The 72,089-nt window shown below is 42.6% G+C and overlaps 1 protein-coding gene across 6 annotated transcripts; it reads right to left on the bottom strand.

Moving 5' to 3' along the window:
- Positions 1-19,961: 19,961 nt before the first annotated feature.
- Positions 19,962-55,978, bottom strand: LOC311138672 (oxidative stress-responsive serine-rich protein 1-like). Of its 6 annotated transcripts, none has more exons than XM_084173454.1 (5): positions 55,059-55,394; positions 52,712-52,845; positions 44,474-44,583; positions 44,182-44,292; positions 19,962-21,094 (listed from the first exon to the last, which is right to left on the bottom strand). In XM_084173454.1, exons 2-5 carry the CDS (start codon positions 52,754-52,756, stop codon positions 20,338-20,340), a joined length of 1,023 nt encoding a protein of 340 aa, XP_084029580.1. In that variant the 5' UTR covers positions 52,757-52,845; positions 55,059-55,394; the 3' UTR covers positions 19,962-20,337. The 6 variants fall into 6 exon arrangements, with proteins under 6 accessions (XP_084029580.1, XP_084029579.1, XP_084029582.1 ...); XM_084173453.1 differs by having other exon boundaries at positions 19,962-21,097; positions 55,059-55,392; XM_084173456.1 differs by lacking the exon at positions 52,712-52,845 and adding an exon at positions 44,932-45,027 and having other exon boundaries at positions 19,962-21,097; positions 55,059-55,389.
- Positions 55,979-72,089: the final 16,111 nt, after the last annotated feature.

Here is a 72,089-nt window from a genome sequence, read left to right as displayed (position 1 = left end):
CAAACCGCCGACCCAGCTTCCGGCAGGGCAGGCGGAGGGGCAGGTTTCGAGTCGAGAGCCAGACTCGATCTCCAGGTACGTACACCGGACCCTCACTGCGGTGGAGATCGGCGCTCGCCTTTTGTCGACGGATGGCCCGCTGCAGATGGACGTGTGCAGCGTTCCACGTCTCCTCCGAGCGCCGCACCCACTCATCCACCGCAGGAGCCTCGATCTGGCTCTGATGCCATGGTGCCAGAACCGGCTGATACCCTAACACACACTGGAAAGGGGTTAGGTTGGTGGAGGAGTGGCGGAGAGAGTTCTGTGCCATCTCTGCCCAGGGGATATACCTCGCCCACTCCTCCGGCCGGCCCTGGCAATAAGATCTCAGAAACCTACCCACATCCTGGTTCACTCTTTCTACCTGCCCATTGCTCTCTGGGTGGTACCCCGAGGTAAGGCTCACCGAGACCCCCAAGCGCTCCATGAACGCCCTCCAGACTCTGGAGGTGAACTGGGGACCTCGATCAGACACTATATCCTCGGGCACCCCGTAGTGCCGAAAGACGTGGGTGAACAGTGCCTCAGCGGTCTGTAGGGCAGTAGGGAGACCCGGCATTGGGAGGAGACGACAGGCCTTAGAGAACCGGTCCACAACGACCAGTATAGTGGTATTCCCCTGAGAGGGGGGAAGGTCTGTAACGAAATCCACTGAGAGGTGAGACCATGGCCGTTGTGGAACGGGCAGGGGTTGTAACTTCCCCCTGGGCAGGTGTCTAGGCGCCTTACACTGGGCGCACACCGAGCAGGAGGAGACATAAACCCTCACATCCCTTGCTAACGTTGGCCACCAGTACTTAGTGCTAAGGCAGTGCACTGTCCGGCCAATACCTGGATGTCCAGAGGAGGGGGACGTATGAGCCCAATAAATCAGACGATCCCGAACCTCGAGCGGAACGTACGTCCGACCCACAGGACACTCTGGGGGACTAGGGTCGGTACGCAACGCCCGCTCGATTTCTGCATCGACCTCCCACACCACCGGTGCCACCAGACAAGACTCCGGCAGTATGGGAGTGGGCTCAATGGACCTCTCCTCTGTGTCATACCGCCGGGACAGGGCGTCTGCCTTCCGTTCTGGGACCCAGGGATGTAAGTTATTTTAAATACGAACCGGGTTAGACACATGTTCCACCGAGCCTGACGAGGGTTCAATCTCCTAGCTGCCCGGATGTACTCCAGGTTACGGTGGTCAGTCAAAATGAGAAAAGGGTGTTGAGCCCCCTCAAGCCAATGCCTCCACACCTTTAGGGCCTGTACCACGGCTAACAGCTCCCTGTCCCCTACGTCATAATTTCGCTCCGCAGGGCTGAGCTTTTTGGAATAAAAAGCACAGGGGTGGAGTTTAGGTGGCGTGCCGGACCGTTGCGACAGTACGGCCCCAATACCGGCCTCTGACGCGTCCACCTCTACCTGGAATGGTAAAGCGGGGTCCGGATGCGCCAGCACCGGAGCCGAAGTGAACAGGTCCTTCAGTCTCCCAAATGCCCTGTCCGCCTCAGCTGACCACTGCAAATGCACCAGGCCCCCCTTCAGCAGGGACGTTATGGGAGCTGCCACCTGTCCAAAACCCTGGATAAACCTCCGATAGTAATTGGCAAAACCCAAAAACTGCTGCACCTCTTTAACCGTGGTTGGGGTTTGCCAATTACGCACGGCTGACACACGGTCAACCTCCATCTTCACCCCTGACGCGGACAACCGATAACCCAAAAAGGAGACAGACTCCTGGAAAAACAGACATTTCTCTGCCTTGACATACAAGTCGTGCTCCAACAGCCTTCCCAACACTCGGCGCACCAGGGCTACATGCTCGGCTCGGGTAGAAGAGTACACTAGAATGTCGTCAATGTATACCACCACACCTTGCCCATGCATGTCCCGGAAGATCTCGTCCACAAAGGATTGGAAGACTGAAGGAGCATTCATTAACCCGTATGGCATGACGAGATACTCATAATGACCCGAGGTGGTACTAAATGCAGTTTTCCATTCATCTCCCTCCCTAATGCGCACCAAGTTGTAGGCGCTCCTGAGATCCAGTTTTGTGAAGAAACGCGCTCCGTGTAATGATTCCGTCATACTCGCAATCAGAGGGAGTGGATAACTGTATTTCACAGTGATCTGATTGAGACTACGGTAATCAATACACGGGCGCAACCCTCCATCCTTCTTCTTCACAAAAAAGAAACTTGAGGATGCAGGGGAAGTGGAGGGCCGTATGTATCCCTGTCTCAGAGACTCGGCTATGTATGTCTCCATAGCCACCTTCTCCTCTTGAGACAGAGGATACACATGGCTCCGCGGAAGCGCTGCTCCTGTCTGGAGGTCTATCGCACAATCCCCCTATCTATGAGGAGGCAACCGCGTCGCCCTCGTCTTGCTAAACACGAGCGCTAAATCCTCATACTCAGGGGGAATGTGCATTGCGGGCACTTGGTTCGGACTCTCCACCGAGGTCGCCCCCACGGAAACACCTAGACATCGCCCTACACACTGGGCAGACCACTCCTTGAGAGCCCTCTGTTGCCACGAAATGGAGGGATTATGGGTAATTAACCAGGGAAGCCCCAGCACCACAGGATACGCAGGAGAGTCGATCAGATATAACTGAATAGTTTCCTCATGACCCCCCTGCGTCCTCATCCTAAGTGGTGCTGTGACCTCTCTAATCAACCCCGATCCCAACGGGCGGCTATCTAGTGCATGGACAGGGAAGGGAGCATCAACAGGAAGGAGGGGAATCCCTAACCTTACACAAAAATTCTGATCAACAAAATTCCCAGCTGCGCCTGAATCGACTAGTGCCTTATGCTGGGAATGAGGTGCAACCTGAGGAAATCTTACAGGTATACATAAGTGAACAACAGAGAGCTCTGGGTAAGTGGGGCGCCTACTCACCTGAAAGGACTCCCCAGTGTGTGGCCTGTTGTCCCGTCCCCCTGGAGACCCTCCCCAGCACCTAGCCGCAGTGTGCCCTCCACGGCCACAGTTGGTGCAGGGGACGGCCCCCCTCGGGCTCCCTCTCCTCCTCTCTCTAGCGCCAGCACCCCCGAGCTCCATAGGGCTCGGCTCGGAGGTGCTGGAGGGTGGAATGGACGGCCCCCACTCGGGACGTCCGCGGGTGGCCAGCAGGGTGTCGAGACGGATGGACATGTCCACCAACTGGTCGAACGATAGGTTGGTGTCCCTGCAGGCCAGCTCTCGACGAACGTCCTCCCGTAGACTGCATCGATAGTGGTCGATGAGGGCCCGCTCATTCCACCCCGCATCCGCCGCTAGAGTCCGGAATTCCAGGGCGAACTCCTGTGCGCTCCTCTTCCCCTGTCGGAGGTGGAATAGACGCTCCCCCGCCGCTTTCCCCTCAGGTGGATGGTCGAACACTGCCCTGAAGCGGCGGGAGAACTCCGCGTAGGTGATGGTGGCGGCGTCTATTCCCCTCCATTCGGCGTTGGCCCACTCCAACGCCTTGCCAGAGAGACAGGAGATGAGTGCGGAAACGCTCTCGTATCCCGAGGGCGCCGGGTGTATGGTGGCCAGGTAGAGTTCCACCTGCAGGAGGAACCCCTGACACCCGGCTGTGGCGCCATCATACGCCCTCGGGAGCGAGAGCCGAATCCCACTGGATTCCGGAGCTGGGATGGGAGGACTGACCGATGGTGGTGGTAAGGTTGGAGGAGGTGTGGGCACTCCTCCGGTCTCCTATCGGCGCAGAGTGTTGATAACGTCCTGCAGGGCGGATCCGAGTTGATGGATGCTGACGTCTTGATCGCAGACTCGATCCTCCAGCGACTCGGGTGCTGCTGCTGCTCCTGCTGACTCCATAATGGTGTGTAATTCTGTCAGTGGCTGATGTGGATGTGGTGTTGGAGTCAGGCGCAGGACACAGACGCTTAGTCCAACAGACTTTACTAGTAGTAACACGACAATACAAAGTAACGGGCCTCAAAAACAACGGAGGCGAGCGATTACGCATACAGTGCGCAAATACACAAAATACAAAAGAATACGCAAATAGTGCGTCCGTGCTCTAAAATACATGAGAGCAAAATCACAGCTCCTACGGACAGGCGGAACAATTACACACAACTAACTACAAACAAAACGAGAAACTTATAGGGGACATAATGAACACTAAATGAAAACAGGTGTACAAGGAAGACAAAACCAAACATATAACATACAACGGTGGCAGCTAGTACTCCGGGGACGACGAACGCCGAAGCCTGCCCGAGCAAGGAGGAGGAGCAGCCTCGGCCAAAATCGTGACAATGATAGATCTATAACTTCAAAGAACATCCCGGTCAACCCTACTGCCTCTGATCTGGCGGACTCACTAAACACATGCTTCATTTGTAAATTATGTCTGAGTGTTGGAGTGTGCCCCTGGCTATCCGTAAATTAAACAAAACAAGAAAATGGTGCCGTCTGGTTTGCTTAATATAAGGAATTTGTCCACCACTGGTAATGTGACTAACATGACCACTTTAGAGCGTATTCCAATCCTTCGACCCAACATGTCACCCTTTATAAAGCACATGTTTATATCATATATCATTGTGGATTATGTCACATTTGACGTTGGTGATTATGTCACATATGCCACATTTATGAACCCTTTATAAAGCATGACATACGGTTATAGATACTCTGTAACACATTTATGTAATGCTTATGAAGGCATTATGAAGGCTTTATAAACTGAACGTCATTTAAACGGTCCAATCTCAAATCCCAAATGCTGGAGAATAGAGCCAAAGAAAGACTAAAAAAAAAAAGTTTTAGCTTCACTGTCCAAAAAAAACAAAAAACAAGGGTGGGTCAACATTATTCCCAAGATGTTTAAATAAAAACAACTTGGTCATGAAGAAGTTTCAGTAGATTAGGAACTGATTCCTATAAAGCTATGCGGTGTATAAAAAAGCTGCACATTGTAAAGTCATACCACACAATGATATTACTTCTTATTGACATTCAACCTGTGAATGAACATTTTAAATATATAAATGATTTAACGTTCAAAACAAATACAATGCAGTATTAGTGTAGTAGAACAGTCCTGACATACTGTATCTTGACAACTAAAATGTATATTGTAACATCCTTTAAAAGCTACCTGTTCATTGTCAGAACGAGCCTTCTGGATAGTATATAAAACACCAGTGTCTCCCTGTTATTTTTCTCAACAATCTAACCTATAAACAATGTTTCACTCCTGTGTAAAATACAGTGGCTTGCAAAAGTATTCACCCCATTTTTTTGCCCATTCTTCAAGGCAAAACTGCTCCAGCTCCTTCAAGTTGGATGGGTTCCGCTGGTGTACAGCAATCTTTAAGTCATACCACAGATTCTCAATAGGATTGAGGTCTTGGCTTTGACTAGGCCATTCCAAGACATTTAAATGTTTCCCCTTAAACCACTCGAGTGTTGCTTTAGCAGTATGCTTAGGGTCATTGTCCCGCTGGTCTCAAATCTCTGGAAGACTGAAACAGGTTTCCCTCAAGAATTTCCCTGTATTTAGCGCCATCCATCATTCCTTCAATTCTGACCAGTTTCCCAGTCCCTGCCGATGAAAAACATCCCCACAGCATGATGCTGCCACCACCATGCTTCACTGTGGGGATGGTGTTCTCTGGGTGATGAGAGGTGATGAAAGGTGTTGGGTTTGCGCCAGACATAGCGTTTTCCTTGATGGCCAAAAAGCTGACCAGAGTACCTTCTTCCATATGTTTGGGGAGTCTCCTACATGCCTTTTGGCGAACACCAAACGTGTTTGCTTATTTTTCTCTTTAAGCAATCGCTTTTTTCTGGCCACTCTTCCATAAAGCCCAGCTATGTGGAGTGTACGGCTTAAAGTGGTCCTATGGACAGATACTCCAATCTCCGATGTGGAGCTTTGCAGCTCCTTCAGGGTTATCTTTGGTCTCTTTGTTGCCTCTATGATTAATGCCCTTCTTGCCTGGTCTGTGAGTTTTGGTGGGCGGCCCTCTCTTGGCAGGTTTGTTGTGGTGCCAAATTCTTTAATTTTTTAAATAATGGATTAAATGGTACTCCGTGGGATGTTCAAAGTTTCTGATATTTTTTAAAAACGCAACCCTGATCTGTACTTTGTCCCTGACCTGTTTGGAGAGCTCATTGGTCTTCATGGTGCCGCTTGCTTGGTCGTGCCCCTTGCTTAGTGGTGTTGCAGACTCTGGGGCCTTTCAGAACAGGTGTATATATACTGAGATCATGTGACACTTAGATTGCACACAGGTGGACTTTATTTAACTAATTATGTGACTTCTGAAGGTAATTTGTTGCACCAGATCTTATTTAGGGTCTTCATAGCAAAGGGGGTGAATACATACGCACGCACCACTTTTCCGTAATTTATTTTTTAGAATTTTTTGAAACAAGTTATTTTTTAAATTTCACTTCACCAATTTGGACTATTTTGTGTATGTCCATTACACGAAATCCAAATAAAAATCCATTTAAATTACAGGTTGTAATGCAACAAAATAGGAAAAATGACAAAGGGGAATGAATACTTTTGCAAGGCACTGTAAAAATGGGAGTATAAACATGTGAAATGGAACTGCTAAAATAGTCAATGTATTGTCGTGTCATATTCTGTTGGGTCAAATTATTCCCAAAATGTGGTATGGAAAACCTTTCATACTAAGACACTTGACATTTAACCCAAAGTTATTTTTTAAAATATGTTTTTGATGAAAGCGTGCTCAGAACAAATATTTTAAAAAGGAAATTCAGCTGTAACACATGCTACACACAAAATCCATATCTGCACAACACCCTGAGACTAACCTATTATGAAAAACATATATACTGAACAAAAATATAAATGCAACATGTAAAGTATTGATACCATGTTTGATGAGCTGAAATAAATAATATTTTTCTCAAATTTTGTGCAGAAATCTGTTTACATCCCTGTTAGTGAGCATTTCTCCTTTGCCAACATAATCCATCCACATAACAGGTGTGGCATATCAAGAAGCTGATTAAACAGCAGGATTTTTACACAATTGCACCTTGTGCTGGGGACAATAAAAGGCCACTCTAAATTGTGCAGTTTTGTCACGCAACACAATGCCACAGATGTCTCAAGTTTTGAGGGAGTGTGCAATTGGCATACTGACTGCAGGAATGTCCACCAGAGCTGTTGCCAGATAAGTGAACGTTAATTTCTCTACCATAAGCCGCCTCCAACGTAGTTTTAGAGAATTTGGCAGTACGTCCAACCGGCCTCACAACCGCAGACCACGTGTAACCACACCAGCCCAGGACCTCCACATCCGGCTTCTTCACCTGTGGGATCATCTGAGACCAGCCACCCGGACAGCTGATGAAACAGGAGTATTTCTGTCTGTAATAAAGCCCTTTTGTGGATAAAACTTATTCTGATTGGCTGGGCCTGGCCCACCCATGGCTGAGCCCCTGCCCAATGAATTCATTTCAATTAACACATTTCCTTATACAGTATGAACTGTAACTCAGTAAAATCATTGAAATTGTTGCATGTTGCGTTTATATTTTTGTTCAGTATAAATATATATAATCAAATTCAGAACGTTCAGAAAAGTGCATATGCCTGTTCTCTGTATTTGTTGTATTTTGTATTTATTAGGGATCCCCATTAGCTTCTGCCAAGGCAGCAGCTACTCGTCCTGAGGTCCAAAGACATTAAGGCACTTACATCACACAAAAAACAAAAGGTAAAACAGTACATCATATGACATTATTACACCACTACATATCTACGATACAAAATGTATAAAACCACCATACAACAATATTACAATGTATGTGTGTGTAGAGTGCGTGCGCAAGTGTGTGTGTGTATGCGTGTCTGTTCCTGTGTGTGTGTATCTCTTCACAGTCCCCGCTGTTCCATAAGGTGTATTTTTATCTGTTTTTAAATCTGATTCTACTGCTTGCATTAGTTACCTAATGTGGAATGTAGTACTGTGTGCCTCCCATAGTCTGTGTTTGACTTGGGGATTGTGAAGAAACCTCTGGTGGCATGCCTTGTGGGCTATGCATGGGTGTCTGAGCTGTGTGCTAATAGTTTAAACAGAAACCTCGCTGCATTCAGCTTGTCAATCAATCAATCAATCAATCAAATTGATTTATAAAGCACGTTTTACATTAGCAGATGTCAAAGTGCTCTGCAGAAACCCAGCCTAAAACCCCAAACAGCAAGCAATGCAGATGTAGAAGCACGGTGGCTAGGAAAGACTCCCTAGAATGGCAAGAACCTAGGAAGAAACCTAGAGAGCATATCAACACTTCTTACAAAAACAAGTAGTGATGCCAGGGTAGTGGGTTCGATCCCCGGGACCACCCATACACAAAAATGTATGCAAGCATGACTGTAAGTCGCTTTGGATAAAAGCGTCTGCTAAGTGGCATATTATTATTATTATTATTATTATCATGAAGTCAATCTCTCCTCCACTTTGAACAATTAAAGTTTAAATGTATATTATTAATGTTAGCTCTCCGTGTATATTTAAGGGCCAGCCGTGCTGCCCTGTTCTGAGCCAATTGTAATTTTCCGAGGTCCCTCTTTGTGGCAATGGATCATGTGACTGAACAGTAGTCCAGGTGTGACAAAACTAGGGCCTGTAGAACTTGCCTTGTTGATAATGTTGTTAAGAAGGCAGAGCAGCGCTTTATTAAGGACAGACTTCTCCCCATCTTAGCTACTGTTATATCAACATTCTTTGACCATGACAATTTACAATCCAGGGTTACTCCAAGCAGTTTAGTCACTACAACTTGCTCAATTTCCACATTATTCATTACAAGATTTAGTTGTGGTTTAGGGTTTAGTGAATGATTTGTCCTAAATACAATGCTTTTAGTTTTTGAAATATTTAGGACTAACTTATTCCTTACCACAACACAGTTGTTCGGGGGGCTGGTGGGGGCGTCCACGGCCATGGGGGGAGCATCTAAGTCCCCGGCGGAGGCGGGAAATGTTTGTTCCCTTGGACTGTCGGCGTGCGGCAGTGAAAACTCATTTCAATCTGCTGGGGACTCGTGTGCTATTAAATGTAAAATCTGCGACATGTTCATTGTTGTCACGGGGAAAGGTCCGATGGATACCTTCATTTGTGAAAAATTTATTGAACTTGATGGAGCTAAAGAAAGGATTATTACATTTGACCAAGCGCCTTGAACTGAATAAGGATTCTATGAGACTATCGGCATCTTTAAATGCTTCCTATCAAAATATCCAAGAGGATCATAATGGGACCTTCCTGGACTACAATCAATTTCTGCCACTGCACCCCTCTACTAGCTTGAACCAGAAAATGGCTACTCATTGTTCGACTCCAGGTGAGCGTTAATGGATGCGTGTCGGAACCAGAAAGAAGGAGAATAATCGTTCAAGGAGCGCCTGCCATCTTCCCCCGCGTCACTTTGAGCCCCTGTACCAGCTGTCTTCTGCCGGGGGCTTGGGTGTTCCATCCATGGCTGTGGATGCCCCTCCAGCTACCACTCCCTGTCCTAGTCTATCAACTGCCTGGGCACAGCCTGGACCACTGCGCCCCCTCCGCTGGGCCGTGCTCTCTGGATCAGAGCTCTGTCCCTTTGGCTGTTGTGGCCTGGACGCAGCCAGCGTCTCAGCAGCCCTCTTCTCAGGTGAGTTCTGTGGCTCTGGCCTCGCAATCAGCTTCGAGACATGGCAGAGGCTGGATCATTCTGGCGATTGTGATTGGGAGTTCGATATATCTGTACCTGGGGCAACTACTTTGTGTTTTCCTGGGGCAAAAGTTCAGGATACCACCAGGTTGCTTCCCGAGGCTGAGTCAGTCACCGGGGGCTGATACTGTCATGGTTCATGTGGGGTCAAATGACATTATGAAGGGCAGATCAGAACAGCTGAAGATGGATTTTAAAGAACTGATTGAGTCTCTACTTGACACCAACAAACACACCATAATATCTGGCCCTCTGCCCTCCCTAAATCGTGGCATTGAACGGTTCAGCAGACTTTTAGCCCTCCATAACTGGCTATGAGACTATTGCAGCTCTGTGGGTGTAACATTTATTGATAATTTTGATACCTTCTGGAAAGAAATCTCGTATTATAAGGAGGATGTAATCCACCCTAATCATTTGGGATCTTGGATCCTTTCACAGCATTATAAGGCTGCGTTGAGACAATTACTTATCTGTGACCCAAGTCCAGTTCATTTAATCCCTACCATTGTGTCGCTGAGTTGTCATGATGCTTCAGCAAATGTACATTATCCTAGGGGCATTGGAAGACACAATGTAAGTAACCTAATGTATGTCCCTCTTACTGCCCTGAATGCCTCTGCTGATCCTACAGCTATTGTATGCAGTAATCATATGCCTATGAACCAGAGCATAAAATAATGTATGCACTCACTAACTGTAAGTCGCTCTGGATAAGAGCGTCTGCTAAATGACTAAAATGTAAAATGTAATACTGTTAGCACTGAGGTGGTGTGCCCTAGTAGGAAGTCCACTGTGTGCACCTCACCCTGCACTAATAAAAAATCACCTGAGCATGTCTGCCTCTGCTAAGCTTCCCAGTAAAGCAAGAAAAAGAATCAAGCATCCCAGAAAAGTGCGCAAAATAGCCCACGTTAACATATGTAGCTTAGAAACAAGGTTAATGAAATCAATAATTTTCTAGTAACACATGACATTCATATTCTGACAATCTCTGAAACTCACTTAGATAATACCTTTGTTGATACATTGGTAACAATACATGGTTATAAGATCTACAGAAAAGACAGAAATGCCAAAGGTGGAGGTGTGGCTGTTTATATTCAGAACCACTTTCCTGTAAAGCTTAGAGGGGATCTCATGTTAAATACTGATTAAATAATATGGCTACAAGTGCATTTGCCTCACCTAAAGCTCATTCTGGTGGGAAGCTGCTATAGACCACCAAGTGCTAACAGTCGGTATCTGGATAACATGTGTGAAATGCTTAATAATGTATGTGATATCAATAGAGAGGTATAGTTTCTGGGTGATTTAAATATTGACTGGCTTTCATCAGGCTGCCCACTCAAGAAAAAGGTTCAAACTGTAACCAGTGCCTGCAACCTGGTTCAGGTTATCAATCAACCTACCAGGGTAGTTACAAACAGTACAGGAATGAAATCATCAACATGTACTGGGTCCTCAGATCCTCAAAAAATTATACAGCTGCACCATCGAGAGCATCCTGACTGGTTGCATCACCGCCTGGTATGGCAACTGCTTGGTCTCCGACCGCAAGGCACTACAGAGGGTAGTGCGTACGGCCCAGTACATCACTGGGGCCAAGCTTCCTGCCATCCAGGACCTCTATACCAGGCGGTGTCAGAGGAAAGTCCTCAAAATTGTCAAAGACTCCAGCCACCCTAGTCATAGACTGTTCTCTCTGCTACCGCACGGCAAGCGGTACCGGAGTGCCAAGTCTAGGTCCAAAAGACTTCTCAACAGCTTCTACCCCCAAGCCATAAGACTCCTGAACAGCTAATCATGGCTACCCAGACAATTTGCACTGCCACCCCCCACCCCCACCCCATCTTTTTACGCTGCTGCTACTTAATTATTTATGCATAGTCACTTTAACTCTACCCACATGTACATATTACCTCAACTACCTCAACTAGCCGGTGCCCCCGCAAATTTGATTTGAAGAGTATAGAATACAGTATATACATATGAGATGAGTAATGCAAGATATGTAAACTTTATTAAAGTGGCTAGTGTTCCATTTCTTAAAGTGGCCAGTGATTTCTAGTCTATGTCTATAGGCAGCAGCCTCTAATGTGCTAGTGATGGCTGTTTATCAGTCTGATGGCCTTGAGATAGAAGCAGTTTTTCAGTCTCTCGGTCTCAGCTTTGATGCACCTGTACTGACCTCCGCTTCTGGATGATAGCGGGGTGAACAGGCAGTGGCTCGGGTGGTTGATGTCCTTGATGATCTTTTTGGGCCTTCTTGTGACATCGGGTGCTGTAGGTGTCCTGGAGGGCGGGTAGTTTGCCCCCGGTAACGCGTTGGTCAGACCGCACCACCCTCTGGAGAGCCTTACGGTTGCGGGCCACAAATGCTGACGCTACACATCCAAGTACATCTGACCAAATTATGAAAGACAAGCATTGTAATTTTGAATTCCGTAAAGTAAGTTGTGGAAGAGGTGAAAAGATTATTGTTGTCATTCAACAATGACAAGGCACCGGGGTCTGACAATTTGGATGGAAAATTACTGAGGATAATAGCGGACGATATTGCCACTCCTGTTTGACATATCTTCAATTTAAGCCTACTAGAAAGTGTGTGCCCTCAGGCCTGGAGGGAAGCAAAAGGTATTCCCCTACTTAACAATAGTAAAGCCCCCTTAACTGGCTCAAATAGTTGACCAATCAGCCTGCTACCAACCCTTAGTAAATTGTGTTTGACCAGATACAATGCTATTTTACAGTAAACAAATTGACAGCAGACTTTCAGCATGCTTATAGTGAAGGGCATTCAACAAGCACAGCACTTACACAAATGACTGATGATTGGCTGAGAGAAATTGATGATAAAAAGATTGTGGGGGCTGTTTTGTTAAACTTCAGTGCAGCTTTTGACATTATCGAACATAGTCGTATTTGGGACAAATCATTCACTAAACCCTAAACCTCAATTAAATCTTGTAATGAATAATGTGGAAATTGAGCAAGTTATAGGAGACTAAACTGCTTGGAGTAACCCTGGATTGTAAACTGTCATGGTCAAAACATATTGATACAACATTAGCTAGGATGGGGAGAAGTCTGTCTATAATAAAGCGCTGCTCCACATTCTTAACAATCAATTAGGCAGGTCCTACAAGCCCAAGTTTTGTCGAACCTGGACTACTGTTCAGTCGTGTGGTCAGGTGCCACAAAGACGGACTTAGGAAAATTGCAATTGCCTCAGAACAGGGCAGCACGGCTGGCCCTTGGATGTACACAGAGAGCTAACATTAATAATATGCATGTCAATGTCTCCTGGCTCAAAGTGGAGGAGAGATTGACTTCATCACTCATTGTATATTTGAGCGGTATTGACATGTTGAATGCCAAGGGTGTGCAAAGCTGTCATCAAGAAAAGAGTGGCTATATTTTGATTTGTTTAATACTTATTTGGTTACTACATGATTCCATATGTGTTATTTCATAGTTTTGATGTCTTCACTATTATTCTACAATGTAAAAAAATTTAAAAATAAAGAAAAACCCTTGAATGAGTAGGTGTGTCCAAACGTTTGATTGGTAGTGTACGTTTTTCCGTCAGCAAGCTATGATCGATAATGTCAAAAGCCTCACTGAAGTCTAACAAAACAGCTCCCACAATCTTTTTATCATCAATTTCTCTCAGCCAATCATCAGTCATTTGTGTAAGTGCCGTGCTTATTGAATGTCCTTCCCTATAATCGTGCTGAAAGTCTGTTGTCAATTTGTTTCCAAAAGTTTATTAAGGGTTGGTAACAGGCTAATTGGTCACCTATTTGATCCCATAAAGCGGGCTTTACTATTCTTGGGAAGCTGAATAACTTTTGCTTCCCTCCAGGCTTGAGGGCACACACTTTCTAGTAGGCAATAAATCCGCTATTATCCTCAGTAATTTTCCATCCAAGTTGTCAGACCTCGGTGGACTGTCATTGTTGATAGACAACAATACTTGTTTCACCTCTTCCACACTCACTTTACAGAATTCAATATTATAATGCTTGTCTTTCATAATTTGATCAGTTATACTTGGTTGTGAAGGTTCAGTGTTTGTTGCTGGCATGACATGCCTAAGTTTGCTAATCTTTCCAATGAAAAAATAATAAAAGTAATTGGCAATATCAGTGGGTTTTGTTATGAATGAGCGCATCTGATTCAATGAATGATGGAGCTGATTTGGCCTTTTTGCTCCAAAGCTTTTTATTATCATTTATCTTTGTTTCATAGTATAGTTTCTTCTTTTTATTCAGTTTAGTCACATTATTTCTCAATTTGCAGTACGTTTGCCAATCGGTTGTGCAGCCAGACTTATTTGCCATTCCTTTTGCCTCATCCCTCTCAACCATACACATTTTTAATTCCTCATCAATCCACAGGGATTTAACAGTTTTTACAGTCATTTTCTTAATGGGTGCATGCTTATTAGTAACTGGAATAAGCAATTTCATAAATGTGTCAAGTGCAATGTCTGGTTGCTTCTCATTACATACCACAGACCAGCAAATATTATTTACACCATCAACATAGGAATCACTACAAAACTTATTATTTGGCCTCTTATACACTATATTAGGCCCAGCCTTTGGAACTTTGGTTTTCCTAGACATGGCTACTATATTGTGATCACTACATCCAATGGATTTGGATACTGCTTTAATTCAAGCAAATTTCTGCAGCATTAGTAAAGATGTGATCAATACATGTTGATGATTTCATTGCTGTGCTGTTTGTAACTATCCTTGTAGGTTGACTGATAACCTGAACCAGGTTGCAGGCACTGGTTACAGTTTGAAGCTTTTTCTTGAGTGGGCAGCTTGATGAAAGCCAGTTTCATCATAGCGTTTGAGGGTTTTTGCCACGGCACTTCAAGAAACTTTTAAAGTTCTTGACATTTTCCAAATTGACTGACCTTCATGTCTTAAAGTAATGATGGACTGTCCTTTCCATTTGCTTATATGAGCTGTTCTTGCCATAATATGGACTTGGTCTTTAACCAAATAGGGCTATCTTCTGTATACCCCCCTACCTTGTCACAACGCAACTGAGGAAAGAAATTCCACAAATTAACTTTTAAGAAGGCACACTTTTCTGGTTACTACATGATTCCATATGTGTTATTTCATAGTTTATTCTCCAATGTATTCTCCAATGTAGAAAATAGTAAAAATAAAGAAAAACCCTTGAATGAGTAGGTTTTCTGAAACTTTTGACTGGTAGTGTACTTTTCCAGACAAAAAGGGCTCCATTACAAAACTGAATAGCCTACAATGTTTCCGCTCAGCTTTACTCACGAGGCAATGTGAATGTGTCCATGTTCTCAGGAATAGTAGTTGAACACAAACTTGCTGTCCAAATCGGTTCGTCTCCTCTCTTTTTAGAACAAAAACGTTTAGGAGAATAAAAAAAAGTTAATGCAGTCCAGAGACCAACTCAGGCAATTTTGTACTCGTTGAACTTGGGTGCGCATTAGATGACACATTCTCAGTATATATGAGCCTATGTTGATATTTGTTGCTTTTGGAGTAATTTAATACAGATTGTTTTACAACTTTTGTGTTTTGTCTGAATGATCATTCAGTAGTAAATAGGAAATTCAGCAGTGTGGTAAAGGGCCTGAAAAAACATCATGAATTCACTAGTGATGTGGATATGGAAAATCCATCTAATACATCTAGATAATGATAGGCTCACCATTTAGTATTTTTACCTACTTTTTAATCCAATAGCAAAAATACAAGATACACATTTAAAAACTGTTCTTTTTGAAGTGCTGAATAGAAAGAATAGATGATAAATATCATTTTCCATACAGTATTTGACTATAACCTGACATGCACAATGTTTTATAATTTTTATCCAATGGCAGGTTGTGAGCATGTTGAGAAATATGTCAGTCTTAAAGTTTCACTATCCTTACACAGTACATACACTATATACAGTGAGGGAAAAAAGTATTTGATCCCCTATTGATTTTGTACGTTTGCCCACTGACAAAGAAATGATCAGTCTATCATTTTAATGGTAGGTTTATTTGAACAGTGAGAGACAGAATAACAACAAAAAAATCCAGAAAAACGCATGTCAAAAATGTTATAAATTGATTTGCATTTTAATGAGGGAAATAAGTATTTGACCCCCTCTCAATCAGAAAGATTTCTGGCTCCCAGGTGTCTTTTATACAGGTAACGAGCTGAGATTAGGAGCACACTCTTAAAGGGAGTGATCCTAATCTCAGCTTGTTACCTGTATAAAAAGACACCTGTCCACAGAAGCAATCAATCAATCAGATTCCAAACTCTGCACCATGGCCAAGACCAAAGAGCTCTCCAAGGATGTCGGGGACAAGATTGTAGACCTACACAAGGCTGGAATGGGCTACAAGACCATCGCCAAGCAGCTTGGTGAGAAGGTGACAACAGTTGGTACGATTATTCGCAAATGGAAGAAACACAAAATAACTGTCAATCTCCCTCGGCCTGGGGCTCCATGCAAGATCTCACCTGGTGGAGTTGCATTGATCATGAGAACGGTGAGGAATCAACCTAGAACTACACGGGAGGATCTTGTCAATGATCTTAAGGCAGCTGGGACCATAGTCACCAAGAAAACAATTGGTAACACACTACGCCGTGAAGGACTGAAATCCTGCAGTGCCCGCAAGGTCCCCCTGCTCAAGAAAGCACATATACAGGCCCGTCTGAAGTTTGCCAATGAACATCTGAATGATTCAGAGGAGAACTGGGTGAAAGTGTTGTGGTCAGATGAGACCAAAATCGAGCTCTTTGGCATCAATTCAACTCGCTGTGTTTGGAGGTAGGAGGAATGCTGCCTATGACCCCAAGAACACCATCCCCACCGTCAAACATGGAGGTGGAAACATTATGCTTTGGGGACAACTACACCGCATCAAAAGGGACGATTTACGGGGTCATGTACCGTCAAATCTTGGGTGAGAACCTCCTTCCCTCAGCCAGGGCATTGAAAATGAGTCGTGGATGGTTATTCCAGCATGACAATGACCCAAAACACACGGCCAAGGCAACAAAGGAGTGGCTCAAGAAGAAGCACATTAAGGTCCTGGAGTGGCCTAGCCAGTCTCCAGACCTTAATCCCATAGAAAATCTGTGGAGGGAGCTGAAGGTTCGAGTTGCCAAACGTCAGCCTCAAATGACTTGGAGAAGATCTGCAAAGAGGAGTGGGACAAAATCCCTGGAGTCATGTTTTGCAGAGGGGTCAAATACTTATTTCCCTCATTAAAATGCAAATCAATTTATAACATTTTTGACATGCGTTTTTCTGGATTTATTTGTTGTTATTCTGTCTCTCACTGTTCAAATAAACCTACCATTAAAATTATAGACTGATCATTTCTTTGTCAGTGGGCAAACGTACAAAATCAGCAGGGGATTAAATACTTTTTTCCCTCACTGTATACACAAAAGTATGTGGACACCCCTTCATATTACTGGATTCGGCTATTTCAGTCATACCCGTTGCTGACAGGTGTATAAAATTGAGCAAACAGCCACGCAATTTTAATTTTAATATCTCCTTAGACAAACATTGGCAGTAGAATGGCCTTACTGAATAGCTCAGTGACTTTCAACGTGGCACCGTCATAGGATGCCACCTTTCCAACAAGTCAGTTTGTCAAATGTCTGCCCTCCTAGAGCTGCCCCGGTCAACTGTAAGTGCTGTTACTGTGAAGTGGAAACGTATAGGAGCAACAACGGCTCAGCCACGAAGTGGTAAGCCACACAAGCTCACAGAACGCACAATTTACTTGGGTGCTGCCAGCTGTTGGCAGGATTGAAATAAACCAAAGGAAAACGGTTACAGTACCCTTCATTCCATGACATACCATTTTTTCATATCATCTCGCAAATCTCAGTTTTTGACGAGATTGACTTTTGGACCAAAATTATCCTATTACCATTTTCTTATTTTTTTCCTATTTTGACACTAGAATAAATGACTCATATCAAGGCTGTTTTCAAAAGGAGGCGTATATTTTTAGGGGCAGTCACTCTTTAAATGCATTGATTTAAATATTTTTAGTTTCCTCAGTCATTTACAGTAGACATAATTTAACCAATGTCTTATTTAGGGTACTAATGTGCTCTAGCATTTCAATGTGCTAGGTTTTTTCAAGCCTCTTTATTTATTTGCATTGAAGCTCAGGGTCTAGTCTCCTCAAATCCTAATCTGGACCTCAAAGCCAGTTTGACTGCTTTTTTTCCCATTCTTCCCCTCTAATCAGGGACGGATTTAGACCTAGGACACCAGGTGGGTGCAATGAATTATCAGGTAGAACAGAAACACGCAGTACTCCGTACCTCGTAGGGTAAGATTTCAATACCCCTGCTCTAGTCAATGTCCAATTTTACTTATGAAAAGTTTTAAGTGTGTGAGTGTTTGTAAGATGAAAATTCAGACACTTCCTCTTTTGGAACAGGTCCTGTCTTTCGTTAAATAGCAGAAAACAAATAATTCAGTCAACATTCACTCCGGTTATCGACTATGGCAATATCATCTATATGAATGCAGCTGCCACTATATTGAAGCCACTGGACGCAGTTTATCATAGCGTATTATTACAGATGATAGGTTCAGTATACAGCATTGCATTTTGTATCAGAAAGTAGACTGGCCCCCGAAGTCTCGTAGATCGACGCATTGCGCTCTTTTTGTTTAAAGCCCTCTTGCATAAACTTCCGCCATACTTTACCTCATTAACCTTCAGACGTATAAGTTACCAGACCCGGACTCAGGGATGGCTAACCCTGGATATCCCTTCAATCTCCACCGAGTTAGGTAAATCTGCTTTTAGTTTTTTTGCACCTCATGTGGAATGATCTCCAAAAGTCCTTAAAGTTGGTGGATTTGCTGCCTCTAGGGCAATTCAGGCAGATGTTTACTGAAGAATGTGTTTGTTTCATGATTGTGTTTTGCATTTCATGTTTTGTGTAATTGATGTGTATATAGATGTGTATAGTGTAATTGTTGTTTATTGATGTGTTGTTTATTGATGTGTTGGACAGGTCGTCATCGTAAATAAGAATTTGTTCTTAATTGACTTACCTGTATAAATAAAGGTGAAATTAAAAGTTTTAAAATCATTTTGGAGTGCACGAGGTCCAATGAACAATGTAATAATTCCATGCGGCAGTGTTCGAAAATAAACATATTCATTGGACCAGCGCCGTTGAGAACTACTAGCGCCGTTGCTGTCCCATTTTTGCAAAGAGTTATGGGATATTAGAATCCCGTTGTCTTAACCGAATCTTTGTCATCTTTAACCTAGTGGAGTGTGTACATTTCAAATTCAAATTTCAATTCAGAAATTCCGAATTGACCCCAACCTTGGTAAAGACAGCTGTTGATTTTAGTTGTGTCTCTCTCACCCTGTTGAAATTAAACATCTGGTCAAATTCCTGGCAATTCCCTTCTTCAATTGAGTTCTTAGAAATAAATACTTATACTTAAACATGTAGAAGCTCTCCAATTTGATGCCATTAATGCAACAGCTGGTTGGGTGAAATGTGGTGCTTCTATCACAAAGGGCACAATTCTATACTCTAGCCACCCCATTATGTAACATAAACAATATGCTTGGAACTACAGCATATGAATCCTACAATACAAAGGGATAATAGCAGAGATGGGACCCAGTCACAATTTAGCAAGTCTCAAGTCTTAACCTTAGAGTCCCAAGTAATAATGGGCAAGTCTCAAGTTCCACAGCCCAGGTCGAGTAAAGTCACAAGTCCCTAATTTGGGGTTTTGAGTCCTCAAGTCAATGGTTATGTGTTTTATGCCAATTTCAATGCTATTTTTAATTTCCAGTTTTTCTTATGCTACTAGTCCACTGGCTGCACGTTGAGAGGTCTGTGGAGGTTGGTTGGCTAATAACATAAGGTGCTGCGAGAGGAGAGGAGGTGAGAGAATGAGAGGAAGGTGAGAAGGAGAGGAAGGTGATGCCTTTTTGGGATAGGGAAATCTAAACAAGTCTCTCGGGTCAAACAGCTTAAGTCCAAGTTAAGTCACGAGTCATAGATGCTCAAGTTGAAGTCGAGTGTTTTTTCTTTTTGACAAGTCAAGTCTCAACACAAGTAGTCCACATCTCTGGATAATAGTGAGAAAAAAAAAAAGTGTGACAAAGGCAAACATTTGTTTTCAACAAAAAGGTTTTATTAAAGTGAAATGGAAACTACAGACAATGAACTTCCTTGGCCATGGAAAACAATTACACATGGCATTACATTTTCGCATATACCCACAAATCCCACCTGCAGTTTTTGCAATAGAGCTTTGGCAACTTCATTTGTAAACCAGAAATAAGAACAATCATCAATAACGAAAGGAAAACAAATAACTCAAAAGTAATAAGAATTCAATGTGTGTTTCAGCTCTGGTACTGGAGTTGAACAGAAGAGAATGTAGAAACTCCGCAGAGTAAACAGTTCAACATTATATATAAATTACTTCATGCCTTACCATTCATTAAGTCACTCCACAAAAATCTATATTTTTATTGAATTATTTATTAATTTAAGTATACATCATTTCGGCCATATGTGACATTTTCTTGGGAATATAAAGATAATACTCCATGTAACCAGAAAGGTCCTCTATTGTGATGTCATCAACATAGCCCCGGGCCTGTTCGGAACAGGAACGCGGGGAGCTTGATGCTGATGTGGTGGACCCGGCGGTCTGAGTTCTCTGGTGCGGGGAGGTCTGGGACGCGTCCTCAGGGCTCGCCAAGTTCCTCTCGCACTCTGAGATGACGTTACGGAGGCCCGTAAAGGAGTAGACCTCCACGCCCTGCCAGCCCGGGCACTGACACTGGCCCTTGCTCCGAGCGCAGGGGCACAGGCCCCCGCCCTCGTGAAGCTTTGACAGGGACTGGAAGTCAGAGGGCACAGCTCCAGCTCTGGCTTCAGCTCCACTCACACTCGCCCCAGAAACAGGGTCAGCCCCCACGCAGGAAGCTGCCTCTGTGACACCCTCGCCCTCCAGCCTGGCTGTGGGGCCTTCCCCAGAGGCAGCAGGGATGTGGGGCTCGTAGCCAGCACCACCAAACACAGAGGAGGATTGGACCGAGGAGAGCAGTTCGTTATTGACGGGGACCCCCAGGAAGGAGCTGCAGCCCTCGGCCTCCGGCAGGTTCTTGTGCTTCAGGTGGCCAGGCGGGGGCGACATCTTGGAGCCACAGTAGGTGAACTTTGGAGGGTGGAGGATGGGAGACTTGGATCTCCGGCGTCTTTGACTTCTCACGGCTCCTCTCGACGTCTTCCTCATACAACTACTACGTAGAAAAACAGTGTCAATACCAAATATAGGCCTAACTATCACAGTGAAATAAATAAAATGTTAAAGACTCAGTGGTACAAAGTACACATTAACATTACAAAGAGCGCGTAGCAAGATACGAAGCTATCATGTTGCAGAAGAGAGGAAAAAAACTCCCCTGCACATGCGCAGATGCTCTGTGTGGGTGCTCGCAAGTGCTGCCTCTTGCGTTGCTCTCACTCTGCAATATCTTTGGATCACACTGCCACTGGTAGTCATATCGCTGGGTCTCAGTTTAAAGCTGCCATGCAGTATTTATTTTATTTTCACATCATCACTTTATATCTAATAAATCACTGTGTGTGTATTTGTTTGAATATAACTCCAAAATATATTTGTAATTTATTTCCCTGAGCTCAGTCCGACTGTGTGGGCGTGGGAACAAATGTGAATATATAGTAAAAAAAGATATAAAACACAACATGCAACATTTTCTAAGATTGAGAGTTCATTTAAGGAAATCAGTCAATTGAAATGAATTAATTAGGCCCTAATCTATGGATTTCACATGACTCGGAATACAGATATGCATCCGTTGGTCACAGATACCGTAAAAAAAAAAAATCATGCTGAAACATGAGGTGATGGCGGAGGATGAATGGCACAATAATGGGCCTCAGGATCTCGTCACGGTATCTCTGTGCATTCAAATTGCCATCTATAAAATACCATTGTGTTCGTTGTCCGTAGCTTATGCCTGCCCATACCATAACCCCATGGGGCACTCTGTTCACTACGTTGACATCAGCAAATCGCTCACCCACACAACGCCATACACATGGTCTGTGGTTGAGGCCAGTTGGACGTACTGCCAAGTTCTCTAAAACGACATTGGAGGCGGCTTATGGTAGAGAAATTAACATTAAATTATCTTGCAACAGCTCTGGTGGACATTCCTGCAGTCACATGCCTATTGTACCCTCCCTCAAAACGTGAGACATCTGTGGCATTGTGTTGTGTGACAAAACTGCACATTTTAGAGTGGCCTTTTATTGTCCCGTGCACAAGGTGCATGTAATGATCATGCTGTTTAATCAGCTTCTTGATACGCCACACCTGACAGGTAGATGGATTATCTTGACAAAGTAGAAATGCTCACTAACAGGGAAATAAGCTTTTTGTGCATATGGAAAACGTTGGGGATATTTTATTTCAGCTAATGAAGCATGGGACCAACAATTGTTATGTTTATATTTTTTGTTCAGTGTATTTACAAACAGCCCTGATTGGCTGATAGAATCGGCTAGAGCCCACCCCCATAAAAAAAAACAACAACAAAGGCACATGGTATTCAACCCGCTGAAAGCGACAAACTTCTACCGGTGTATAGGCTACTTTGTTTTGTCGAAACAAAAAAGGCATACATCACACATCTTAATTTGCTATATCATGGTTGTACGGTTTTTTAATAGGTCACCAGAAGACGCAGGACCAGAACAGCCTGTTTGCATGGTGGACCATCCCGGACTATACCCTGTCTGCAGTGTATTCATTGCAGAATGCCATGATTATCTACAGGGAAGACTACGGACGTCAGTCTCAGAGGCCAAACACAAGTCAGTAATACTTAGTAGCCCATTGTACACTCTTCAGTATTATCACAGTCGATTTCATCCTTTAGCAAAATAGACTGTGATACTGGAGATTATAACTTAAAAATATATATAAGTAAACACTGGAATTACATGTTTTGGAATGTTTTCTGTTGTTCAAAGTAAATAAAGAAACCAGATCGCAATTAAAGGTTGTCATTCTTCATGAATTATATTTTCAGTTATTTACATAACATAAACAGATCATAAACAAGGTTATAATGAAAGTCATGGCATGTAAGTATATTTTCAAGTTATTCTTTTACAACTCAAGCTCTGGAAGGTATAACGCCCAGTAAAATGTGTTTCTATTCTGATCCCTACAAAATAAGGAACACCTGTTTTAATGACTGATGGTGCTTTTCAAAAAATGATATGGAATTTTACATGATCAGACACTGTCTTATCCAGGTAGTAAATTAAATACATATCTAAACCAAAACAAATTACAGAAAGCATTGAGTCTCACACATGTAATATAATATTAATAAAAACAACTTTATTTAAAGAATAAGGTTAGGGGAATACATTGTCTCATTCAAACCTGAAAATAAAGTGCAAGTTACATCACTATCATAACCATAAAAATCATACACAACCACTTGCCCTCGCATTCAGGTGCCATACAAGCAAACCACATCATATCCTCCCTTCTATCGTTCCTGTAACAAAGCCAACAATTTCTAGAGTAGTCCTCAAGTACATTGAAGTGTCACTCTTTCTGTTCTGACAATCAGCCAAATGTTAGCTTGGTCTTCGATCTGTTTGTGCTATATAGCCAACTCCTATGTATAGCCAACTGATATGGTAGCATCGCATGACAACTATCATACATAAGGAGTTAGCAAGACAGCATAAACAGATCTGGGACCAGGTTAGAGCATTTCTACGAGCTGCACCACCAGCTTGATATGTAGAGCAGCCACCTCCACCAGCATCAACATAGGAGGGTTTGGGGGGGGGGGGGGAAGCAGTTCAGCTGCTTCTCTGCCAGTTGATGTTCACCCGTCTGTCCTGTGTGTGTCTCTCATTCAAGTAGGTCCTCATCAAAAGCATCTTCCTCCAAGAAGTCCATGACTTCATGTTTCTTTCTCATCCTGCAGGCCTTCCTCAGCGATGACCCTTTAGCACATAAGAAAGGGGACCATGAATGGAAGGGAATTGTGTTGCTAAGTTTGCAACCTGTCTGCAAGGTAATCCTAAAAAAAGGTTTTCACGCTAACATTTGAGAAAACATGTAACATAATTTAATATCTAATAGTCATTAGGGTTATATATACATTATTGCATTCAACAGCCAGAAGGATTACATTTGTTTTAGGAATCATATATAAAAGAAAAACATACACCTAATGAGATATCTATCTGGCAAATAATAATAATAATAATAGTAAACCCTCTTCCTTCTGGCTTGCAGGCTAGTAGTTACTAATCCAAATACAAGCCATGTTGTTTTAGCTCTAATACCTAATGACAAATACTCTTCAAATTGTCAATTTGAGCATTCTATTTTCTATAGACATCAAAGAAAACATTAACATCCAAAAGACAAGAGTCGTTACATCAAGTAGGCTACCTTGGTCCATTTTGGGTGACTGCTTGAACAACAGTAAACAGGCTAGCTAATATTAGTTAGCTAGATTGCTAGCTACCAAAGTCTGTGCGCTAACTTTCTCTCAGGCCTGGAAATAGCAATGTCATTGTAAAGTATGCAACTAATTAGTAGGAAACAACTTTGCTATCATTATCATGTCGTCAAATTTACTTTAGAGAGATGGCAATTGCCATAGCTAGAACAGTTAGTCAATAATAGCTAGCAATGCTAACATTAGCTAGCAAAAATCCGGTCCTGTCCCTCAATCTTAGCTAAAGTTAAACTCCATCTAAAGTCAAACTGGCGACATCACAGTGATGACAAAGGTTTTCCTACTAATGATTTGCCTCCTTTAGAAATATTCTTCATTTTCCCAAGTCACCATAAAGCATTTTAGACAAAATCTTCATCAGCACATGGCTCAGAGAATGCATTGAGTAGTAGAATGTTAATTCGGGCATCAGTCCTCAAGAGAACATTCAAAACAATATTGTGACGAAGCATGCAATCCATGAAAAGCATGTCCTTTACTTATAATAGAAAAATAACTAATCTAGACACTTACATCATGATTGGTTGCTGCTGCTGCCAGTTTCAAGATCCATGCGACAATCTTGATGGGGCTGCTGGGAAATCCATGCGTGTACCTAGCCAATGCAGTCCGATGTGAAATGTGCTGTGCATTTGTGAAGGTTCGGACTGAACTTTTCTCACACTTGATCATGAAAAAGAAATCGAAGCCAAATCAGACGAAGTGATTGTTCGGATGGAAGTGCAAAGACAGCCATACTGCACAATCTCTCTTGCTTTTGGGCGCGACAAGCACGAGAAATAGGAGGATATATGCAAATAAACAATGAAAGTTCATTCGCCTATTATAATCAGATCGCTGTGTGACGTTCTGCAGGGTGCCAAGAACTCCATCCCACCTGAACAGGTGGAAATTCCATGAATTGTTTTCAAACAGTTCTTACACAAAAAGGGCATCATCCTCATTTTCACAATTTCAGAGTTTTAATTTAGATGGAGTTTAACTTTAGCTAAAATTGAGGGACAGGACCGGATTTTAGCTAATTTGACCTTGGAATGGAAATACTTTTTTTTTTAAAACCAGGAAATCATGTTAAGTGCACTGCCACTAACTGTTATTATGAGTTCATAAACTGAATCTATCGTTTGTTTTGCGAGAGGACATTAGCACTGTCCCTGAATCACAACCAGATTAGTAATTTCTTACAAATATTAATCAATCCACAAAGTTTTAGAGCCTAATCATTTATTTACTAAACCTAATAAGTCAAGTCTGGTATTTCAAGTAGGGTTGGGCAGTATCCAGACTATCATACCGTTTCTGTACCATACCGGGGTAAAAGGTATTACCGAATGTATGGGCCCCCTGTAGCTCAGTTGGTAGAGCATGGCGCTTGCAAGGCCAGGGTTAGGGCTTCGATTCCCACGGGGGCCAGTATGAAAAAAGTTTATGTCGCATGTACCACATACCGCTAGCAGCATTTTAGCCACAGACTTGTGTGCTCGCTGTCTAGTCTGTTTTATACATTTGCAATGAGCATGAAATAAAAGATCCCAGAAATTTTCCATACGCACAAAAAAGCATATTTCTCTCAAATTGTGTGCACAAATTTGTTTACATTCCTGTTAGTGAGAATTTCTCCTTTGCCAAGATAATCCATCCACCTGACAGGTGTGGCATATCAAGAAGCTGATTAAACAGCATGATAATTACACAGATGCTCTTTGTACTGTTTTGTCACACAACACAATGCCACAGATGTCTCAAGTTGAGGGAGCATGCAATTGGCATGCTGACTGCAGGAATGTCCAACAGAGTTGTTGCCAGAAAATTGAATGTTAATGTCTCTACCATAAGCCACCTCCAACGTCGTTTTAGGGAATTGGGCAGTACGTCCAACCGGCCTCACAACCGCAGACCACGTGTAACCACGCCAGTTGAGGACCTCCACATCTGGCTTCTTCACCTGCGGGATCGTCTGAGAGGAGAGGGGGTCATGTGAAATCCATAAATTAGGGCCTAATGAATTTATTTCAATTGACTGATTTCCTTCTATCAACTGTAACTCAATAAAATCTTTGAAATTGTTGCATGTTGCGTTTATATTTGTGTTCAGTATAGATCCAAGTTGGCTAGAGTTGAAATACACATATACAGTGAGGGAAAAAAGTATTTGATCCCCTGCTGATTTTGTACGTTTGCCCACTGACAAAGAAATGATCAGTCTATAATTTTAATGGTAGGTTTATTTGAACAGTGAGAGACAGAATAACAACAAAAAAATCCAGAAAAACACATTTCAAAAATGTTATAAATTGATTTGCATTTTAATGAGGGAAATAAGTATTTGACCCCCTCTCAATCAGATAGATTTCTGGCTCCCAGGTGTCTTTTATACAGGTAACGAGCTGAGATTAGGAGCACACTCTTAAAGGGAGGGCTCCTAATCTCAGCTTGTTACCTGTATAAAAGACACCTGTCCACAGAAGCAATCAATCAATCAGATTCCAAACTCTCCACCATGGCCAAGACCAAAGAGCTCTCCAAAGATGTCAGGGACAAGATTGTAGACCTACACAAGGCTGGAATGGGCTACAAAGACCATCGCCAAGCAGCTTGGTGAGAAGGTGACAACAGTTGGTGCGATTATTCGCAAATGGAAGAAACACAAAAAGACTGTCAATCTCCCTCAGCCTGGGGCTCCATGCAAGATCTCACCTCGTGGAGTTGCAATGATCATGAGAAAGGTGAGGAATCAGCCCAGAACTACACGGGAGGATCTTGTCAATGATCTCAAGGCAGCTGGGACCATAGTCACCAAGAAAACTATTGGTAACACACTACGCCGTGAAGGACTGAAATCCTGCAGTGCCCGCAAGGTCCCCCTGCTCAAGAAAGCACATATACATGCCCGTCTGAAGTTTGCCAATGAACATCTAAATGATTCAGAGGAGAACTGGGTGAAAGTGTTGTGGTCAGATGAGACCAAAATTGAACTCTTTGGCATCAACTCAACTCGCCGTGTTTGGAGGAGGAGGAATGCTGACTATGACCCCAAGAACACCATCCCCACCGTCAAACATGGAGGTGGAAACATTATGCTTTGGGGGTGTTTTTCTGCTAAGGGGACAGGACAAATTCACCGCATTAAAAGGGACAATGTACGGGGCCATGTACCGTCAAATCTTGGGTGAGAACCTCCTTCCCCCAGCCAGGGCATTGAAAATGGGTCGTGGATGGGTATTCCAGCATGACAATGACCCAAAACACACGGCCAAGGCAACAAAGGAGTGGCTCAAGAAGAATCACATTAAGGTCCTGGAGTGGCCTAGCCAGTCTCCAGACCTTAATCCCATAGAAAATCTGTGGAGGGAGCTGAAGGTTCGAGTTGCCAAACGTCAGCCTCGAAACCTTAATGACTTGGAGAAGATCTGCAAAGAGGAGTGGAACAAAATCTCTTGAGATGTGTGCAAACCTGGTGGCCAACTACAAGAAACGTCTGACCTCTGTGATTGCTAACAAGGGTTTTGCCACCAAGTACTAAGTCATGTTTTGCAGAGGGGTCAAATACTTATTTACCTCATTAAAATTCATAACTCATCAAATGTTAACTCATCAATTCATAAAATTTTTGACATGCGTTTTTCTGGAAATTTTTGTTGTTGTTATTCTGTCTCTCACTGTTCAAATAAGCCTACCATTAAAATTATAGACTGATCATTTCTTTGTCAGTGGGCAAACGTACAAAATCAGCAGGGGATCAAATACTTTTTCCCTCACTGTACATACAGTTGAAGTCGAAAGTTTACATACACTTAGGTTGGAGACATTAAAACTCGTTTTTCAACCACTCCACAAATTTCTTGTTAACAAACTATAGTTTTGGCAAGTCGGTTAGGATGTCTACTTTGTGCATGACAAAAGCAATTTTTCCAACAATTGTTTACAGACAGATTATTTCACTGTATCACAATTCTAGTGGGTCAGAAGTTTACATACACTAAGTTGACTGTACCTTTAAACAGCTTGGAAAATTCCAAAAAATGTAATGGCTTTAGAAGCTTCTGATAGGCTAATTGACATCAAACTCAGTGCCTCTTTGCTTGACATCATGGGAAAATCTAAAGAAATCAGCCAAGACCTCAGAAAACAAAATTGTAGACCTCCACAAGTCTGGGTCATCCTTGGGAGCAATTTCCAAATGCCTGAAGGTACCACGTTCATCTGTACAAACAATAGTACGCAAATTTAAACACCATGGGATCACACAGCCATCATACCGCTCAGGACGAGACGCGTTCTGTCTCCTAGAGATGAACGTACTTTGGTGTGTGAAAAGTGCAAATCAATCCCAGAACAACAGCAAAGGACCTTGTGAAGATGCTGGAGGAAACAGGTACAAAAGTATCTATATCCACAGTAAAACAAGTCCTATATCGACATAACCTGAAAGGCCGCTCAGCAAGGAAGAACCACTGCTCCAAAACCGCCATAAACAAGCCAGACTACGGTTTGCAACTGCAAAGATCGTACTTTTGGAGAAATGTCCTCTGGTCTGATGAAACAAAAATAGAACTGTTTGGCCATAATGACCATCGTTATGTTTGGAAGAAAAAGGGGGTTGCTTGCAAGCCGAAGAACACCATCCCAACCGTGAAGCACATGGGTGGCAGCATCATGCTGTGGGGGTGCTTTGCTGCAGGAGGGACAGGTGCACTTCACAAAATAGATGGTATCATGAGGAAGGAAAATTATTTGGATATATTGAAGCAACATCTCAAGACATCAGTCAGGAAGTTAAAGCTTGGTCGCAAATGGGTCTTCCAAATGGACAATGACCCCAAGCATACTTCCAAAGTTGTGGCAAAATGGCTTAAGGACAACAAAGTCAAGGTATTGGAGTGACCATCACAAAGCCCTTACCTCAATCCTATAGAACATTTGTGGGCAGAACTGAAAAAGTGTGTGTGAGCAAGGAGGCCTACAAACCTGACTCAGTTACACTAGCTCTGTCAGGAGAAATTGACCAAAATTCACCTTGTGGAAGGCTACCCGACATGTCTGACCCAAGTTAAACAATTTAAAGCCCTGTGTAGCTCAGTTGGTACAGAATGGCGCTTGCAACACCAGGGTTGTGATTCGATTCCCACAGGGGGCCTGTACGAAGAAAAAAAATGTATGCACTCACTAACTGTAAGTCGCTCTGGATAAGAGCGTCTGCTAAATGACTAAAATGTAAATGGAAATGCTACCAAATACTAATTGAGTGTATGTAAAATTCTGACCTACTGGGAATGTGATGAAATAAATAAAAGCTGAAATAAATCACTACTATTATTCTGATTTCACATTCTTAAAATAAAGGGGTGATCCTAACTGACCTAAAACAGGGAATTTTTACTAGGATTAAAATGTCAGGAATTGTGAAAAACTAAGTTTAAATGTATTTGGCTAAAGTGTATGTAAACCTCCGACTTCAACTGTATGTATGTATGTATGTATGTATGTATGTATGTATGTATGTATGTATGTATGTATGTATGTATGTATGTATGTATGTATGTATGTATGTGTATATGTATGTATGTGTATATGTATGTATGTATGTATGTATGTATGTATATACAGTGGGGGGGAAAAAGTATTTAGTCAGCCACCAATTGTGCAAGTTCTCCCACTTAAAAAGATGAGGCCTGTAATTTTCATCATAGGTTCACGTCAACTATGACAGACAAAATGAGAAAAAAAATATCCAGAAAATCACATTGTAGGATTTTTAATGAATTTATTTGCAAATTATGGTGGAAAATAAGTATTTGGTCAATAACAAAAGTTTCTCAATACTTTGTAATATACCCTTTGTTGGCAATGACACAGGTCAAACATTTTCTGTAAGTCCTCACAAGGTTTTCACACACTGTTGCTGGTATTTTGGCCCATTCCTCCATGCAGATCTCCTCTAGAGCAGTGATGTTTTGGGGCTGTCGCTGGGCAACACAGACTTTCAACTCCCTCCAAAGATTTTCTATGGGGTTGAGATCTGGAGACTGGCTAGGCCACTCCAGGACCTTGAAATGCTTCTTACGAAGCCACTCCTTCGTTGCCCGGGCGGTGTGTTTGGGATCATTGTCATGCTGAAAGACCCAGCCACGTTTCATCCTCAATGCCCTTGCTGATGGAAGGAGGTTTTCACTCAAAAGCTCACGATACATGGCCCCATTCATTCTTTCCTTTACACGGATCAGTCGTCCTGGTCCCTTTGCAGAAAAACAGCCCCAAAGCATGATGTTTCCACCCCCATGCTTCACAGTAGGTATGGTGTTCTTTGGATGCAACTCAGCATTCTTTGTCCTCCAAACACGACGAGTTTAGTTTTTACCAAAAAGTTCTATTTTGGTTTCATCTGACCATATGACATTCTCCCAATCCTCTTCTGGATCATCCAAATGCACTCTAGCAAACTTCAGACGGGCCTGGACATGTACTGGCTTAAGCAGGGAGACACGTCTGGCACTGCAGGATTTGAGTCCCTGGTGGCGTAGTGTGTTACTGATGGTAGGCTTTGTTACTTTGGTCCCAGCTCTCTGCAGGTCATTCACTAGGTCCCCCCGTGTGGTTCTGGGATTTTTGCTCACCGTTCTTGTGATCATTTTGACCCCACGGGGTGAGATCTTGCGTGTGGAGCCCCAGATCAAGGGAGATTATCAGTGGTCTTGTATGTCTTCCATTTCCTAATAATTGCTCCCACAGTTGATTTCTTCAAACCAAGCTGCTTACCTATTGCAGATTCAGTCTTCCCAGCCTGGTGCAGGTCTACAATTTTGTTTCTGGTGTCCTTTGACAGCTCTTTGGTCTGGGCCATAGTGGAGTTTGGAGTGTGACTGTTTGAGGTTGTGGACAGGTGTCTTTTATACTGATAACAAGTTTAAACAGGTGCCATTAATACAGGTAACGAGTGGAGGACAGAGGAGCCTCTTAAAGAAGAAGTTACAGGTCTGTGAGAGCCAGAAATCTTGCTTGTTTGTAGGTGACCAAATACTTATTTTCCACCATAATTTGCAAATAAATTCATTACAAATCCTACAATGTGATTTTCTGGATTTTCTTTTCTCAATTTGTCTGTCATAGTTGACGTGTACCTATGATGAAAATTACAGGCCTCTCTCATCTTTTTAAGTGGGAGAACTTGCACAATTGGTGCAAGTTCTCACTGCCGATTTTGCAGGTTTTCCTACTTACAAAGCATGTAGAGGTCTGTCATTTTTATCATAGGTACACTTCAACTGTGAGAGACGGATTCTAAAACAAAAATCCAGAAAATCACATTGTATGATTTTAAAGTAATTAATTTGCATTTTATTGCATGACATAAGTATTTGATCACCTACCAACCGGTAAGAATTCCGGCTCTCACAGACCTGTTAGTTTTTCTTTAAAAAGCCCTCCTGTTCTCCACTCATTACCTGTATTAACTGCACCTGTTTGAACTCGTTACCTGTATAAAAGACACCTGTCCACACACTCAATCAAACAGACTCCAACCTCTCCACAATGGCCAAGACCAGAGAGCTGTGTAAGGACATCAGGGATCCAATTGTAGACCTGCACAAGGCTGGGATGGGCTACAGGACAATAGGCAAGCAGCTTGGTGAGAAGGCAACAACTGTTGGCGCAATTATTAGAAAATTGAAGAAGTTCAAGATGACGGTCAATCACCCTCGGTCTGGGGCTCCATGCAAGATCTCACCTCGTGGGGCATCAATGATCATGAGGAAGGTGAGGGATCAGCCCAGAACTACACGGCATGACCTGGTCAATGACCTGAAGAGAGCTGGGAGCACAGTCTCAAAGAAAACCATTAGTAACACACTACGCTGTCATGGATTAAAATCCTGCAGCGCACGCAAGGTCCCCCTGCTCAAGCCAGCACATGTCCAGGCCCGTCTGAAGTTTGCCAATGACCATCTGGATGATACAGAGGAGGAATGGGAGAAGGTCATGTGGTCTGATGAGACAAAAATATAGCTTTTTGGTCTAAACTCCACTCGCCGTGTTTGGAGGAAGAAGAAGGATGAGTACAACCCCAAGAACACCATCCCAACGGTGAAGCAGGGAGGTGAAAACATCATTCTTTGGGGATGCTATTCTGCAAATGGGACAGGACGACTGCAACGTATTGAGGGGAGGATGGATGGGGCCATGTATCGCGAGATCTTGGCCAACAACCTCCTTCCCTCAGTAAGAGCATTGAAGATGGGTCGTGTCTGGCTCTTCCAGCATGACAACGACCCGAAACACACAGCCAGGGCAACTAAGGAGTGGCTCCGTAAGAAGCATCTCAAGGTCCTGGAGTGGCCTAGCCAGTCTCCAGACCTGAACCCAATATAAAATCTTTGGAGGGAGCTGAAAGTCCGTATTGCCCAGCGACAGCCCCGAAACCTGAAGGATCTGGAGAAGATCTGTATGGAGGAGTGGGCCAAAATCCCTGCTGCAGTGTGTGCAAACCTGGTCAAGACCTACAGGAAACGTATGATCTCTGTAATTGCAAACAAAGGTTTCTGTACAAAATATTAAGTTCAGCTTTTCTGATGTATCAAATACTTATGTCATGCAATAAAATGCAAATTAATTACTTAAAAATCATACAATGTGATTTTCTGGATTTTTGTTTTAGATTCCGTCTCTCACAGTTGAAGTGTACCTATGATAAAAATTACAGACCTCTACATGCTTTGTAAGTAGGAAAACCTGCAAAATCGGCAGTGTATCAAATACTTGTTCTCCCCACTGTATAAATAAAGATAATGTCTTTCAAAGATAATTCGTAAAAATCCAAATAACTTCAGATCTTCATTGTAAAGGGTTTAAACACTGTTTCCCATGCTTGTTCAATGAACCATAAACAATTAAATGAACATGCACCTGTGTAACGGTCGTTAAGACACTAACAGCTTACAGACGGTAGGCAATTAAGGTCACAGTTATGAAAACTTAGGACACTAGAGGCCTTTCTACTGACTCTGAAAAACACCAAAAGAAAGATGCCCATGGTCCCTGCTCATCTGCGTGAACGTGCCTTAGGCATGCTGCAAGGAGGCATGAGGACTGTGGCCAGGGCAATAAATTGCAATGTCCGTACTGTGAGACGCCTAAGACAGCGCTACAGGGAGACAGGACGGATAGCTGATCATCCTCGCAGTGGCAGACCACGTTTAACAACACCTGCACATGATCGGTACATCCGAACATCACACCTGCGGCCAGGTACAGGATGGCAACAACTGCCCGAGTTACACCAGGAACGCACAATCCCTCCATCAGTGATCAGACTGTCCGCAATAGGCAGAGAGAGGCTGGACTGAGGGCTTGTAGGCCTGTTGTAAGGCAGGTCCTCACCAGACATCACCGGCAACAACGTCGCCAATGGGCACAAACCCACCGTCACTGGACCAGACAGGACTGGCAAAAAGTGCTCTTCACTGACGAGTCGCGGTTTTGTCTCACCAGGGGTGATGGTCGGATTCACGTTTATTCTTGAAGGAATGAGCGTTACACCGAGGCCTGTACTCTGGAGCGGGATCGATTTGGAGGTGGAGGGTCGGTCATGGTCTGGGGCGGTGTGTTACAGCATCATCGGACTGCTTGTTGTCATTGCAGGCAATCTCAACGCTGTGCGTTACAGGGAAGACATCCTCCTCCCTCATGTGGTACCCTTCCTGCAGGCTCATGCTGACTTGACCCTCCAGCATGACAATGCCACCAGCCATACTGCTCGTTCTGTGCGTGATTTCCTACAAGACAGGAATGTCAGTGTTCTGCCATGGCTAGCGAAGAGCCCGGAACTCAATCCCATTGAGCACGTCTGGGATCTGTTGGATCGGAGGGTGAGGGCTAGGGCCATTCCCCCCAGAAATGTCCGGGAACTTGCAGGTGCCTTGGTGGAAGAGTGGGGTAACATCTCACAGCATGAACTGGCAAATCTGGTGCAGTCCATGAGGAGGAGATGCACTGCAGTACTTAATGCAGCTGGTGGCCACACCAGATACTGAATGTTACTTTTGATTTTGACCCCCCCCCCCTTTGTTCAGGGACACATTATTCAATTTCTGTTAGTCACATGTCTGTGGAATTTGTTCAGTTTATGTCTCAGTTGTTGAATCTTGTTATGTTCATACAAATATTTACACATGTTAAGTTTGCTGAAAATAAACGCAGTTGACAGTGAGAGGACGTTTCTTTTTTTGCTGAGTTTATATACCATATTTAGTGTATTCGGCTATTTCAGCCACACCCTTTGCTGAAAAGTGTATACAATCAAGCACACTGCCATGCAATCTCCATAGACAAACATTGGCAGTAGAATGGCGTTACTGACGAGCTCAGTAACTTTCAACGTGGCACTGTCATAGGATCTCTCTCCTCTGCTCTTGTCCTTCTAGACCTGTCTGCTGCCTTTGATACTGTGAACCATCAGATCCTCCTCTCCACCCTCTCCGAGCTGGGCATCTCCGGCGCGGCTCACTCCTGGATCGCGTCCTACCTGACCGGTCGCTCCTACCAAGTGGCGTGGCGAGAAGCTGTCTCCGCACCACGTGCTCTCACCACTGGTGTCCCCCAGGGCTCAGTTCTAGGCCCTCTCCTATTCTCCCTATACACCAAGTCACTTGGCTCTGTCATATCCTCACATGGCCTCTCCCATCATTGCTACGCTGACGATACACAACTAATCTTCTCCTTTCCCCCTTCTGATAACCAGGTGGCGAATCGCATCTCTGCATGTCTGGCAGACATATCAGTATGGATGACGGATCACCACCTCAAGCTGAACCTTGGCAAGACGGAGCTGCTCTTCCTCCCGGGGAAGGACTGCCCGTTCCATGATCTCGCCATCACGGTTGACAACTCCGTTGTGTCCTCCTCCCAGAGTGCGAAGAGCCTTGGCGTGACCCTGGACAACACCCTGTCGTTCTCCGCTAACATCAAGGCGGTGACCCGATCCTGCAGGTTCATGCTCTACAACATTCGGAGAGTACGACCCTGCCTTACACAGGAAGCGGCACAGGTCCTAATCCAGGCACTTGTCATCTCCCGTCTGGATTACTGCAACTCGCTGTTGGCTGGGCTCCCTGCCTGTGCCATTAAACCCCTACAACTCATCCAGAATGCCGCAGCCCGTCTGGTGTTCAACCTTCCCAAGTTGTCTCACGTCACCCCGCTCCTCCGCACACTCCACTGGCTTCCAGTTGAAGCTCGCATCTGTTACAAGACCATGGTGCTTGCCTATGGAGATGTGAGGGGATCGGCACCTCTGTACCTTCAGGCTCTGATCAGTCCCTACACCCAAACGAGGGCATTGCGTTCATCCACCTCTGGCCTGCTGGCTCCCCTTCCTCTGCGGAAGCATAGTTCCCGCTCAGCCCAGTCAAAACTGTTCGCTGCTCTGGCACCCCAATGGTGGAACAAGCTCCCTCACGACGCCAGGACAGCGGAGTCACTCACCACCTTCCGGAGACATTTGAAACCCCACCTCTTTAAGGAATAGGATAAAGTAATCCTTCTACCCCCCCCCCCCCCCCCCCCCCCCTAAAAATATATATATATATTAATATATATAAAAATAAAAATAAAAAGTTAAAATATAAAAAATATAAAATAATTAAAAGACAAATAAAAATAAAGATATTGTAAAGTGGTTAACCCACTGGCTATAGGGTGAATGCACCTATTGTAAGTCGCTCTGGATAAGATCGTCTGCTAAATGACGTAAATGTAAATGTAATGCCACCTTTCCAACAACTCAGTTCGTCACATTTTTGCCCTGCAAGAGCTGCCCCGGTCAACTGTAATTGCTGTTGTTATTGTGAAGTGCAAACGTCTAGGAGCAACAACAAATCAGCAGCAAAGTGGTAAGCCACATAAGCTCACAGAACGGGTCCACCGAGTGCTGAAAAATCGTCTGTCCTCGGTTGCAACACTCACTACCGAGTTCCAAACTTCCCCTGGAAGCAACATCAGCACAAGAACTGTTAGTCGGGAGCTTCATGAAAACGAGTTTCCATGGCCGAGCAGCGCGCACCAGCCTAAGATCACCATGCGCAATGCAAAGCATCGGCTGGAGTGGTGTAAAGCTCGCCACCATTGGACTCTGGATCAGTGGAAACGCCTTCTCTGAAGTGATGAAGCACGCTTTACCACCTGGCAGTCCAACGGACGAATCTGAGTTTGGCAGATGCAAAGAGAAAGCTACCTGCCCCAATGCAGTGCCAACTGTAAAGTTTGGTGGAGGAGGAGGAATAATGGTATTGGACTGTTTTTCATGGTTTGGGCTAGGCCCCTTAGTTCCAGTGAAGGGAAATCTTAATGCTTTAGTATACAATGACATTCTAGACGATTCTGTGCTTCCAACTTTGTGGCAACAGTTTGGGGAAGGCCCTTTCCACGAGCATGACAATTCCCCCATACACAAAGCGAGGTCCATACAGAAATGGTTTGTCGAGATCAGTGTGGAAGAACTTGACTGGCCTGCACAGAGCCCTGACCTCAACCCCATCGAACACCTTTGGGATGAATCGCCCAACATCAGTGCCCGACCTCACTAATGCTCGTGGCTGAATGGAAGCAAGTCCCCGCAGCAATGTTCCAACATCTAGTGGAAAGCCTTCCCAGAAGAGTGGAGGCTGTTTTTAGCAGCAAAGGGGGGACCAAGTCCATATTAATGCCCATGATTTTGGTATGAGCAGGTGTCCACATACTTTTGGTCATGTAGTGTATAAAGATAAGCTGGCTACTCACTAGCACGTGGGAGATTGTTTATGAGACCTCTTAATTTTAGATCATGCCTGCTAGAAGAAGTTGGTCATAATTAGTGTCTGCATGGTTTTGGTAAAACATTTTTAAAAAAGTGATTTTTCATAGACTTGGTCATCATTGCAAAAATGCAGATTATTAGTGGCTCTTATGGTTGAGCAAGGCTTATATTTAGCCTAGGTACAATTTTACAAGCCTTGAATTTATTAGATGATTGCTGAGCGTTTGAAATGCAGTGTATTGACCTTTAAATTGTGCAACAAAGCTTATTTAGAGAAAAAATATTTTAAAAAAAAATTAGAGAATAGCCCAATATATGATTTTTAAGCGATAACGCCCAGCCCTACTTTGGGGTCAGCCATAAATTATAGTGATACACAATGAAGTTGTTCCAGAAAGGTTTTTAACATGGACGATACATTAGAGATAATATAAGGCAAGTACTGGAAACAATAGAACACTATGAAAAATCTGGGAAACCAGGCCTGCTATTCATAGCAGTCTTTGAAAAGGCATTTGATAAAGTACGACTGGAGTTCATATATAAATGCCTGGAGCATTTCAATGTTGGAGAATCTCTTATAAAATGGGTTAAAATCATGTATAGTAACCCTAGGTGTAAAATAGTAAATAATGGCTATTTCTCCGAAAGTTTTAAACTGTCAAGAGGAGTAAAACAAGGTTGTCCATTATCGGCATATTTATTTATTATGGCCATCGAAATGTTAGCTATTAAAATCAGATCCAACAATAATATCAAGTGATTAGAAATCCAGGGCTTAAAAACAAAAAGGTGTCATTGTACGCTGATGATTCATGTTGTCTAGATACATCTTCTAATCTCTCTGGATTACAACAGAATTATGATAAAATGTACTATATTACGTATTGAATAACAAAAGAAAAATACAATTTTTACATTACCATGTAGTTTACCAATAAAATGGTCTGATGGTGATGTGGATATACTCAGAATACATATCCCAAATGAAATAAATGATCTCACTCCAATACATTTTAATAGAAAGTTAGCAAAAATAAATAAGATCTTGCTACCCTGGAAAAGTAAATACCTGTCTATTTGTGGAAAAATAACCCTGATTAATTCTTTAGTATTATCCCAGTTTACCCATTTGCTTATGGTCTTGCCTACGCGAACAGTTTTTTAAATTATATGAGAAAAAAAATATTCCATTTTATTTGGAACGGCAAGCCAGACAAAATTAAACGGGCCTATTTATATAATGAATATGAATTCGGAGGACAGAAATTATTAAATATTAAAGCATTAGACCTATCACTAAAAGCTTCACTCATACAAAAGTTATAATTAAATCCGAACTGGTTCTCTAGCAAATTAGTAAGATTGTCTTACCCAATGTACAAGAATGGCCTTTTTCCCTTTATTCAGATTACAACCTCTCACTTTCAGTTATTTGAAAAGTAAATTATCTCCCAAATATCACTATTTCTAAAACAAGCCATAGAAAGTTGGTTGCAATTTCAATTTAATCCTGCAGAAACTACAGAATAAATAATGCAACAAATATTGTGGGTAAACTCAAATATACTAATTGATATATATAAATTAATTTTTTTTTGATTTATACAAAAAAAAAAGTACAATCTTTGTAAATTTTATCATAGGTAGGACTGGTGGAGTTGTCGCACATGCAGCTAACAAAAACATATGGAAATGTCTGCTCTACCCAAAATTACAACCAAATAATTGCAGCATTACCGCAAAAATGGAAGAGGAAAGTGGAAGGGGGAAAAGTAAGGAACTTGTCTGTCGGCCCTGCATTAAAATTACATAATTGGTTAAAGAAAATTGTGATAAATAAAAAAGTATACCAGTTTCATTTAAGGACCAAAGGATTGACAGCCATCCCATATAGATTGCAAAATAGTTGGGAAGAGATTTTTGACGTACCGATTCCATTGCATAGTGTTTATGAACTGATATGCAAAACGACGCTAGATTCAAAACCTAGAATTTTTCAATTTAAATTATTATAAAAAATTATTGCTACCAATAGCATGTTATTTATATGGGGGATACAATCTTCTCAGCTCTGCAGATTTTGCTGCGAAGAGACAGAATCATTAGGTCATTTATTTTGGTACTGTCCATTTGTAGCTTGTTTTTGGTCACAGGTCCAGGAATGGCTGAAGGATTGCAATATTTACATGGAGCTAACCCTGCAGATAGCACTACTGGGTGATCTGAAAAGTCATAGTCAAATCGATCAATAATATAATAATACTTTTAGCAAAAACAATATTTTAAATTCACAATCTGTAGAAACAATGAGAATAGAAAGGTTCAAAACTTTTGTGAAACATCACAGTACAGTTGAAAAATATATGGCAAATAGAAATCCAATATGGATGGTGTTAAGAGATAGATGGGAGGTGTTGAATGGAGCTGAAGAATGGGACTAATAACAACTAATAACAACAGGATAACTAATGTAAAGCATACTGTGTCCATAATAAGTATATGGGTTATAGGTTGAGAGCTTTTGTGAAAGAGCACACTTAGAAAGATATGGCATATAGAAGCAAACCGGATGGACATCATGAAAATGATCGGAGAGGTTGAGGAAGTTCAGGAGTAAAAACAAACAAAATAGAATTATTGTAAAATTGACTGTGTCCATAAAGTGTATATAGTATGTATAAGCTGGAAGTAGAGGCCTAAGCGTTGTTGTTCACTAGTTTACTCCAATTAGGGAAGGGGTGGTGGGGTTGGAAACTAATGAAGGGAAATATATATTTTTAAAGGATACATAATTATGTACACTACCGTTCAAAAGTTTGGGGTCACTTAGAAATGTCCTTGTTTTCAAAAGAAAAGCAATTTGTGTCCATTAAAATAACATCAAATTGATCAGAAATACAGTGTAGACATTGTTAATGTTGTAAATGGCTATTGTAGCTGGAAACGGCTGATTTTTAATGGAATGTCTACATAGGCATACAGAGGCCCATTATCAGCAACCATCAGTCCTGTGTTCCAATGGCACGTTGTGTTTGCTAATTCAAGTTTATCATTTTAAAAAGGCTAATTGGTCATTAGAAAACCCTTTTGCAATTATGTTAGCACAGCTGAAAACTGTTGTGCTGATTAAAGAAGCAATACAACTGACCTTCTTGAGACTAGTTGACTATCTGGAGCATCAGCAATTGTGGGTTCGATTACAGGCTCAAAATGGCCAGAAACAAATAACTTTCTTATGAAACTCATCAGTCTATTCTTGGTCTGAGAAATGAAGGCTATTCCATGTGAGAAATTGCCAAGAAACTGAAGATCTCGTACAACGCTGTGTACTACTCCCTTCACAGAACAGCGCAAACTGGCTCAAACCAGAATAGAAAGAGGAGTGGGAGGCCCCGGTGCACAACTGAGCTAGAGGACAAATACATTAGTGTCTAGTTTGAGAAACAGACGCCTCACACGTCCTCAACTGGCAGCTTCATTAAATAGTACCCGCGCAAAACACCCGTCTCAATGTCAACAGAGAAGAGGCGACTCCGGGATGCTGACCTTCTAGGCAGAGTTGCAAAGAAAAAGCCATATCTCAGACTGGCCAATAAAAAGAAAATATTAAGATGGGTAGTCTAAGATATGGCTTTTTCTTCATTGGAACACAGGACTGATGGATGCTGATAATGGGCCTCTGTACGCCTATGTAGATATCCATAAAAAATCAGCCGTTTCCAGCTACAATAGCCACTTTCAACATTAACAATGTCTACACTGTATTTCTGATCAATTTGATGTTATTTTAATGGACAAAAAATATATATTTTATTTCGAAAACAAGGACATTTCTTAGTGACCCAAAACTTTTGAACGGTTATATATATATATATATATATATATATATATATATATATATATATATATATATATATATATATATATATATATATATATATATATATATATATATATATATATATATATATATTTGCGTGAATTTCTTTTTGCTACAATATAAATTGATAGGGCTGTGCATCTTTCCCTTTTAAGATGATTCGATACATATCTAAATACATGGGCTCTGATACGATACAGGAACGATATGTTATAGTTTGAAACTATTCGGTTTGATTGAGGAACGAATCGATGCGATTCGAAGCACTAACATTTGTTGCATAAACACATTCATTTCTAAATTAAAATCTGCTGCTGATGGCGCTCATGAGCTGGGCCTCTCTGAGCTTGATCTGTCTGTCTGTGCGTGTGTGCAAATGATCTGTATGTAGGCACCTGAGCTGAGCCATAAGGGAGACTGGGCATCTACCACACCACTATCAGATTAGGGGGCAAAGTAGGCCTATGCTTTTTGTCCCCACACTTTTGATCTGAAATCACCTTCACCTACTAATTGTAATTTTTGCAGATTATAAGTGTCTGAGCTAGTAATGTATCAATATTAGTCTTAAAAGATTAGCTATGACATAGCCAAAGAATATACAGTGCCTTCAGAAAGTATTCATAGCCATTTACTTATTCCACAATGTGTTACAGCCTGAATTCAAAATTGATTAAAAAATCCTCACCCATCTACAATACCCCATAATGACAAAGTGAAAACATATTTTTAGAATTGTTTTGCAAATGTATTGAAAATGAAATACAGAAATCGCATTTAGATAAGTATTCACACCACTGAATCAATACATGCTAGAATCACCTTCGGCAGAGATTGGGTCTCTGGGTAAATCTCTAAGTGCTTTGCACACCTGGATTGTACAACATTTGCACATTATCCTTTTTCAAATTCCTCAAGCGGTCCTCTGTAGCTCAATTGGTAGAGCATGGCGCTTGTAACGCCAGGGTAGTGGGTTCGATCCCCGGGACCACCCATACGTAAAAAGAATGTATGCACACATGACTGTAAGTCGCTTTGGAAAAAAGCGTCTGCTAAATGGCATATTATTATTATTATTATGATCATTGCTAGACAGACATTTTCAAGTCTTACCATAGATTTTCAAGCCGATTTAAGTCAACACTGTAACTAGGCCCCTCAGGAATACTCAGTCTTCTTGGTAAGCAACTCCAGTGCATATTTAGCCTTGTGTTTTAGTTATTGTCCTGCTGAAAGGTGAATTTGTCTCCCAGTGTCTGGTGGAAAGCAGACTGAGCCAGGTTTTCCTCTAGAATTTTGCCTGTGCTTAGCTCCATTCCGTTTATTTTTATCCAAATAAAACTCCCTAGTCCTTGCCAATGACAAGCATACCCATAACATAATGCAGCCTTGCTTGACAATATGAAGAGTGGTACTCAGTGATGTGTTTGCACCAAAAATAATGCTTTGTATTCAGGACAGAAAGTTCATTTCTTTGCCACATTTTTTTGCAGTTTTACTTGATTAAAATCCATGTTTTGGAATATGTTTATTCTGTACAGGCTTCCTTCTTTTCTCTCTGTCATTTAGGTTAGTTTTGTGGAGTAACTACAATGTTGTTGATCCATCCTCAGTTTTCTCCTATCACAGCCATTAAACTCTGTAACCGTTTTAAAGTCACCATTGGCCTCATGGTGAAATCCCTGAGCGGTTTCCTTCCTCTCCGGCAAGCGGTACCGGAGTGCAAAGTCTAGGTCCAAAAGGCTTCTCAACAGCTTCTACCCCCAAGCCATAAGACTCCTGAACAGCTAATCATGGCTACCCGGACAATTTGTACTGCTCCCCCACCCCCACCCCGTCCCCCTTTTTTACTCTGCTGCTACTCTGTTTATTATTTATGCATAGTCACTTTAACTCTACCCATGTACATATTACCTCAATTACCTCAACTAGCCGGTGCCCCCGCATATTGACTCTGCACCGGTACCCCCCTGTATATAGCCTCCCTTCTGTTATTTTATTTTACTGCTGCTCTTTAGTTATTTGCTTAAATTTGTTTTGCTTAACACTTTTTTTTTTTTTTTTTTTTACTTTGCATTGTTGGTTAAGGGCTTGTAAGTAAGCATTTCACTGTAATGTCTACACCTGTTGTATTCGGCGCATAAAATCTAAATTTAATCAATTTTAAATTCAGCCTGTAACACAACAAAATGTGGAAAAAGTCAAGGGGTGGGAAAACTTTCTGAAGGCATTGTATAGCATAACTTTGGATTTCACACCCTTCTCAAAATCGAATGGTTTTGAACGTTTGGAAATGTTTACAGTGAGCTTCGCTTCTCCTCCAATTTTGCTGATGGTGAACCTGAACAATCAAAATAAAATCTAAATGTAGGCCTAAGCCCTGATCAGCAGGTAGGCCAATAGCCAGATGAGAGTTGTGTCTCCGTTACCTTACTTTTATTCTGGTAAAACACCATGTTCATAACAAAAAATAAATCATACTTTTCAATTCTGCATTGTTAGGAAAGGGCTCGTTAGTAAGCATTTCACAGTAAAGTCTACACCTGTTGTATTCGGCCCATGTTACATTTTTTGGGGAATTTGAATAACCAAGCAAATTACATTGGTTGCCACTCAACTAATAAAGTATAATATTGCGTAAGCCATTTTACAAGCATTTGAATGTTGAAGGTGCTGCGCATATATGCAAGATCAGAAATAGACCTCTTTGGTCAGAACGGAAAGCTGCACACAGTGCGCAGTTTGACTAGGCTACTGATATTGCCTGGGGTTGTTCAGCATGCAAAATGACTTGTAAATTAATGACCGTCAACGCAGTTACATGCTTAGTTCGACACTGAAGGAGAGGACAAATCAGTTGTCACAAAATATGAGGTATTTTCAGAAGGTAAAAATAATGTAATATGAACAAAAAAAACAATAGATTTTCTGACCGATGCATGCTACATTTGGATCGGTTTGGGGTCCCACAGACCGATGCACTCATATCTTAAATAATATAGAACTTCGAAGACAAAATTTGGCCCCAGGGGTTCTAACACATTACTTAAATAATAAAAAGGAACATACAATAGAGAAGCATGGCAAGGAGATAACAAACCAGTGGACAATTGTGAGAGGGCCTTTCCTTACCCATGCCAGTTCTCCTTGGGGCAGCTTAGTTTGGGCTTCGCCCCCTCTGGTAACCACTCTCGGAGTGATGGTCTTACGGACGTCTCACAGACGTGCACAGTGGTAGACAAGCTAGAGAAACCAACATAAACTCAGACCACAATATACTGAACAGCAGAAGAACTTAAGTGAGACTTCATAATGTCAAAAAACATTACATTAGTTCTGGAAACTGACCCTAGATCAACCAGTAAGGAAGGACCTAAAATGTGAACGAACTGAAAACGGAATAGCGATTAACAGCGCTACGAACCTTTCAGCATCTACCCGGAGCTTTTTGAAGGCAGTCTGTAGGGTCTCATCCTCACAGTCTTTTCCTCCTGCCTCCATCGTGGGAGGAGGTTGTAGTGAACAGCCACCCAGCTATGAAACAAGAACACTTCATTAACAAGCAACTTTTCACTTCCGACTCAAGATGTGAGTGATTGACTAGCTAGCTGAGTTTGAGGTTGACTTTAAGAGGTAGACATGCTGGCTACAGTTGTCATGTTCCCAGACTATGGCTGGTTCCATTCTCCTTTGCTGGAGAAGAACATAGCAAGTCAGTAATTCACATGTACAGAAGCTAGCTTGCTTGCTGCTAGCCCCACAGGTTCGCCGTCATGTAAACAGTTAATAACTTGTAAGTACAGGTATTATAACAGTAACATTCAATCTTAGGGTATAACATAGGAGAAGCGTTCAAGTTAAATCATGCTGAAATGACTGTACCCATTTAGCAACACATGTCCCACGTCGGAAGGTAGGCTATATCCATAGTCGGTAGACAATCCTTATTAAAATCAGCACCCCTTACAACACCGAGCACTGCACAAAGAAATATGAAATCCAATTGTTAGATGCTACCCCCCTCCCCAAACCATGTCAATGGTGGGCTGGTTCCATTCTCCTTTGCTTCTCCTAGTATTTAACAACTGGCTTTAATACTTTCTTGTGCACTGCTTGGTGATGTAAGGGATGCAGATTTAATAAGAACTGTCTACAGACTATGGTAATTTGTAAGTCGCTCTGGATAAGAGCGTCTGCTAAATTACTTAAATGTAACATACCTTCCGACATGAGGTGTCGCTAAACAAGTACAGGTTTAAAGGGCCAATCTACAGTTCAAACAATAACAAAGTGGCCACCCGCCACTGTTTTGGTAAAAAGCTGAGGGATGGGGCTGGAGAAATGTAACCACTCAAATTCATATACAGAGCTATGGATGCAAGTACTGACCATCCATGATATAAAAATGATAGATTTAACCATGTCTTGCTATTAGCGTTAGCGCAATGACATGCTAGCTGTTCCCATAGACTTCCAGTCATTGAGCCAACGACTATCCATTTAAAAAGAGTCTCAGCAGAAATGTATATAAAAAATGCATTACATCCTATTTTTTGCTAAATTAATATACAGTGGGGAAAAAAAGTATTTAGTCAGCCACCAATTGTGCAAGTTCTCCCACTTAAAAAGATGAGAGGCCTGTAATTTTCATCATAGGTACACGTCAACTATGACAGACAAATTGAGAGAAAAAAATCCAGAAAATCACATTGTAGGATTTTTAATGAATTTATTTGCAAATTATGGTGGAAAATAAGTATTTGGTCACCTACAAACAAGCAAGATTTCTGGCTCTCACAGACCTGTAACTTCTTCTTTAAGAGGCTCCTCTGTCCTCCACTCATTACCTGTATTAATGGCACCTGTTTGAACTTGTTATCAGTATAAAAGACACCTGTCCACAACCTCAAACAGTCACACTCCAAACTCCACTATGGCCAAGACCAAAGAGCTGTCAAAGGACACCAGAAACAAAATTGTAGACCTGCACCAGGCTGGGAAGACTGAATCTGCAATAGGTAAGCAGCTTGGTTTGAAGAAATCAACTGTGGGAGCAATTATTAGGAAATGGAAGACATACAAGACCACTGATAATCTCCCTTGATCTGGGGCTCCACGCAAGATCTCACCCCGTGGGGTCAAAATAATCACAAGAACGGTGAGCAAAAATCCCAGAACCACACGGGGGGACCTAGTGAATGACCTGCAGAGAGCTGGGACCAAAGTAACAAAGCCTACCATCAGTAACACACTACGCCACCAGGGACTCAAATCCTGCAGTGCCAGACGTGTCTCCCTGCTTAAGCCAGTAAATGTCCAGGCCCGTCTGAAGTTTGCTAGAGTAAATTTGGATGATCCAGAAGAGGATTGGGAGAATGTCATATGGTCAGATGAAACCAAAATATAACGTTTTGGTAAAAACTAAACTCGTCGTGTTTGGAGGACAAAGAATGCTGAGTTGCATCCAAAGAACACCATACCTACTGTGAAGCATGGGGGTGGAAACATCATGCTTTGGGGCTGTTTTTCTGCAAAGGGACCAGGACGACTGATCCGTGTAAAGGAAAGAATGAATGGGGCCATGTATCGTGAGATTTTGAGTGAAAACCTCCTTCCATCAGCAAGGGCATTGAAGATGAAACGTGGCTGGGTCTTTCAGCATGACAATGATCTTAAACACACCACCCGGGCAACGAAGGAGTGGCTTCGTAAGAAGCATTTCAAGGTCCTGGAGTGGCCTAGCCAGTCTCCAGATCTCAACCCCATAGAAAATCTTTGGAGGGAGTTGAAAGTCTGTGTTGCCCAGCAACAGCCCCAAAACATCACTGCTCTAGAGGAGATCTGCATGGAGGAATGGGCAAATATACCAGCAACAGTGTGTGAAAACCCTGTGAAGACTTACAGAAAATGTTTGACCTGTGTCATTGCCAACAAAGGGTATATAACAAAGTATTGAGAAAATTTTGTTATTGACCAAATACTTATTTTCCACCATAATTTGCAAATTAATTAATTAAAAATCCTACAATGTGATTTTCTGGAGAAAAAAAATCTCATTTTGTCTGTCATAGTTGACGTGTACCTATGATGAAAATTACAGGCCTCTCATCTTTTTAAGTGGGAGAACTTGCACAATTGGTGGCTGACTAAATACTTTTTTTCCCCCACTGTATAGTGGGCCGCCGTTGCTAAATGAATATAGGGGAAACACTGGTTCGCTAGCTAAGTAGTGTACCCATCAGCTAGTCAAGGTGTCATGACTGGCAGGGGTTGAAAAACCAGATAAAAGGCAGTGTAGCAGCCATTTCTCAATGATAGAAATGTATAGAATAGTAACTTAGAATACCCCAAGAAAACATTCCCAAATTACACACTCTTAATTCAATTGTTATAATATTATGTTGTTCTAAAAGTTGGCTTTGAGGTTCTCTGAATGAGCTCTAACTACAGAAAAAAAATCCCACAATGCCCCGCGGTCAGTGTCACACGAAGAATGAAAAAATTATTCAAAGGTGGGATACACTTGTGAGAATGAGGTGGGCGAATTGGGCCTCTACTCGTCAACCTGCGGGGCACATTTAATCCCTGAGAACTTCCACGGCTATCGACAACAGAAGGAGGGCTTCAGAAAGAAGTTGCTTCTCAAAATGGCTGCTGTCCCTACCATCAATGTGGCTTCTAAGCATCTAAAACAGCAAGCAGCACCAGCAGAGACTGAGAGAATGGAAGTGAACCGGGTAAGTGAAAGAGCTAGAATGCTACCTCTATGCTAACGTTAGCTAGTTATAGCGCATTTAGCACACGTCTTCCATCTAAATAACACTTATAAAACTAAGCAAATGTAAACATGTCTGCCAGCCGTTGGTAGCCAACTGTTGATGCTGTCATACTATAGATAATACAAGCCTATGGGAAAGAGTACTTTTGGCTGTGACGGAGGTCACTGTTACTGTATAGAGCACGTTTTTAAAGGGGTTTGTGGGGGTTGCTCATTGCATTAATTCGGCCATTCTGTGGATCCGGGAGAGTTTTCTATATAGCCTGCCGAGTGCGGGCTAAACTGAAATGCGACGCGTCGGTCATGAATCCGATCGCGGATCTGGTGGCATTTTGGAGAAGTCCCAAAGCCATGCTTTCTTTGGAGGGGTGGATTTTGCTCAATGGGTAGGGTGTATGCCTACTCTGCCCAGAGGAGATGAAAACGCACTTTAGTGGTGACATTTCACTTCTTTATGTTATAAAATTGTACAATTGTAAACTAACAACGCATTTTTCAAGTTATAACCCATGCAGACAGTGCCTTCAGAAAGTATTCACACCCCTTTACTTTTTTTCACGTTGTGTTACAGCCTGAATTTAAAATGTATTAAATTGAGATGTTTTGTCACTAGCCTACACACAATACCCCCATAATGTCAAAGTGGAATTACGTTTCTTGACATTTTTACAAATGAATAAACAATGAAAAGCTGAAATGTCTTGAGTCAATAAGTATTCAACCCCTTTGTTATGACAAGCCTAAATAAAGTTCAAGAGTAAAAATGTGCTTAACATAATAGTTGCATGAACTCACTCTGTGCAATAATAGTGTTTAACATGATTTTTGAATGACTACCTCCTCTGTACCCCACAGGCGGCAGGTAGCTTAGTGGGTAAGAGCGTTGTGCCAGTAACCGAAAGGTCTCTGGTTCTAATCCCCGAGCCGACTAGGTGAAAAATCTGTCGATGTGCCCTTAAGCAAGGCACTTAACCCTAATTGCTCATGTAAGTCGCTCTGGATAAGAGCGTCTGCTAAATGACTAAAATGTAAATGTAAATAATTGTAAGTTCCCTTAGTCGAGCAGTGAATTTCAAACAGATTCAACCACAAAGACCAGGGAGGTTTTCCAATGCCTCGCAAAGGGCACCGATTGGTAGATGGGTAAGAAAAAAAAGATAATCCTTTTGAGCATGGTGAAGTTATTAATTAAACCTTGGATGGTGTATCAATACACCCAGTCACTACAAAGATAGGCTTCCTTCCTAACTCAGTTGCCGGAAAGGAAGGCAACCACTTTTTCACAATGAGTCCAATGATGACTTTAAAACAGTTATAGAGTTTAATGGCTGTGATAGGAGAAAATTGAGGATGGATCAACAGCATTGTAGTTACTCCACGACTGCATGGCCAGGCACGACTCCAACACCATCATTAAGTTTTCTGATGACACAGTGGTAGGCCTGATCCCAGACAACGATGAGACAGCCTATAGGGAGGCGGTCAGAACCTGGCAGTGTGGTGCCAGGATAACAACCTCTCCCTCAACGTGATCAAGACAAAGGAGATGATTGTGGACTACAGGAAAAAAGAGGACTGAGCACACCCCCATTCTCATCGACGGGGTTGTAGTGGAACAGGTTGAGAGCTTCAAGTTCCTTGGTGCCCACATCACCAATAAACTATCATGGTCCAAACACACCCAAGACAGTTGTGAAGAGGGCACGACAAAGCCTATTGCCCATCAGGAGACAGAAGATTTGGCATGGGTCCTCAGATCCTGAAAAGGTTCTACAGCTGCACCATCGAGAGCATCCTGACAGGTTGCATCACTGCCTGGTATTGCAACTGCTCGGCATCCGACTGTAAGGAGCTACAGAGGGTAGTGTGGAAGGCCCAAAAAATTGTCAAAGACTCCAGTCACCAAAGTCATAGACTGTTCTCTCTGCTACCGCACAGCAAGCGGTCCCAGAGAGCCAAGTCTAGGTCCAAAAGGCTCCGTAACAGCTTCTACCCAGAAGCCATAAGACTGCTGAACAATTAATCAAATGGCCATCCGGACTATTTACATTGACCCCCCCCCCCTTTGTTTTTATACTGCTGCTACTTGCTGTTTATTATCTATGCATAGTCACTTTACCCCTACCTACATGTACAAATTACCTCGACTAACCTGTACCCACGCACATTGACTTGGTACCGGTAACCCCTGTATATAGCATCGTTATTGTTATTGTGTTACTTTCTTTTTTTTTTTAAATATTTTCTTAACACTATTTATTGAACTGCATTGTTGGTTAAGGGCTTGTAAGTAAGCATTTCACGATAAGGTCTACACCTGTTGTATTCAATGCACGTGACAACATTTTTTGATAATTATCTATCCTGTTGCCTAGTCACTTTACCCCTACCAATATATACATCTCTACCTCATATACAGTGGGGGAAAAAGTATTTAGTCAGCCACCAATTGTGCAAGTTCTCCCACTTAAAAAGATGAGAGGCCTGTAATTTTCATCATAGGTACACTATGACTATCAACTATGACAGACAAATTGAGAGAAAAACGTTCCAGAAAATCACATTGTAGGATTTTTAATGAATTTATTTGCTAATTATGGTGGAAAATAAGTATTTGGTCACCTACAAACAAGCAAGATTTCTGGCTCTCACAGACCTGTAACTTCTTCTTTAAGAGGCTCCTCTGTCCTCCACTCGTTACCTGTATTAATGGCACCTGTTTGAACGTGTTATCAGTATAAAAGACACCTGTCCACAACCTCAAACAGTCACACTCCAAACTCCACTATGGCCAAGACCAAAGAGCTGTCAAAGGACACCAGAAACAAAATTGTAGACCTGCACCAGGCTGGGAAGACTGAATCTGCAATAGGTAAGCAGCTTGGTTTGAAGAAATCAACTGTGGGAGCAATTATTAGGAAATGGAAGACATACAAGACCACTGATAATCTCCCTCGATCTGGGGCTCCACGCAAGATCTCACCCCGTGGGGTCAAAATGATCACAAGAACGGTGAGCAAAAATCCCAGAACCACACGGGGGGGACCTAGTGAATGACCTGCAGAGAGCTGGGACCAAAGTAACAAAGCCTACCATCAGTAACACACTACGCCGCCAGGGACTAAAATCCTGCAGTGCCAGACGTGTCCCCCTGCTTAAGCCAGTACATGTCCAGGCCCGTCTGAAGTTTGCTAGAGTGCATTTGGATGATCCAGAAGAGGATTGGGAAAATGTCATATGGTCAGATGAAACCAAAATAGAACTTTTTGGTAAAAACTAAACTCGTCGTGTTTGGAGGACAAAGAATGCTGAGTTGCATCCAAAGAACACCATACCTACTGTGAAGCATGGGGGTGGAAACAACATGCTTTGGGGCTGTTTTTCTGCAAAGGGAACCGGACGACTGATCCGTGTAAAGGAAAGAATGAATGGGGCCATGTATCGTGAGATTTTGAGTGAAAACCTCCTTCCATCAGCAAGGGCATTGAAGATGAAACGTGGCTGGGTCTTTCAGCATGACAATGATCCCAAACACACCGCCCGGGCAACGAAGGAGTGGCTTCGTAAGAAGCATTTCAAGGTCCTGGAGTGGCCTAGCCAGTCTCCAGATCTCAACCCCATAGAAAATCTTTGGAGGGAGTTGAAAGTCCGTGTTGCCCAGCGACAGCCCCAAAACATCACTGCTCTAGAGGAGATCTGCATGGAGGAATGGGCCAAAATAGCAGCAACAGTGTGTGAAAACCTTGTGAAGACTTACAGAAAACCTGTGTCATTGCCAACAAAGGGTATATAACAAAGTATTGAGAAACTTTTGTTATTGACCAAATACTTATTTTCCACCATAATTTGCAAATAAATTCATTAAAAATCCTACAATGTGATTTTCTGGATTATTTTCTCATTTTGTCTGTCATAGTTGACGTGTACCTATGATGAAAATTACAGGCCTCTCATCTTTTTAAGTGGGAGAACTTGCACAATTGGTGGCTGACTAAATACTTTTTTCCCCCACTGTACGTTGTACCCCTGCACATCGACTCAGTACTGGTACCCGTGTATATAGCCAAGTTATCATTACTATTTTTATATTTTTCCCCTCTGCACTGTTAACTCGGCTAGCCAAACCGAACGAGTGTGCTCGCATACTCCCTTAAAAGACCTTAGCTTGAAAAACGACAAAAAAGCAGCAACAGTAATGTTTGTCCATTTTGAGACACCGTAGCCAGTACACACTTCCTCAAAAGTCAGAATTAATCGATTCTAAGTCAAGAAATCAGTCATTAATTTTGTTTTTTGCCGAAGAGATCTTATTAAAGCAATTTTACATCTAACATTTACATGTTTGGTGCAGTATTTTTCAATGAAGAAATTTGCCTGAAAACGAGTCATCTCTCGTTGAATGACAAAAACTTTACTGAAGAATCCCTACTCTTGACCAATTACCGACGAAGGGGTGTAGACTTTGGCTCCGAACTTTGGCTTGCCCCAGAAAAAATTTTGTGTGCCCGAACAACAGAAAAAACCCTCACCGAAATCCAAAACTGAAAAAAACATCACAAAATGTAGTCATAATATGTGCAAACTCTACTGAACTGTTTTGGCTGGGAAGAATGCGGACGCCTTTAGTCTACCTATTTTACGAAAGCGTGTGACAAATTTTGATTCAATAAATACAATAATCATGAAAAAACGTTTTTGATTAGATTTTAACTAGGACTAGATTAAATATGTTATTGCTTCTTATAGCCATTTCTTGTAGAAGTTGATGAATAGTACCTGGGGAGATGGCAAAAACACCTACCTCCACTGAAAAAAAGTGTTAAAAATGCATAAAAGTCCCTTTCAAGATCTATATTTGTGTTTTTAAAAGGTAAAAAGACAGACCTTATAATGAAAGCCTTTTGGAATCCTCGGGTTAGCTGACAACATCACGAAAACGATCCGCACGCTTCAATGGGTCAGAAGTCTTATGTGGTTGTGATTCTGGATGTCGATTAAGGCAGCCCCCACGCACCGCTCTGATTCAAAGGGGTTGGGTTAAATGCGGAAGACACATTTCGGTTGAATGCATTCAATTGTGCAACTGACTAGGTATCCCCTTTCCCTATAAAAGTCACTGGCCACACCAATACATGGATTTGACAGTCAAACTGATTTGGACACGTAAAAACTGTGTTTTGACATTGGACTATTTATCAAAATGTCTTGTCAACAGCATCATTTTCAAATTAAGTTTTAGGACTATAAAATCGAACTTTCAACATTATTCCATTGGTCATGTTATTGTACTTAAAATCAGGTAAAACTGCTGAATGAGTCCAAAAACGTGCTGCGGTGGATTTATTTTGATGATATACCAGAAATCACAAAAAATGGGGTTTCCCTGCCAAACAGATGACTTACAGTATGTGTAATGGAATGGAAGTGAAGAGTCATGATCAAGGGCTAGCAGTTAGCTAGCTAGTTACACTGAACACAAATATAAAACGCAACATGTAAAGTGTTGACCCCATGTTTCATAAGCTGAAATAAAAGATCCCAGACATTTTCCATACGAACAGAAAGCTTCTCTAAAATGTTGGGCACAAATTTGTTTACATCCCTGTTAGTGAGCATTTCTTCTTTGCCTATATAATCCATCATCCTGACAGGTGTGGCATATCAAGAAGCTGATTAAACAGCATGATCATTACACAGGTACACCTTGTGCTGGGGGCAATAAAAGACAACTAAAATGTTCAGTTTTGTCACACAACACAATGCCACAAGTTGAGGGAGAGTGCAATTGGCATGACTGCAGGAAAGTCCACCAGAGCTGTTGCCCGAGAATGGAATGTTCATTTCTCTACCATAAGCCGCCTGCAACGTCATTTTAGAGAATTTGGCAGTACGTCCAACTGTCCTCAACCGCAGACCACGCTAGCCCAGGACCTCCACATCTGGCTTCTTTACCTACAGGATTGTCTGAGACCAGCCACTTGGACAGCTGATGAAACAGTTTGCACAACCGAGGAATTTCTGCACAAACTGTCAGAAACCGTCTCAGGGAAGCTCATCTGCGTGCTCGTCGTCCTCACCAGGGTCTTGACCTGATTGCAGTTTGGCGTCGTAACTGACTTCAGTGGGCAAATGCTCATCTTCGATGGCCACTGGCATGCTGGAGAAGTGTACTTTTCACAGATTAATCCCGGTTTCAACTGTTCCGGGCAGATGGCGTTATGTGGGCGAGTGGTTTATGGATGTCAATGTTGTGAACCGAGTGCCCCGTGGTGGCGGTGGGGTTATGGTATGGGTAGGCATAAGCTACGGACAACAAACAATTGCATTTTATCGATGGCAATTTGAAAGCACAGAGATTCCGTGACGAGATCCTGAGGCCCATTGTCATGCCATTCATCCGCCGCCATCACCTCATGTTTCAGCATGATAATGCACGGCCCCATGTCGCAAGGATCTGTACACAATTCCTGGAAGCTGAACGTCCCAGTTCTTCCATGGCCTGCATACTCACCAGACATGTCACCCATTGTGCATGTTTGGGATGCTCTGGATCGAGGTGTACGTCAGCGTGTTTCAGTTCCCACCAATATCCAGCAACTTTGCACAGCCATTGAAGAGGAGTGGGACAACATTCCACAGGCCACAATCAACTCTATGCGAAGGAGATGTGTCAGGCTTGCATGAGGCAAATGGTGGTAACACCAGCTACTGACTGGTTTTCTGATCTACACCCATACCTATTTTTTAAGGTGTCTGACCAACAGATGCATATCTCTATTACCAGTCATGTGAAATCCATAGATTAGGGCCTAATTAATGTATTTCAATTGACTGGTTTCTTATATTAACTGTAACTCCGTAAAATCTTAGGAAATTGTTGCATGTTGCGTTTATATTTTTGTTCAGTGTAGTTAACATGTTACGCTGTGGGTAGTTCCACGAAACGTTGATACTAGCTAGCCATTAAATTATCGAAGTTGGATTTCTACAAGTTCTAATCTAATGTAGGTATAGGTTATTCCAAGTTTCCGTGTGGCCTTTGAATAGTGTTTGTTTAAACAGCACTAACTTACACCCCAAACGTTTGCCCCGTTCTTTTGATTTCAACGCGATATCGATGGAAGCGATTCCCCCAAAAAGTTTTGCGTTACACTTACCGCGTTGGCGACCGACTTGAATCAACATGCAACATTGTCTGACATCGTGTGAAAATTGGGGTAACGTTACTCACGGCTCAGGATATCCTGCCCACAGTCCAGATTGCGGATGGCCTGGACATGCAGTGGCAATCAGACCCTGCGACAACGGGCCTCGAATGTGTAGTAAGCAACAGTGAGGTGGCTAGCTAACTGTTAGCAATGTGTCCTCATCGATTGTCTTCGCGACAAACGCGATCTATTGCATTTGTTTTATTAGGTTTAGCTTTCCACAAGCATCACAAATAAAATTGCAATCGAATCTATTTTTTTTAAGCAGTATCTACTTGTCTAGTTCTAGACTTTTCTTTCTCCAACATCTTGTTTACACACGAAACACTCACAGTGACTCTGCAACAACGCACTCTGCCCTGACGTAGTACACAAACTTCTTCGTTGGCGCGTTTAGCTCAACTGGGAACACGGATTAAAACGAGGTCAACTCATGGCGTCAGTGATCTTCAGGTCGGAAGTCGTAGCTCTAGAAAGATGCCCGAGGATCCGACTTGGAATTCCGAGTTGGATGACTGATATTTCCCAGTCGGAGCTCGTTTTTTCCCCAGTGGTAATGAACGCACTTAAATCGGAAGTCGGAGAATTCCGAGTTCCCAGTTGTGTTGAACGCTGCATAACTGCAGTTGGCATCCAATATTTAGTAGTACACACACACCAACGTAAATTATTTAAAGACGTCATCGAATGTTCTTGTAATCATGTGATACAAACTACATCATCTCTGGCTATCTACTCCGATTTCAGAGCACTCTCGTCTGAGTGTGCTAGAGCGCAGAATAACTGATGAATTTACGAATGAGCTACACCAGTCTAATATGACCGGTGTCAGTAAAAGTCGACAAAAAAACGTATTTAAATTGTTGCCAGCAGCAAAGTTACAGTCACCAACGAAACAGATAACATGAAAACAGCCTAACCAGCTCTGCTTGGTCGTAAAATTGTCAGTGAGGTGTTCTCTCATTTGTGTCTGCAAGTAGCTAGCCAACTTTAGCCATTTAGCTTGGGTGCTTGACTAACGTTGTGAGGTCAGAACGCTCGGATCAACCCTAATCGTCTGGGTGCGTTCGTAAATTCACTCTGGCTATCTATTCTGATTTCAGAGCGCTCTCGTCTGAGTGTGCCAGAGTGCAGAATAACTGATGAATTTACGAACGCTCAACACCCGCTGAACATGACCAGTGTCAGTAAACACAGGCAAAAAACGTAATTAAATTGTTGCCAGCAGCACAGTTACAGTCACCAATGCTCTAGATAACATTAAAACAGCATAACCAGCTCTGCTAGGGCAAGAAAAATGGTCAGAGTGAGGTTTTCTCTCATTTATTTCTGGAAGTAGCTACGAACAGACAATCTGACAACGCTTGGAATTTACGAACGCCTAGAGCACACTCTGGTACTCCAGAATGAATTTATGAACACACCCTCGGTCAGAGCATCCAGTGTGTGCTCTGAACGCTCCTAGAGCGAAACGGACAATCTCACAAAGCTCTGATTTTTCTAATTCCCAGAGGCACTCTGAGCGCACTCTGGCACTCCAGAGTGAATTTACAAACACACCCTATATGGGGTGAGTTCGTAAATTGCCTCCAGTGTGTCAGAGTGCGCTCTGGGTCATTCGTAAATTCAGAGCGCTGTCAGATTGTCTGTTCGTAAATTCTGAGCGTTTCACTCTCGGCGCGTTCAGAGCACTAAGGGCTCCAGAGTGGCGCAGTGGTCTAAGGCACTACATCTCAGTGCTTGAGGCGTCACTAAAGACCCCCTGGTTCGATTCCAGGCTGTATCACAACCGGCCGTGATTGGGGGTCCCATAGGGCGGTGCACAATTGGCCCAGCGTCCTCTGGGTTTGGCCGGTGTAGGCCGTCATTGTAAATAAGAATTCGTTCTTAACTGACTTGCCTAGTTAAATAAAGGTAAATAAAATAAAAATAAAAAAGGGTTGATGCAAGCATTCTGACCTCAACAGTAGTCATTAAATGCAGGGCTGCTGACTTTTGAAGAAAGCTTGGAGTGAGATTTGCTATGTGAATTTCATTGCCCCCTGGCACAATCACTAGAAGGGTGACTGGAAAATATTTACTGTTATAAAGCTAATTTCCTGCAATTCTACGTATTTTGACATGGCTTAGGCCTATGACCAGGGTGGAAAATAAAAACAACAGGTCAGGTGTATTCAGGATGCTTTGAACTTTAAATAAACACTCATCATTCTAAGACTTTGATTTTGGGGGGATGAATCGTAAATGATGTTAATATTTTTTGGAATATATTTTTTAGGTGGTTAGACACAGTAATGAAATGAGATAGGGAGACAGGCAAATGCTAGAAACAGTGGGAAGGTTGGAAGCAGGGATTGATCCCTGTTTTCAGGTAGAAAGGTGTATGCGACACATGCCGGGGAGTGCTACCACAACACCAAGGCTCTGCACAGGATTTTTTTATTTTATATTAATGGTTGATGGCATAGGGTAACCAAATCATAGATTGCAGTCTGCTTGTCCATAGACTGCTTTCAAGGTGACACAAACATTTTGTAATTTGGGTGAACTATCTCTTTAAAATAGGGCTGGAAGAAAGGAGGGTTGGCCACACCTAATCTATGTTTCCCAAGTGCTGTGTGCTTGAAAATGTTCTTGTTATAACAATTAATTTATCAAAATCACCCAACCTTCAAGAAAAATCCAATGACCATCAATATTCAGGTGGTTTATGCCTGGTAGTTGAAGATCCTTGCCATCATCTTACTCTACATAGACAAAATATGATGTCTTTATGAGTTATGAGTCCCCCTACCATCTCTGCCTAGCATGTGCACAATACTAAAATGTCAAAACATTTATTTGATTCCTGGAGCATTTAATATCCAATGCATATTTGTATGACTTATTCAAAACTGTCCATAAATGGCTGCAAAAATACATAACGTCATATCATTCAAGTAGGCATTTCAGATTTCAAATATGTGATTACACTGGCAAAATTGGGAAGAAGTGGAATAATGAAATACATTTGGGGAATAACAGTAGTGTTCTTGCTGACAAGCACATTCATTTCCCTATATTTTAGCCCATTGTTAAGAATGAGAATTGTTCCACTGATCAGACTAAATAAGGTAAATATATAATAAAATCTATTGAAGACAAGATTACATAAATCTGCCCCTAAAATTATTATTGTATTTTTTAAGTCGTTTCAATCAAACGTACACTGCTAAAACATACTGTAGGTCAGTCTGCTGCCTTTTTGTTGTAATGCCTAAATGCTAATCACCAAACGAGGGGACTAATGGAAGTATTTATTAAATCGACTTTAGTACATGCTGTCAAAAGGCTGCATACTGTAATAGATTTATGGATGGGGGTAACAGCAACCTAATTTTGTTGACAGCATTTTATATAAAACAGTGCTACCATGCAGAGAACGTTCAGTCTCTCCATTCAACTGCACTCTAATCTTGAGGGGCGTTTCTTTAAAACATGCATCCAATCCCCTTGATCCCTCACATAACTAGACCAATCATATGCTTCAATGTACCACGATTCACAGTGCTGTGGCAAGACAGGACAATGATACAGATTCCGCTGGTGATGTTAAATTGCAGATGCTCTAATTTCAAAACGCCTTGGAGCACAGTTAAGAAGTTCACGCGCTAATGGACTAATTAGAAAAATAAAAGCAGTAGTTTTCAATGCTTGAGATATAAGAGGTGTGCCGTGAGAAGAGGTCCAATGTGTGAGAGTTGGCAGCTCTGAGTCAAGCATCCAAGCTAACTGGCTAAAGTTGTCTAGCTTGCTAGCAGGGTTGCCATGTGTGCGATCTTCTCACCAAATTGAGCTACTTTGGAAACGTTGTCGCAGGTTTTTGGGCTGCTTCTAAGTTGCACCGCGGCCGCCATGGCATTTTTCTTACAATATATTTCACTGTGACCTGCTGCTGCTAACTATCATGCAGTGAGGCAGCCTGTTGGTTAGTGAGTGTGTGGTGGAGAGGGCCGGAGGGGTGTGTGTTTGTGTTGGGACTGAGCGTTTGAGTCACGTGAGTGAGAGGAGCATGCCATGAAAACTTTTTACCAGTTGTAGGTAAGCCTTTTAGATTGTTATTATGGAGACACCTATTTTCAACCCATTTTCCCCAAAACATATTAATGCGCTAGAATTTATGCACATCAAGAAATAAGGCGACAATGCACAGGAAAACTACTTTAGGCTCTCTAGAGCACATTAGATACATTTGCTCAGGGGCTACAGGCTACCTGCATCTATAGCTAACCAAATCATGGCAAAGTTGAATTACAATCATAAACCCAGATTTTAGTGAGTAGACCTAGCCTATGCCTATTGAAATGACAAGTCAATCTCGCAAATAGGCCATTTATAATGGTTTGTAGGCGTAACATCTGCCATATAATAACGGAACAATTGCCAGAAAATAGCCTAACATTCTTTGGAAGTTCGTCCAAGTGTTTCTTGCACAGAGATTTCCAGATCCTCTGTCCAACGTTCATCCTTCAAACTCTCCTGTTGGATTTATCTATAGCTATGCGCATAATGGATTTATTTACAGTCATAGCAGTCAAATGAGTTAAATCGACATCCATTGAAAATGATCCGGCGAGTTTAATAAGGACAAATTAACTTTTCTCTTGCAACATATTCAAATTCCTTTATTAGTCACGTTAGCTCGCAATAAGTATTATTTCGATGAAAAATACATTTAGCTTCTTACGTTAGAAGTTACGTCGATATTCCTTCTTAATTTGCTCGATATTGTTATTGAAAAAGGGTTTATTGGCTAAATGTGGCAACTCTCTTGCTACGGAAAAAAAACGTTGGGGCTAGTTTTCAGGCTTTGTTGGCAGGTTTGTGTAGTCATGGACTAGAATTTTCTAGACCTGGCAAACCTGCTTGCTAGCTACTTGCAGATACAAATGAGAGAACACCTCACTCTGACCATTTTACTCACCCTATCAGAGCTGGTTAGGCTGTTTTCATGTTATCTAGTGTGTTAGTGACTGTAACTGTGCTGCTGGCAACAATTTAACATTTACTGACATGGGTCATATTCATCTGTATTCTGCGCTCTGGCACACTCAGAGGAGAGTGCTCTGAAATCGGAGTAGATTGCCAGAGTGAATTTATGAACGCACCCAATGTGTATTGATACTTTTTTGGGGAAAAATTATAAAATATTGACTTCAGATCCCAAGCATTAAAAACGCATATTCTTCAGAGACCAAGGGCCTACTTGTTCGAGGGAAAGTAAAGGCATTTAAAAACAAGGTGGATTGGGAACTACCCAACTCAGCACGTGACGTCCATGAATGTCGAATTATGGGCTATATCAGGTCCGTTGTCGTGGCTGCTATTTCGCCCAAAAAGAATAATCCCAAATTGGGCTATGTTTAGTGGTTAAAATATCGAATTCAAATTGTTATGCATTCAGTTGTTAATTTGTGCACCGATAAGATAACAGGCTGTTTTCAGTCATATTCTTTCAATATCAGAACATCTGACAACATGCCGTTTTGGATTTCTTTTTGCCGAAGATCAGCCTGACCGCTAGCATGCTGTACTCATTGAAAACACGAGCTACACTAAAATAATCATATATTGCATATATTGATACAATTATGGTGGATTCATGGAAATATCCACAATAAAATATTTGTAAAATATAATTAATTTTTTAGACAACTTTAGCTTGTAAAATTCTACAGCTGTAGAACTTTTTGAGGATCTGAGGACCCATGCCAAATCTTTTCAGTCCCCTGAGGGGGAATAGGCTTTCTCGTGCCCTCTTCATGACTGTCTTGGTGTGTTTGGACCATGATTGTTTGTTGGTGATGTGGACACCAAGGAACTTGAAGCTCTCAACATGTTCCACTACAGCCCCGTCGATGAGAATAGGGGCGTGCTCAGTCCTCTTTTTTTCCCTGTAGTCCACAATCATCTCCTTTGTCTTGATCACGTTGAGGGAGAGGTTGTTATCCTGGCACCACACGGCCAGGTCTCTGACCTCCTCCCTATAGGCTGTCTCATCGTTGTCGGTGATCAGGCCTGCCACTGTTGTGTCGTCGGCAAACTTAATGATATTCCAAGATGGCGTAGAAGTGCGGTCATGTACTCTGTAGTGTGTCCGTGTAAATAGCCTGTTTTTTAGTTTTTTAGTCTCTTTCGTATACATTTCTCAATCACACTTTTCATCCTTCAACTAAATATACTTTCCTGCAACCCGCCTCACCCAATGTGGAACGGATTCTATTATTTATTTTCCCTTTTTATCCATAAACTCCAGTTGAAACTAGCCAGCTAGCCAGCTAGCCAGCTAACTAGCTAACTAGCTACTTGCTATTAGCTACCGTTAGCGGTTTTCACCATTGTCCGTGGCCTGCACTACCTACCAGCCAGCTCTAGCCTGGACTATTATTGGCCAGTCTGCACTGTCTGCACAGCGCGCTATCGACCAAGAACATATCGGATTTTCTGCCGGAATCACTGAATCACTGGACCTTAACACCGGATCATCGCAACTAGCTAGCTGCAGCCGAATGGATGTTGTTGGCTAATCACCACTGGCCCCGAAGCAAGCACCAGTTAGTCTTGAGCTAGCCTCGAGCAAGGCCCATCTCCTGGCTATCTACCTCTCTGTCAACTAGACGGGACCTCCTAGTGTCGACACGGAGCCCCACCGATCCATCACGACTGGTCTGCCGACGTATTAGTCTGATGTGGTTTCAACAGGCTTCCCGTTGCGACGACCACAAAGATCCATCTGCTAGCCCCGGCCCGCTAGCACACGCAATCAACAGCCGTGCTTCCTGCTCGCCTGTGCTGTAGCAGCCATTCGAACTGCTCCCGGTCTCACCTATTGCTGTTCACTGGACCTTATGATCACTCAGCTGCACAGCTAATGCCTGCTCTCTCGAATAACACCTGTGATTGCTTTATGCCTCAATCTCCCATGTCAATATGCCTTGCCTATTGCTGTTCCGGTTAGTTCTTATTATACAATTTCACTGTAGAGCCCCTAGTACCGCTCAAGCAGCCTCAGAGAGCTCCTTTGTCTCACCCCCCATACACGCGGAGACCGGCTCAATCGGTGCCTCCAGTGATGTTATCTCTTTCATCGTTACCAAATGCTTAGGTTTACCTCCACTGTACTCATATCCTTCCATATCATAGTCTGTACATAATGCCCTGAATCTATTCTACAACGCCCGGAAATCTGCCCCTTTTATTCTCTGTACCCAACGCACTAGAAGACCAGTTCTTAAAGCCTTTAGCTGTATCCTTATTCTACTCCTCCTCTGTTCCTCTGGTGATGTAGAGGTTAACCCAGGCCCTGTAGCCCCCAGTATCACTCCTACTCCCCAGGCGCTATCATTTGTTGACTTCTGTAACCGTAAAAGCCTTGGTTTTTTCCATGTTAACATCAGAAGCCTCCTCCCTAAGTTTGAGTTACTCACTGCGTTAGCACACTCTGCCAACCCTGATGGGCACCCTCATAGATATCATCCTGACTAATTTACCCTATAAATACACCTCCGCTGTCTTCAACCAGGATCTCAGCGATCACTGCCTCATTGCCTGCGTCCGTAATGGGTCCGCGGTCAAATACCACCCCTCATCACTGTCAAACGCTCCCTAAAACACTTCAGCGAGCAGGCCTTTCTAATTGACCTGGCCCGGGTATCCTGGATGGATATTGACCTCATTCCGTCAGTAGAGGATGCCTGGTTGTTCTTTAAAAGTGCTTTCCTCTCCATCTTAAATAAGCATGCCTCATTAAAAAAATTCAGAACTAAGAACAGATATAGCCCCTGGTTCACCCCAGACTTGACTGCCCTTGACCAGCACAAAAACATCCTGTGGCGAACAGCATTAGCATCGAACAGCCCCCGGGATATGCAACTTTTCAGGGAAGTCAGGAACCAATATACACAATCAGTTAGGAAAGCAAAGCAGTTAGGCTAGCTTTTTCAAACAGAAATTTGCATCCTGTAGCACTAACTCCAAAAAGTTTTGGGACACTGTAAAGTCCATGGAGAATAAGAGCACCTCCTCCCAGAAGCCCACTGCACTGAGGCTAGGAAACACTGTCACAACTGATAAATCTACGATAATCGAGAATTTCAATAAGGATTTTGCTACGGCTGGCCATGCTTTCCACCTGGCTACCCATACCCCGGCCACCAGCTCTGCCCCCACCCGCTGCAACTTGCCCATGCCCCCCCCCCCCCGCTTCTTCTTCACCCAAATTCAGATAGCTGATGTTCTGAAAGAGCTGCAAAATCTGAACCCCTACAAATCAGCTGGGCTAGACAATCTGGACCCTTTCTAAAATTTGCCGCTGAAATTGTAGCAACCGCTATTACTAGCCTGTTCAACCTCTCTTTCTTATCATCTGAGATCAGCAGAGATTGGAAAGCTGCTGCGGTCATCCCCCTCTTCAAAGGGGTTGACACTCTAGATCCAAACTGTTACAGACCTATATCCATCCTGCCCTGCCTTTCGAAAGTATTTGAAAGCCAAGTTAACAAACAGATCACTGTCCATTTCGAATCCCACCGTACCTTCTCCGCTATGCAATCTGGTTTCCGAGCTGGTCATGTGTGCACCTCAGCCACGCTAAAGGTCCTAAACAATATTATAACTGCAATCGATAAAAGAGAGTACTGTGCAGCTGTCTTCATCGACCTGGCCAAGGCTTTTGACTCTGTCAATCACCGCATTCTTATTGACAGACTAAATAGCCTTGGTTTCTCAAATGACTGCCTCGCCTGGTTCACCAACTACTTCTCAGATAGATTTCAATGTGTCAAATCGGAGGGCCTGTTGTCTGGACCTCTGGCAGTCTCTATGGGGATGCCACAGGGTTACATTCTCGGGCCGACTCTATTCTCTGTGTATATCAATAATGTCGCTCTTGCTGCTGGTGACTCTCAGATCCACCTCTAGGCAGATGACACCATTTTGTATACATCTGGCCCTTCATTGTACACTGTGTTAACAAACCTACAAACCAGCTTCAATGCCATACAACACTCCTTCTGTAGCCTCCAACTGCTCTTAAACGCTAGTAAAACTAAATGCATGCTCTTCAATCGAACGCTGCTTGCAACCGCCTGTCCGACTAGAATCACTACTCTCAGCGGGTCTGACTTAGAATATGTGGACAACTACAAATACCTAGGTGTCTGGTTAGACCGTAAACTCTCCTTCCAGACTCACATAAGCATCTCCAATCCAAAGTTAAATCTAGAATCGGCTTCCTATTTCACAACAAAGCCTCCTTCACTCATGCTGCCAAACATGCCCTTGTAAAACTGACTATCCTACCGATCCTTGACTTCGGCGATGTCATTTACAATAGCCTCCAACACTCTACAAATTGGGTGTAGTCTTTCACAGTGCCATCCGTTTTGTCGCCAAAGCCCCATATACTACCCACCATTGTGACCTGTACGCTCTCGTTGGCTGGCCCTCACTACATATTCGTCGCCAAACCCACTGGCTCCAGGTCATCTATAAATCACTGCTAGGCAAATCCCCGCCTTATCTTAGCTCATTGGTCACCATAGCAACACCCACCCGTAGTATGCGCTCCAGCAGGTATATCTCACTGGTCATCCCCAAAGCCAACACCTCCTTTGGCCGCCATTCCTTCCAGTTCTCTGCTGCTAATGACTGGAACGAACTGCAAAAATCTCTGAAGCTGGAGACTCTTATCTCCCTGACTAACTTTAAGCATCAGTTGTCAGAGCAGCTTACCGATCACTGCACCTGTACACAGCCCATCTGTAATTAACCCACCCAACTACCTCATCCCCATATTGTTATTTATTTTGCTAATTTACACCCCAGTATCTCTATTTGCACATCATCTTCTGCACATCTATCATTCCAGTGTTAATACTAAATTGAAATTATTTTGCACTATGGCCTATTTATTGCCTTACCTCCATAACTTACTACATTTGCACACACTGTATATAGATTTTCTATTATGTTATTGACTGTATGTTTTGTTTTATCCCATGTGTAACTCTGTGTTGTTGTTGTTTTTATCGCACTGCTTTGCATTATCTTGGCCAGGTCGCAGTTGTAAATGAGAACTTGTTCTCAACTGGCTTACCTGGTTAAATAAAGGTGAAGAAAGAAAAAGATGATGGTGTTGGAGTCGTGCCTGGCCATGCAGTCATGGGTGAACAGGGAGTGCAGGAGGGGATAGAGCACGCACCCCTGATGGGCCCCCTTATTGAGGATCAGCATGGTAGATGTGTTGTTACCTACCCTTACCACCTGGGGGCGGCCCGTCAGGAAGTCCAGGATCCAGTTGTAGAGGGAAGTGTTTAGTCCCAGGATCCTTAGCTTAGTGATGAGCTTTGAGGGCACTATGGTGTTGAACGCTGAGCTGTAGTCAATGAATAGCATTCTCACGTAGGTGTTCCGATTGTCCAGGTGGGAAAGGGCAGTGTGGAGTGCAATAGAGATTGCATCATCTGTGGATCTGTTGGGGCGGTATGCAAATTGGAGTGGATCTAGGGTTTCTGGGATAATGTTGTTGATGTGAGCCATGACCAGCCTTTCAAAGCGCTTCATGGCTACAGACGTGAATGCTACGGGTCGGTTTTCATTTTGGCAGGTAATCATAGTGTTCTTGGGCACATGGACTAAGGTAGTCTGCTTGAAACATGTAGGTATTACAGACTCAGTCAGGGACATGTTGAAAATGTCAGTGAAGACACTTGCCAGTTGGTCAGCGCATGCTTGGAGTACACGTCCTGGTAATCTGCCTGTCCCTACGGCCTTGTGAATGTTGACTTGCTTAAAAGTCTTACTCACATCGGCTACGACGAGCGTGATCACATAGTCATCCGGAACAGCTGATGCTCTCATGCATGCTTCAGTGTTGCTTGCCTCAAAGCGAGCATAGAAGTAATTTAGCTCATCTGGTAGGATTGTGTCCCTGGGCAGCTCGCGGCTGTGCTTCCCTTTGTAGTCTCTAATAGTTTGCAAGCCATAAGATATTACAGTTTTGAATGTCTCGTTGGTAGGATGTCCTTGATCTTAGGTCATCTGCTACAGGAGGGGGTCGCAGTTCCGGATTGACCCACTAGGTGTCATCCTCCGACAACCTTAGGCACCTCCTTACTCACAGTCTGGACTAATCTTTATCCTATTGGTGTCACCTGTGTCTACCTGTTCACCTATGTATTTATGCCCTCACTTCCCTGTGTTCCCTTGCTCAGTTTTCTCTGCTAGTTTCACTATGCTCAGCAGTACTAATCAGTGTCTGATCGGAGAACTATGTACAGGTACTCGACAAGTGTTCTCCCTGTTTCTTTATTATTTCAGTCGTAGTTACTATTTCGTATTTTGGCTGTCAGCCTGTTTTAGGAGACTTATTTGCTCCACCTTTATTTTATTGTGTTAAGTCCGTTGTTTTGTATCCTGACTTCGGGACCACCAGTAAAGATCCTTGTTTCACCATCTCTGCCTGCTGCCTACTGTCTATCCTGCACCGCACCTGGGTCACACCTCACACCAACCCTTACAGTTGTCCATTTTGTTTTCCAATGATTGTACGTTGGCTAATAGGACTGATGGAAGAGGCAGATTACTCGCTCGCCGTTGGATCCTTACAAGGCACCCTGACCAACGTCCACGATATCTCTGTCTCTTTCTCATGCGAATGACGTGGATTTCGGCCTTGTCGGGTGTCTGTAGAATATCCTTCGCGTCCGACTCTTTGAAGAAAAAATATTTGAACAATACGAGGTTAGTAATCGCTGTCCTGATATCCAGAAGCTCTTTTTGGTCATAAGAGACGGTGGCAGAAACATTATGTACAGAATAAATTACAAATAACGCGAAAAAACACACATAATAGTAGAATTGGTTAGGGGGCCGTAAAACGGCAGCCATCTCCTCCGGCGCCATTCTTCTCTAGGAACAGAAAGAGTGTTGAACTTTTATTGGCCACGCATGCAACATGACATTGAACACTTTATCAATAAAGTGTGTAAGTGTATCAAACAAAAGAAACACAGTGTAATAACTAGGGCCCCAATGCAACATTTACGGACTACATCTCCTTTTGAGATTATTTCAATTGACTATGTGCATTTGGAGAAAAGCAGAGGGGGCTACGAGTATCATTTTGTTAACTTAAAAACATTTGCACAAGCCTACCCCACCAGAAATAAGTCAAGGAAAACTGCAGCAAAAAAGCTTTGAAAATCAGTTATTCAGAGCCTTGCAGAATTGTACGGGAATAGCCAATTCTAGAACCTCTCCATATCATCCACATGGGAATCCGGAGAGATTTAACCGTACACTACTGTCAATGTTGCGCACACTAGATGAAGAGAAAAAGGCCAACTGGGGTGATTATTTAAACAAGGTCATTAATGCATATACTTCTACCACCAGTGATGTTACTCGGTTCTCACCATATTTCCTGCTATTCGGAAGGGTTCCACTGCTACCTGTTGACCTTGTCTTTGGGTTACAGATAAAGGAACAGGAGAAATCATACCAGGATTATGCCAAGAAGTGGCAGCAACAGATGGCGGAAGCCTACGAAGAAAATGAGTTCGGTTCTGGTCTCAGGGGATCGTGTACTGGTGAGGAACATGTCAGACCATGGGGGACCAGGAAAGCTAAGATCACACTGGGAGGACCAAATACACATGGTGGTAACCAGGAAAGGTGATGACAGCCCTGTCTACTGTATGAGGTCAAACCCGAGAGGGGTACAGGCAGGGTCCAAGTTCTGCATCGCAATATGCTCATGTCATGGAATTCTCTACCATTTGAGGAACCCGTTCAAGCACTGAGTAGAGGTCTGTGGAGAAGGGAACCACCCCAGCAAAAGCAGCAAAATGCTGAGAGCGCTGAGTCTGAGCGCTCAGATGAGGATTCTTATCCAGTATTCATCAACAGGCCACATAGGGATGAAGAGAGCAGACAGAGTAGCACACAGGTATTATCAGATAATAGTGAGGAACAGGGTCAGACTGATAGAATTTCGCTGTGAAGGAGTGCCAGCCTGTCCTCAGGGGGCCCCCGGAGAGGACAGGGGTAAATATTGAAACATCTGAGGGCTCAGAGTCTCAATCATCCCATTATGAAGTGGACACTGATTCATTGGGGTCACCCATGACCTTGCCCCGCCGTTCAGCCCGGCAGAGGAGACCCAGAGACATCCTAACTTATAACACTTTAGGGCTGCCAAGCTCTTATCAGGATACGAACTAGAGATGCTCAGATTATTATTATTATTATTATTTTATTTTATTTACTAACCACAGTCTGATATTGTTTAGAGGGGGTTGCGTCTTTGCCCATATAGGTAGACTGGGAATGTCTATATAGTTATATGGGTGTTAGTCCAGTTTTCTCAGGTGTTCTCATGACCAGTATTTACGTCCTCTGTGTTTGTTTTGAGGCCAGTGAAATGTGTGAGACAACATTTAATTTTTTGCAGGGGGGGTGTTGTAAGGGGCTTAATACAGTTGTATTCCAACGACTAGGGGGAACTCGGGTGAAGCCCATGGGAAATAAAGAAGAAAAGTTTAAGTGGACGGGGAAAGGAAGAAAAACTAACAAAAAATGTTGTAAACTGATGTTACATCGTGCTGACATAATTCAAATTCAAGTAAACAGTACCTTTCGCGTTGGAGTTTATATTGTAAGCTCATAGAAAGGGTAATATTTGGTTCATGAAATAATATAAATCAATTATAATAATCAATCCTATCTTATGAAATCTTATCTTGTGAAATAATACATATTTAGACAATAGGACTTTGTTTGAATTTGGTATTTAATAAATGTATATATTCTTGTACATTCTCTGACATGATGTATGTTCTGAAATGCAGGCAATATAAATTAATTATTTGAAATTAAACATTGTATACTGTTTGTGTGTAGTAGTTAAGGGATGGGATGGGATGGTAGAGAAGGCAAAAATATGTAAGCAAAATTGAAATTAGGATGACACTGAAAATAATCCAAGGATTTGATTACATAAAAAATGACGCAGCTGCTGGGTCAATCCCCCAACCCAATGTGCTGGGTTTATGTCACAACCCAACACACTGTGTTGTTTTAACCTAGCAATATAGTCTAATTTACCCATCAGTTGGGTCAAGTGCTGGGTTAGAAGCAAAACCCAAACCTGCTAGGTTGAATTAACCCATTGCTGTGTTTTTCCCAATATTGACCCAGCGCTGGGTTGTCAAAATTACCCAAACTGGGTAATTTTTAACCCAGCATTTTTTTTTGTAACAATAATTCATTTGGAAAAATATGAATTGCCATATTAGGCTTAACTAAATTCTACCCTTTAAGATGCCAAAATATAGTTTTCAGTATCCTCATTTTGTTTTGTTTTCTGATTGTTTCAATGCATGCATTCAAAAAGCTTTGGACGAAGGACTCATACAGGGCCGCCATCTCCAAAGTTCACTCAAAAAGGCAATAGTTCTAAACTGGGTTTGATTTAGTTTTAGTTTTAATTATTACAATGTTGTTAGTTATCTTTTAAACTTCCATTGGTTAATCAATTGGCCAGTTCTCACTTGTCTCATGTAAATAATTAAACATCCTAAGGTCAACATCCCCATAGTGTTCACATTTCTCTCATGAAAATGTTGTAGCTACATAAAAAATTATTTTTTTTATTTGGGAAATATCCAGTCTTTGCTATTTTCTTAATTACCATGCTGATGATTTCAAGTTGTATTGGATAAATTTTTTATCTGTTAAAGACATTCAATACTTGTTCTTTAGAATATTTACTACATATAGTTTCGTTTTTTTCTCGGTGAAGTAAGTTAATTTAAAGTTATGTGAATTGGGTTATGTAGAAACATTTAAATGTTGTTTAACACACAGTAACCAAAAACCTGATCTAATTTAAATATTCATATTGAGTTTGCAGCAAACAGAATGTTCGCCACAAGTTTCACAGAATTGTTTGCAAGAAAGTTCACAAGTTGCCGCAAATTTACCGCAACAGTTTGCCACAAAACTATTTGTAATGCGATAATATGATGTTGCCGCAAATTTGAGGCAAATTGGCCAAAGGTTTGCCACAACTGTTTGCCAGAAGCCTTACCCTTGTAATGAAGGTAGGCCTTAAGGATGACATGCACAGGAGAGAGACATTATTAGCAAATATCACTATCATGAGGGTGTGCAGAAAGGAATATTTGAAGGTTAATTTGATTTAATTCAAAATACATGTTGCTTGAAATTAAGTTGCAATTTGTTTGCTTCATGTTATGTATCATCCTGGTGTAATTAATATACAGTTCAACATTATCACCAATAAGGTGTCAGCGCTAGCATTTGTATTTTAGTCTAGCTTTACTACATGTAAACAAATGACTAGCTAGGTCTAGTAATGTGAGGTCAATAATACATGCCTAGCACAAGCTAGCAGTTCAATAAAACCACAGTATGTTTCTTAATTGAAACTAAGTGGGCAATACACCTGGGTATAATATACAGTGAGGGAAAAAAGTATTTGATCCCCTGCTGATTTTGTACGTTTGCCCACTGACAAAGAAATTATCAGTCTATAATTTTAATGGTAGGTTTATTTGAACAGTGAGAGACAGAATAACAACAACAAAATCCAGAAAAACGCATGTCAAAAATGTTATAAATTTATTTGCATTTTAATGAGGGAAATAAGTATTTGACCCCTTCTCAATCAGAAAGATTTCTGGCTCCCAGGTGCAGGTAACGAGCTGAGATTAGGAGCACATTCTTAGAGGGAGTGCTCCTAATCTCAGTTTGTTACCTGTATAAAAGACACCTGTCCACAGAAGCAATCAATCAATCAATCAATCAATCAGATTCCAAACTCCACCATGGCCAAGACCAAAGAGCTCTCCAAGGATGTCAGGGACAAGATTGTAGACCTACACAAGGCTGGAATGGGCTACAAGACCATCGCCAAGCAGCTTGGTGAGAAGGTGACAACAGTTGGTGCGATTATTCGCAAATGGAAGAAACACAAAAGCACTGTCAATCTCCCTCGGCCTCGGGCTCCATGCAAGATCTCACCTCGTGGAGTTGCAATGATCATGAGAACGGTGAGGAATCAGCCCAGAACTACACGGGAGGATCTTGTCAATGATCTCAAGGCAGCTGGGACCATAGTCACCAAGAAAACAATTGGTAACACACTACGCCGTGAAGGACTGAAATCCTGCAGCGCCCGCAAGGTCCCCCTGCTCAAGAAAGCACATATACAGGGCCGTCTGAAGTTTGCCAATGAAGATCTGAATGATTCAAAGGAGAACTGGGTGAAAGTGTTGTGGTCAGATGAGACCAAAATCGAGCTCTTTGGCATCAACTCAACTCGCCGTGTTTGGAGGAGGAGGAATGCTGCCTATGACCTCAAGAACACCATCCCCACCATCAAACATGGAGGTGGAAACATTATGCTTTGGGGGTGTTTTTCTGCTAAGGGGACAGGACAACTTCACTGCATCAAAGGAACGACGGACGGGGCCATGTACCATCAAATCTTGGCTGAGAACCTCCTTCCCTCAGCCAAGGCATTGAAAATGGGTCGTGGATGGGTATTCCAGCATGACAATGACCCAAAACACACGGCCAAGGCAACAAAGGAGTGGCTCAAGAAGAAGTACATTAAGGTCCTGGAGTGGTCTAGCCAGTCTCCAGACCTTAATCTCATTGAAAATATTTGGAGGGAGCTGAAGGTTCGAGTTGCCAAACGTCAGCCTCGAAACCTGAATGACTTGGAGAAGATCTGCAAAGAGGAGTGGAACAAAATCCCTCCTGAGATGTGTGCAAACCTGGTGGCCAACTACAAGAAACGTCTGACCTCTGTGATTGTCAACAAGGGTTTTCCCACCAAGTACTAAGTTGTGTTTTGCAGAGGGGTCAAATACTTATTTCCCTCATTAAAATGCAAATCAATTTATAACATTTTTGACATGCGTTTTTCTGGATTTTGTTGTTGTTATTCTGTCTCTCACTGTTCAAATAAACCTACCATTAAAATT

The sequence above is a fragment of the Coregonus lavaretus genome (assembly GCF_964263955.1).
Source record: "Coregonus lavaretus genome assembly, chromosome: 12".
NCBI classification, from domain to species: domain Eukaryota; kingdom Metazoa; phylum Chordata; class Actinopteri; order Salmoniformes; family Salmonidae; genus Coregonus; species Coregonus lavaretus.
Note: the sequence above shows the minus strand (reverse complement) of the source record. Positions and strands in the feature narration are given on the sequence as shown.

Coding starts and splice junctions, on each gene's coding strand:
- LOC311138672 (XM_084173453.1), bottom strand. CDS start 52,756: ATGTTGTCAGCTAACCCGAGGATTCCAAAAGGCTTTCATTATAAG. Junction 44,584..52,711: donor CAAAAGGCTTTCATTATAAG/GTCTGTCTTTTT, acceptor CTTGTTTCATAG/CTGGGTGGCTGTTCACTACA. Junction 44,293..44,473: donor CTCCGGGTAGATGCTGAAAG/GTTCGTAGCGCT, acceptor TGGTTTCTCTAG/CTTGTCTACCACTGTGCACG.